This window comes from Quercus lobata, chromosome 10 (assembly GCF_001633185.2).
Source record: "Quercus lobata isolate SW786 chromosome 10, ValleyOak3.0 Primary Assembly, whole genome shotgun sequence".
Lineage (NCBI taxonomy): Eukaryota > Viridiplantae > Streptophyta > Magnoliopsida > Fagales > Fagaceae > Quercus > Quercus lobata.
In genome coordinates, this window is record NC_044913.1 from 25,167,937 (window position 1) to 25,240,025 (window position 72,089).

The window sequence follows — 72,089 nt, forward strand, 5'->3', positions numbered from 1 at the left end:
CTTTTTGTACCCACATGTTTCGGATTTGCATCAATTGTGTCCATCAATACCTAAGGTGGTTGTTGCCGTGTCCATGATCCCTGTTTTGTCCCTAATGAATTTTGACCAGTTGCATCTTTCTGAGTGTTTACTTTATCCATGGTATTACTTGACCCTCCCACAGAGATGTCTTGGCCAATCACCAAATCTTCACATGTCATCCTCAACGTTGATCTCGCATTGTTGGCGCCGTGCATATCTAGCCTAGTCCCTATTAGACCGTCTGTATTCATGTTGCCCTCAAGCATAGACGCTTTTCCATTGTCTATGTTACTCTCCCCAACATTATCTCCCACCTTGTCAGTCACTTGTGCTCTACCAGAATACTAATTCAAACCCTAGTCAATTTCCTACAGATGAGATTGGAATAGAGTTGAGTCTGAAGGTATATCCTTTACTGTATGCCCAGTTTGTTTAATCCTAGCCTCCGTAATTGATGGATTCACAGTATTAGTAGTAGACTGCTGCCCATCTCCCACATGTTCAGTACCTTCATCCACTAGTGTGATCATTAACCTCAGCCTATCGAATTGCCCAATTTGAGTATCGTTAGTGTGATTTCCTTCTTGTTGTGGAGTTGGAAAGGATCTATAAAACTGGGTTGTAGTTGCTCGCAGCCAAGCACCATATTGTTGGTCTTCTTTTCGCAACGTGCCCTTGCTATTAAGCCATAGTTTGCAATCCCTTTCATCGTGATTCAATTTTCCACACTAATAACAAAATATTGGCATACGCTCATATTGGAAGAAGATCCAATTAAGGTTGGACCACCTCCATTTACCATACGACCTTGGCACAACGGTTGACTTATATCCAAGTTCACTCTAACCCATATCCACCTTCCTCTATAATCCTTTGTTCCTGAGTCCTCAACACACTCCACCTATCCTAAAGTACTACGAATGGCTTCAACATTCTCTTTCCTCATCTGTCGTAATTGTAGTCCATGGATTTAAACCCAAAAAAAAGTTCGTTATATAAACCAATAAATTAATAGCAATAGTGATAGTAATGATAAACAACACCATCAACAAATTTCGAATGATGACTTAAAAGTGTACTAACAATAATATTGTCTACACCACTGTGGTCTTCATTGCTTTAGCTTCTATCTCTAATGCTCCAGCCCAGAGGAGGATAGATTTTTTTTTTTTTTTTTTTTTTTTTTTTTTTTTTTTTTTTTTTTGAGAAACATATGAAAATTTCATTCAACTGAAATTGAAATACAACAAAGAGAGAAGCTGCAAGAGTAGTTACAGGCGGAGATCCTTAAAAATAAGATGCTCCGCAAAGCTTGGGATAACTCCTTTCCAAACCTAAGAAACACCTGTATTCCTTGTTGCTTTTGTGAGTTCATGGGCAACTCTGTTGCCATCCCTTTTCAGATGTTGGAAAGAACACCAGCTGAAGGAGGAAGAAATGTCCCTAATGCTTTGAATGATAAGCCCAAGCTCTCCACCTAGGTTACCTTCGTTAATTGCTTGTATAATGGAGAGGGCACCAGATTCAAAAATAACATAAGAAATCCTCATTTCTAATGCAAGCACCACACCTTCTTGCAAAGCTATTGCTTCTGTGATCTCAACTGAGAAGAGCACTGGGAGGACCCTGCTGGAAGCTGCGATGGAAGAGCCCTAATAGTGTTGAATTATCACTCCAATGCTAAAGGGCCTGCCATCATTTGAGGCTACACCATCAACATTAATTTTGAAGAAACCCGAAGGGTGAACTCTCCATTTGGTTAAGGGAAGGGCTAGTGGCAGGGTAGGGTGGGAGCATGCTCCCTTATAATCAACAAGAATTCTATTAGCCATTTCCCAGGTTTAACTTGGAGGGGAACTGGAGTCCTCATGAGTTGCTTGGTTGCGATTCCACCAGATGGACCATGCTACTGCAAAGAAGAGCTCCAGGTCATGAAAGGAACCTTTCTCAATAAGGTCCAAGGCAATATCCACTGGTTCTTAAGTTAGAGAGGTTAGATTAACTGGATAGTCATGCCAAGATGCCCAAGTCAATTTGGCATGATCACAATGGAGAAGCACATGGGCAGTGGTTTCAATGGCCTTGTCAGATAGAGGGCAGAAGCTCAAGCAGTGGATACCTCTGTGATTTAAGCTTTAAATAGTGGGAAGTCCATTTACATATGTCCTCCAAGTGAATATTTTGAATTTCGGCGGGACTTTTTGGTGCTAAATCCTATTCCATAGTAAGGATCTTGAATTATTTGATGAGCTCTCCCCTTCCTCATTTGAGTCCACTATACCTAAGGCAATGTGATAAGCACTTTTGACTATAAATGTTCCTCTTTTATTACCTATCCAAATGAGGTTGTCCTCTCGAGAAGATTGTAACTTAGAGGGATTTTTATAATTGTGCTAGCTTCAGAAGGCAGGAAAATGGTTTCGACCACATCGACTTTCCATCATCTAGTATCATTGTCAATAAGGGAAGACACCATGGGGAAGTCTTCGAAATCTGTTTAGGGGGAGATCACTTTGTGAGTTGTTAGCGTTCCCAAATATGGATTCGTTGACCATTGCCTACCCTCCATCTTGTTTCTTTCCTAATTACCTCAAGACTATTGTGGATGCTATGCCAAGCATAGGAAGGGTTGCTACCTTTCTTGGAGTTGAGTACATCATCATAAGGGAAGTACTTGGCTTTATAAACCTGAGCCATTAGTGAATTAGGATTGGTGAGGATTCTCCATCCTTACTTGGCCAACATGGCTAGGTTGAAAGCTTGCAGGTTTCGAAAACCCATCCTTTCATGGAACTTTGATCTACACATCTTCTTCTAGTTGACCCACGCAATTTTGTTTTCTTTATCCTTCTACCCCCACCAAAAGTTTCGCATCATATTTTCCAGGTCATTGCATAGAGTCTAAGGAGTTGGAAGCAAATCATTGTGTATGTAGGCATTGCTTGGGCCACCGCTTTGATAAGGATCTCCCTCCCTCCTATTGAAAGGAACTTTCCTTTCTAGCCAACAAGTTTTTTTGCTACCCGATCCTTTATTTTTGCAAACACTTGAGATTTAGATTTCCTAATAATGGAGGGAAGCCCCAGGTACTTGTTGTGCCTGGAATCTTGCATTGGGCCAAGGGTATTCAGAATACTCTCCCTTATTTCTTGAGGGGTGTTTAGGCTAAAGAAGACCAATGACTTGTTGGTATTAATTTTCTGCCCTGAAGCTGCTTCATAGCTATTAAGGATACTGACAAGTTGTTGACATTCTTGGTCATTTGCTTTGCAAAAAAGGAGGCTGTCATTGACGAAGAAGAGATGAGTAATTATTGGGCAACCTCTACAAATGGAGATTCCATTGATCTGTTGGTTTTGGGCAGCTTCATGGATGAGCGCTGAAAGGCCTTTGGCATAGAGAATAAATAGTCAAGGAGAGAAGGGGTCACCTTGCCTAATGCCCCTTAAAGGGATGATATTTCCACAAGCCTCACTATTTATGATCACTGAATAAGACACAGAAGAGACATAGTGCATAATAAGATCAACCCATTTTTTAACAAAGCCTAATTTTTCCATCACTCCATTAATGAAATTCCATTCGACCCTATTGAAAAGCCTTGCTCATATCTAATTTAATTGACATGTTATTTTCTTTCCCTTCACTTTTATATTCAAATAATGCATGAATTCAAAGGCCACGAGGACATTATCCGTGATTAGGCGTTTGGGGGTGAATGCACTCTGATTCTTAGAGATGATACTTGGTAATATGGCTTTGAGCCTATTGGCCAGGACTTTGGAAATGAGTTTGTTGGTAGTATTGCAAAGGCTGATGGGACAAAATTCTGTCATTTTTGTAGGGTGATTGGTTTTTGGGATGAGAGAGATATTGGTTTTGTTTATTTCTGTCACGGGCAAATTTGAGTTCAATACACTTAAGACCATCTTAAAGGTGTCATGTGTGTCTGTGTGGTATGAGTCACAAAATTTCTTTTGAGGCTTGCCCTCATCTTCATCTGAAAAGTCAAGTCTGCCTGTTCTTTTAGAGCTTGAAAGCCCAACAAGATTTTGTATTTGTGGGTTAACGTTTTTGGCTTGCTTTCCTTAGTCTCTTGAAATTTTCTTCTAATTCCCTTTTCTTGGGCCTAGTAGGGTATTGGTGATCTCATTACTAGAGGGGGGCTCTTTAGTGGGTTTCAATGGGCTGGTGACTTCTTGGGCCTCGGAGGGATGATGCTTTAGGAGGCCCACTATAGAGGATCATTCCCTACTTCATTTCCCACTTCAAGGGTTTTTTGGGGCTCATGTGAGTGCATGTTAGAATGGGCACAGGGCTCAAGAGGCTTACATTGTCACATTTTGCCTGATTTTTCGTTGGTTGCATGACTGATGTGCCTTCTTGTCTTGGTTTCGTGTTCTTGGGGCGTGTGTGGCTTGACAGAGTTGTTGGGAACCCTACCTGCTCCGCCTTCATGTCCATTGAGTTGGGGGTTGTCAGGATTTACTGATCATCATAACCTTCATCTTTCCATTCCTCAAAGCCACCGCTGCTAGAAGCTCTGGGTTTTTCAATTACGCTTTTGGGACTGCCGTTTACTCGTAACCAATCCCCATATTGCCTATGGACTTCGAGATTACTTGAATACCCAGAACAATGCTTCTTATCATTACCAAGGATTCCACAAGGAAAATAGAAATTGGGAAGTCTTTCATATTTAAATGTAACCCAATACTTATCTCCTTCCGGATTGACGATATTTTCACCCCTTCGTAAAGGCTTATCGATGGGTAGGTCCACTTGTATTCTCATAAACTTAGCTTGTTTTGACAGCCAAGATTGCTTATCGGATTCTATGTATTTCCCTAATCTGTTGCCTAGATCCCTTCCTACCTCTTTTGACATGCTTTCAAAGGGGAGATCCCAAACTTGAATCCAGAATAGAGAATGAGTGAAGGAAATATTGGCAACTGATAATCCCTTTCTCCATCTGCATAGGAGTAAGAGATTATTGTCGAAATTCCATGGGCCGTTTCTCTCAACCCACTCCATCTGGTATTTTGAGTTGAACTTGAACTAGAAAATATTTTTTCCAACATCTACAATCCTCAAATCTGAGCCCATCTTCCAGGCTGATCTTAGAGTGCTCTTTAAAGCTCGCATATTCTGGTGTCGATCTGCTTGAAGTCGGCCAAAAAGACTCAAAGCAAATTCCTCTAAGAGGTCTGATCTGCTAGTGGTTGAGATGAAGATGTCTTCTTCTTCTTCTTTAGTGAGCTAAAGGTGCTGTATACCGTCTATAACTATTTGGTCCATATCAGTGAAGGGTTGGTCAAGCCCTATGGGCTACTAAAGACTCAGTAAGAACCTGTATCAATGAAGGGAGGGAGGACTCATGCTAAGGTGAGAGAAAGGGGCTTCTACTAAGGGAGAATATTTTCGTTTAGGCTCTAGAAGAGCACAGATCCTTACTATTGTTAAAGTTGTTTGATGAATATTGTGTTTCTAATAAGATGAAAATTTTATGATACCTGTTAGGACATATGTGTTTCACTTGTTAGGAACATATGTCACTACTTTATGTAATTGGCTTATCCTTTGACAAAACGCACTTTACTTGTATTTGGGTAGATTTAGGATGTGTTTAAATACTTCAAGAAATCATGTTTCAAGATCAAGTGTTGAAGCCTTCAAGTCTGTCCAAGAAAACAAGTTGATAGTGCAAATTCATTAAAACTCGACAGCTAGCTTAACAACTGCATCTATCGAGCTTAAGAAAGCTGTTCAAAACCTGGTGTGCTTAACACTTGCTCGACACCTCCTATCTGTCGAGGTTTAAGAATTTCAGAATTCTAATATGATTTTCTTGAGATCCGTGAATATGTCTTTGGGCTTTCTTTTCTCCTAACCCTAGACATAGAAAATGATTGTTTTAAGGGTCGTCAAACAGTTCACAAGTTGCACAAGCATTGAGCAAACTCTGTTCAAGCAAATTGTGACCGGAGATGAAGTTCTTGCCCTAGTTCATCTCTTTTTCTTGAAGAAGTTGTTATGTATGTGCACCGTAGGGTTTTGTGACCAAGCATCTTTTTGATCTTCATCATGTGGATGAATTGAAGAATTTTGCAACCAACAATCTTCTTAGTTGGTGATTGAAGTCGCGTACTGAGGTCTGCGCAATTGGTTAGTCACGTACTTAAGAGTCATGTATCAGAAAGGGGAATTATCACTATAGAACAAGTCCAATTGGGTATTGGGGTAAGGGTTCAACTGTAGGTTGGTAGAGTACTTGGGATTCCTTTACTTGTAACCGCTTGTTGTGATAATAGTGGAGTTTCGGGAGTGGTGACCTAAAAATCACCCAGTGGGGTTTTTGCCATTAGGTTTTCCCCATTTGTAAACAAATCACCGTGTTATTTATTTTCCGCTGCATAATTAGTTTATTAGTGATTTATTTGTGCTACCACGTGTTTGCATGATAAATTGATTAATTAATAACTTGACTAATTAATTAATTAATTTCTATCATAAGGGGTCATTTAGTTTGTGGCCTATCAATACCAACCATATTGGTATTTTATTTTGGCCTAGTTTTCTTCCTTTCGTGTGTGTGTGTGTGTGTATATATATATATATATATATTAATAGACAAAGTTTAAGTTGAGAGAAAATCTAATTAGATTTGAAATTAGGGTCTAATTTTGCACCATGTGTTTCATCTATTCTAAACTTTTAAATTTTATATATATATATATATATATATATATATTAATAGACAAAACTGAGAGAAAATCCAATTAGATTTCAAATTAGAATTCAATTAAAGTCTAATTTTGTGCCATGTGTCTCATCTAATTTAAGCTTTTAAATTTTTGTGCCAAGTGAGTTAATATAGTGTAAAAATTGGATTTCAATTAGAGTTTAATTTTGCATGACATGTCCCATCTTTTTAAAATTTTTAAAATTCTTGTGTCAAATGAGTTAATTTAGTGTAGAAAACAAGGAGTCCAATATAAATAAGAATACGAATTTGGTAAGGATGGATTGTAAAACTCATGTTTTACATCATTTAATAAGAGATTGTCACATTAGTATTTTACTTAAAATTCAGTACATCCTACTACACCTAACAACATCTCAATAAACTCCCAATTTGATTAGATTTATATATAGGTATTAGAATTGATTGGGTGTAGCTGTGCTTATTCCTAAATATGTGATAAGATGATATGGCATGTTGGGATTGGAAGGTAAAACATGAATTTTACACCATATCCTTACATAATTTAATCTCTATAAATAAACCTAGGTAATATATATATATATATATATATATATATATATAACCAAAGTTTAGAGGAAATTTGATTAGAATCAAAATTGGATTTTGTCTTTGTTACATTTTCATAAAAATTAAATTGTTTAGATTTTTGTTGTTATTATTATTTTTTTTTTTGAACTAATGAATATATTTTTTATACTATTTCAATTTAGATATTTTGTATGTGAAGATCTTGAATGTAACAAACTGTAATTGAGCTAAACAATTCCATACACCTATCCCCATTCAATTTAGAAGATACTATTGAACCAATTTATTCTTTTATTTTATGTTATATTTAGTAGAATTTCACAAACAGTGATAGTGAATTGACATTGTATATGTAGTGTCCAATAATGATTTTTCAAAATCATATATATAACAGCAGTGTAATGAGAAACTTGGCGTAACCAATATCATTAAAATTGCAAGGAAGAATCATTTTTGTACCTCCGAATGTCCTAGTTATATTTATAACCCAAACTAACATCATTAGTATCACTATAGTTCATCATTCCTATGTGTAAGCATAGGTTACATACTAGTATATTTTAATTAATAGCCAAAACTTAGAGAAAATTCAATTGGATTCTCAATTTTGTGCCACATGTCCCATCTAATTTTAAATTTTTGTGCCAAATGAATTATTTAGTGTAAAAATCGAAGAGTTTAAATCCAATTAGATTCCAAATTGGATTTCAATTGGAGTCCAATTTTATGCCACGTGTCCATCAAATTTTTTAATTTTTGTACCAAGTGAATTATTGGGTGCAAAAATCGAAGAGTCTAAATTCAATTAAATTCTAAATCACATATAATTTGAATTGTGTAATTGTGATTGTTTTAAATTGTCACATGCATAAACATGGGGTTACACACTAGTTGAATAATTGTATCCAAATTCACAAATCACATTATGTCTTGCAATATTTCAAGATGTCTTCTAATACTTATAATTTAACTTTGAATATATTTAACTTTAAAAAAGAAGTTTTAAGCATATGCAAGCACATTTAAACAGATAAATAGTATTTTTGTCCTTTTACTTGAAATACAAAATATTATATTACTAAAAAATTAATATTATACACAAATTTCATGACTTGTTAATTTAGGATAAATTACAAATTACACTTTAAGGTTTGTGAGTGTTTGGATTTTATATAGTGAAATTTCAGAATTTGAATTTGCCCTATGAAATTTGGGAATGTTTGAATTTTACACCCTAATATTTCAAAATTTACACCCTGAATTTTACTCCATAATTTTTGGGGGTATTTGGATTTTACAGTTTGAAGTTTCAGAATTTGGGAGTATAAAATCTCAACACCCCCAAACTTTAGGGGGTAAGACTTATATTTTGAATTATTAGAGTGTAAAATCAAAACACCCCCAAATTTTAGGAATTAAAATTCAAATTCTGAAACTTCAGGATGTAAAATCCAAACACCCCAAGCTTTAGAGGTGTAATTTGTAATTTACCCTTAATTTTAAAAGTAATTCTATAAATACAATAATTTTCACAATAGTTGAATTATCAAATTTTAATTGAGTCATATCATGACATATTGTAAACATCACTTTATTATCTACTTTCATATTATTTCCTTTTATAGACTCGATTAACAAATTTTAATTGATTCATATCATGGCCTATTGTAAACATCACTTTATTATCTACTCTTGTATTATTTCCTTTCATAAATATCTACCTTCACAACTTGGCAGACTTGACAAGGAACCCTAGATGACACCTCTCCTCTTCGTGAGGGTTTTTATTTATGTAAATTTTATGGTAAGTTTATTCTAACTTGTGTACAATGTTTTAAAAAAATTAATTTTCAGTTGCAGCGGTATTTTTATATTTTTATCCAACTTTCTAGTGTAAATATTTCTAATACGAATATAAAAATACAAACTCTCATATATATATATATATATATATGGGCATAGCCAGGATATTTTTCTTGGGGGGGGGGGGGGAATTATATATTCTTATGTTAAATTTATAAATATATGGTATACAAAATGATCAAATTTAAAATATAATAATATTATTTCTAAAGTCGAATCAATGCATCTAAAACTAAAATTGAAAGATAAAATTAGCTAGGGAAAATATGAAATGATGATGAAAAGATCAAATTTGTGAAGAAAAAAACTCATAAGTTCAAGCAATGTTGCCAATGCACAAAATATACAAAGGAACACATTGCATTGCACTTTTGTATGCTTATAAAAAAGAAAGGACACATGGTGTATTTGTTAGGCTTTGGTAAAAGTTTATGCTTTAATTGGAGAGTAATTCTTAAGTATTTCCGGAGCACGGAGAATAGTGCTCTCTTCTCTCACATTCATGATGGGGTCCGCTTATTAAATTCATGGTGGAGTCCACCATGATGTGAGAGGAGAGAGCACCATTTCAATACTCTCGAACTACCTAAGAATTTTCCTTAATTGGGTAGGGTCTACTCAATAAACTAATAGTGGGGCAAACTAACTAAAGGGGTCATCGTTTGATTTTAAAGGAAAGAATAGGCAAACTCACGTAGATTGTGATTAATGAAATTTTTGTGGGGCCAATCATTACAATTTTAAGAATCTAGCCTATTTTAATATACTATTATAAAGGGATTTCAAAGTTTTGAGGGGACCTCCCCCCCTCCCCCCCTACATGTGCCTCTCCTGCTTTATATATATATATATATATATATATATATACCCCCTCATGTGCAAATACACACCCCCCCCCCCAAAAAAAAAAAACACACAACATGTGCCTCTGCCCGTGTATGTACGTATGTATATATATCAAAACCAGTAGTCTAGTGGTCCTAGTGGAAGCAGAACCAAACCAAGGCCGAATAGGATTAGTACAGTGGTCTTTCATACTTCACTTTGGACTTTTCGTCCGAAGGAACGGTGAAGAGAACAAAGAGACAGGGTGTGTTTAAGAGAGAGATCAAAAAGAGGAAAGAAAGGCTATTGAAAAGAGAATTTCACACACCGACTTGGGTAAGCACCAAAATTTAAATGTTACATTGCTTTCTTGGTTTTGTTTGTGTTACCTTTTTCCTTTTCGGAATTGAAAAAGGCATTCAAATTCTGGTGTATATACTATATATATATTTAACATTCTCTTTTTGTTCTTTCTCACTACCTTATAATTGTATCTCTCTCTCTCTCTCTCTCTCTCCGACAAGACAGTGAGGCTTCCCAGGAGAGACAGAGAGGAGTGTGAAGCAGAGGACTTGTGGAACTCTGAAGCTGCAGCTTGATCACGTTCTTCTTGTTCTTGATCACCTTTTGCAAGCATTCTTGGTGTTAAGGTCTGACCCTGAAACAGACTTCTTCAACTTTTTCCGTGCTATTAAGATCAAAACGGTCTGTGTGTTTTTTTGTCTATTTATTTATTATAGCTTATTCAATGCAGGAACAAGTATGATTTCTGAGTTTAATTTATGATTCATGTCAAGGGTTTTAGGATTTTTATTCTATTCTGTTTTAGTTATTTATCTTTGCTTATTCAATGAAAGAACAAATATTATTCTGCGTTTAATTTATGATAGGCAACGATTTCAATTGGTTTTTTAGAACTATTTATTTATTTATTTTTATTTTTTATTATTGTTTTGGTGATGGACATGATTTGCAGTTGAGTTCTTTCGGACAAATTAAATCACAAAAAAGATCATTGCTTTTCAATTTGGGTTTTCCAGAGTTTAATTTTATTTCATTCTGTGGATTTTCAGGGGTTTGACTCTACATGGCTAACCCCAAAAGGCAACGATTAAACCAAAACAACAATTGTGACACATCCAAGAATAACTCTATGAAGAAAATTCATATTACATACCCTGATCCTTACTCCACTGATTCTTCAAAATTTGATGAAGAAGAATATGAGTTTAAAGATGAGTCAATGTTTATTGGTAAGCGCAATGTCAATGATATTGACAGATTGCTATGCTTGCAGAAGAATAATAATTCATCATCGACTGATGGGAATGTCAAGGAAGAGACCGAAGGTTTGTTTTCTCATCCATCCCCCTCGTCTGTGCTCGAGGTCTCTACTCTGCTTGGTAATGGAATTGGAAATTCAATCAAAGAAGTAGACAATGTGGAACCATATCTATGCGAATCTACTTCAGCTATAGTTAGTAATGGAATTGGTAATACAATCATAGAAGAAGGCAGTGAGTTTCCAATTCTTGAAGAAGAACAATCGGTTTTGGATTTATGGGAAGTCCCAATAATGTCACCATCTACCCAAGAGTTTATTTCGCAGTTTGGGATGTCAGATTTCTGTGGTATAGATGACATTGTTGCTTATCCTATGCCTCAAGATGAATGTGAACCTCCTGATGAGTCTGGACTTACTGCTGAGGATATTGCTTGGATTGATGGGGTCCTAAATTTTGAGAACGAATAAGTTTTGCAGTTCTTTCCTACTTTTTTTTTTTTTTTCCAAACATTTTGTAGTTAGGAAGTAGTAGTAGTTGTTCCAAGAGAGTTCCCAAAACATTTTGCAGAGTTTTGGAGGTTTTTTGCCATCTTTGTTAGGGAGCAAGAGAGTTCTTGGGTTTTTCTCTGTGCTTTTTATAGCCATCCCAAGTTTTTTAACCTCTCTCTCCCACATACGAGTTGTTTGTAAGAGTACATCTTTTTTCTTTTAATGAGCAATAAATTTTTTTTTTTCCGACTCTGAAATTGTTTTTATTTTATTTTATTTTTTTCTTTTCATGTTTTTAATTATTTGGTTATATTCCTAAAACGTGCTCTTGAAAACATTTTTAGATTTTTTTAGTTGTATGAAAATTGCAAAACTTCCTATATTATTGCATAGAAATTAAATGAAAATTTTAACTTACTACTTTAAAATATTAACACATAACCATTAAAATCAACCTTAAAGATTAGCAAAATCAAAATAAATTTATTGAAAAATTCATTAATAGGCAAAACCAAAATAAATGTGCAACAAAATCCATAAAAAAAAAAATACTAATAATGAACTCGACAAAAACTATCAGCTAAACTTACATTCACATGCATAATCACAACATTTGAAACCTCCAAAATAACATTCAAATGTAGCTTTCGTGGGACTTTTAAAAGTTTGGCAGTGATTCTTGAATAGTTGAGGCATACTATGATCATGTAGAATTAGAAGGTATTTTCGTAACGTCAATGGTTTTAGGAATTTTAATTTCAATTATTTTGGTGGTTTTAGAGATTTCTTTTTTGGGGGATAATTTTCAAGATATTTTAATCATATTAGAGATTTTAAAGGTATTTAGGTCATTTTGGAGATTTTAGAGTATATATTTGAATTATATTAGAGGTTTTAAGGTTGTTTTGGACACTTTAAATATTTGACAGTATTTTTATCATTTTATAATTTTTTAGAGATATTTTGGTAATTTTAAAGGTTTTCAAAGTGTTAAGGGTATTATGATCATTTTGAAGGGTTTAGTTGCATTGTGGAGGTTTTGAAGGTACTTTAGTAATTTTTTTAAAAGATTTTTGGAGCATATATATATTAGAGGTTTTTGTTCTCTTGATGGAGTCCAAATCTTTTGCACCACACTCTCTGCTTCACTAATAAAAATTTGACACATACCCGCCTCTTTTAATTAAATCTTAATTCTTAGCCTTTTCATATTTTAGCTTTCCTAAAATAAATAACAAAAACCATCCCCATCAACCACTACCACCACTATTCTTCATCAGCGACTGGTCCAGCTATCATCCACCATCATCGGCCAGCCATCCATCGCTACTAGCAGCAAAAAAAACCCAACACATCCCCACCAATCACCACTACCGGTCCATCACAAACAACTATCTCTGGCGCCATTAGGAAGAGATCATGAACCCATCAACACCACACCGTTGCCATTGATTTTGAAGAAAATTAATAAGTTATGGGTACACACAAGGTGGTGGCTAGTGGGTTTTTTTTTTTTTTTTTCTAATTACTGTAGGCGGAGTTGTATGGCATCTGATAACGTCAATGAGATCTTTTTAGTGGCGCTAGCAAAGATTGTTGGTAGTGACCAGCGATGGTGGGGATGGTTTGAATTATTTATTTTAGAAAAATGTTGAAAATGAGGATTTAATCAAAGAGTTGGGCGTGTGTCTAATTTTTATTGGTGAAGTATAAAATGGAGCAGGAATTATGAGACAGAATATTTGAACTCATCTTGATGCTAAAATGTTTTGCATTACTTTAGGGATAAAAAAAACATTTTCAACTCTGTGTTTTCATGTTAACGGAAAAATGATGTTGGTTTGAGCAAGTTTTTGTTATTCTAAACACTTGAAAGTGAAAGAAAACATTTTTCAAAAAATATACTCAATCGAAGAAGCAAGGAATGATGCACTACCTTAACTAACAAGTAATGTTATAGACATAATAATTGCCACAATATTTTTCATAATAGTTAAATTGAGAGATTTTTATTAGTTCTCATCTATTTTTTTGAGTGGAATATTGGTTCTTATCTTAACCTATTATTAACATCATTTTATTATCTACCTTGAAAATTGTGAAATCTTTTATGGCAACAAAAGATGCAAACTTGATGAGGGGTCCGATTATACATGTTTGTTTGTGATGATGCCGTAAATATCACCAGTGAGCTACACGATCCTCGCACACTTGTAACAACACCTACAAAGAAAATAGAGAAGACCTAATAGAGAGCATCGATGTGGTGCAAGCCAAACACCCTCCGAAGGTCAAGTCAGAACTATTCTCTCAACTCTAGAGTGCTAGAGAAGGGTAAATTATGCGTACCTTGATTTGTGAGGGTATTGGGGCTTTTATAGTAGTAAAAGGTTGGCCTCTCTTCCTTGGTGTAGAAGTCTTTTCCTTATGGGAATCCCCTTGAATAGTCCCAAACGTGATGGACAAGACTTTTTCTTAAAGAGAAGATCTTCATTAACGTGCGTATCTTCCGGAATTCTCTTTGTGCTAGGATTCCTATTTTCTTTGAGATTCTATGATGATTCAGGTGTGTGTAGCAAGTATTTCCAGTCTAGGGTTTCCGCTGTGCCTTGGGCTTACCCACTATCAGCCCATAGGCTAGGATCCATCAGGCCCAATTTAATGAAGGTCCGTCATGCCACATTTTTACTCCTTTAGTTGCCCCCTTCACCCTATGGGTCCGTCACGCCTGAGTGGACGGACCAATAGGGTGACAGTTCAATATTCTGGGGGTTGACGGATCTCAAAGAGGACGACACAAACTGCGCCCATCCCTGACAAGTTGTCAAGCAATTATGATGCACGACACGTGTCGCTCTTTGATTGGTTTTTTCCCCTGATCGAAGCGTCGCTTCATCTTCCGTGCACTTCCTATATATATATCACACTTCTCCTTTCTTATTTCTCCATTTTCAATTGAAACATATTGTCAGAGCGCTACCATCAACCTTGTCAGAGAGCGATCTGTTCAATAGCTGTACCTGTCATCAACACAACCGTCGTCCTTCACTTATTCACAGATTTGGTAAGTATTCTCTTTTCATAAGTCCTGCAAATGTACTTTTTATTTTCCTAGAATTTTATATGCACCCATCAGTACTTCTAGATCCGTCAGTCTTAGGTTTTGTTGTCACGTGTAGGCAATGTCTAGTGCATCAAGTAATCAATCAGTCGTTCGTGAGGAGGCGGATTACGAGGAAGTATACCCGATCAGTCACAAAGACCAAGAGAGTCCAGGTGAAGAAAGGAGTTCGTTCGCCTCTTCCTCGTCCTTAACAAATGAGGATATGGAGATGGCTGAACCAGAGGATGTTTCTGATGACGGCAAGGAACAACCAATAAGATCCGTCGTAGGTGCTGATGGACTTAGAGAGTTCATCATGCTACCAAAGTGGACGGTGCATAATTTCACATCCACCATCAAGGAGAAACACTTCAACACTTTTAGGGCTAATTTTCAAATTCTAGATAATATTCCAATCCGTCTACCCTATTTATCTGAGAAATGTTATTACAAAGGGGTAGAAGGTGTCGGGATGTACGAACAGATGCTGAAGGCGGGACTTAGGTTTCCACTAAGTACCCTTCATCAAGAGCTTCTCAAGTATCTGGGTCTGTCAGTCACCCAAATATCTTCGAATGCCTGGAAGGTCTTCATAGCAATGGAGATTCTATATGGTGCTATGATAGACGGTGCTAGGAGGCTGACGGTGCGGGAATTCCTCCACTGCTACCGTCCAGATGAAATAGACAGATCAAGGGGGATGTACAGTTTTGCTAGTAGGAGTCCGTTGTTGAAGGTTAAATTTGAAACCCTCGACTCAAATAAAGACTGGAAGAGTCGTTATTTCTTCCTAGAGGGTGACAAGTGGATGGGTCGTCCAGGGGAGACGGAACATATGCCCGTCGACACTACTTGGGGAGTATTAAATCCGTCCAATATGCACCTGTCCTAGTTTGTAGATTCTATTTACATTCGTTCAGTTATAATTTCTCCATCACTTTTAATCGTCCTTTTCTCTTGCAGTTAGACGGCGTCCACAAGTTAGTATTGAGGAGTTTAGTTTTCTTGAAAAGATTTTTTCAAAGACCCAACCGGAGGAAAGGACTTGGCCAAAGTTAGTGAATTCTGATACAATCCACTGGTATTGTGACAATCCTGAACCAACGCCAGAAGCCGTAAGATATAACGCCAAAATTCTCAGACGTAAGTCCATCAACCTTATTTTTCTTAAATGGTTTTTAGCTTTGTTAGTTAATAACTTCATCCATCCTTCTTTACAGAGATGGACGACGCTAAAAGGAGGGCGTTGATTAAAACACAGGCTGCCAAGAGAAAGGAATCCGGCGATGTGGCTCCTAAGGGAACGGCTCTGTTGATAAAAAGGAAACAACCGTCCAAAGGGGACCATCCACTTAAGCAACAAAAGGTCCCATTGGTGCCCGTCGTAGGGTTGATGGCTGAGTGTGTGAAGACAGTCACCCCAACAAAGCATGGGTCTGGCAAGGGTTTTATGAAGGCCCTATCTACTAACCAGGAGAAGCCACCTTCCCTCCTCTGTGACGACTCCAAATATGCCCTTGAGCAACTTTCGTCTATCATCATGTCGGAGGACTATGAGGATTTAGGCAATCATTCCACGGAGGCAATGGGGGAGACAGGGCTCTTCGCGATTGCACAGGTAATCTTTTTCCGTCGGCTTACGTCCGTCCACTCCACTTAGCTTTTTATCTAACACTTCTTTTAACTTTTTTGTTTCAGTCCATGATTATGATGAAGGGGCTAATAGATCAGTGCATTAACCGTGAGACGGCTTTGGAATGTGTGCAAGCAAAGGCAGAGCATATGAAGGATGAGCTGTGTCAACTTAACAAATGGAAGTCTACTATGGAGAAAAAGTTTGAGCTTTCAGAGCAGGTGAGGAAGGAGCTTGAGCAAAAGACGGACGAGGCGAAGAAGGCCATGGAGGTCAAAGACAAGGAGGTCCAAGACCTGAAGGAAAAGCTCCGTCAGGCTAAGGAGGTGGCGATACGAGAGTATTGTGACTCTGATGCCTTGCTGTCCGAGCTAGGAGACTTATTCCTGCAAGGTTTTGATGACGCGCTCCATCAAGTTAAGCAGGCCTACCCTGCCCTGGATGTGTCCATGATTAAAGTTGACGACCAAGCCTAGTCGTTCGCTATGCCCGTCGCCTTAGAGAACACAAATGACCTTTTTGCTGAGGAAGCAGCCCAAGGCGACGGAGAGTCAGCTCAAGCACAAAATGTTCAAGATGCAGACCCTAAAGAATAGAGTTTTTTTTTTTTTTTTTGCTAAGTTTGAGAACAATCCGTCATTAAATTTGTGTATTGAACAATTGCCCCTCGAGGGTTTTATCCGTCAATGTTATTTGCTTTATTCCGCAATTTTATGCCCGTCTTATTTGTCTTTTGTGTGATCGGTTACTATCTTTATTATTTGAACGAGATGTATAAATCTACGTCCTCTACAGTTGTCTATTTCCTGGGCTAAAATTTTCATCCTTAACGGATGACCCGTCCACTTTATGGAGAACCATCCATCTTTATGGATTCGTACATAATTTTAGATCTTGTATGGACAAACCGTCCACCGCAAATACCAGGTAGTTTATCCCGTCCTTTCTTGTGGACTTAGAATTTTTACCTAATGGGATGATCCGTGCTTTCTGTGGTTTTTGGCTTATGTCCGCCCATGTTTTTGGTCATTGGAATTTTTCATCCTTATAGGACAATCCGTCTGGTTCGTGGACTTGTATCCGTCCACTTATATGAACTTAAGGAATTTGTTGTTATCCGTCCATTGTATGGACTTAAGAAGCTTCATTCGTCTGGGATGATCCGTCCAACTTGTGGATTTTGTATCTTCACCGTCCATTTTTATGGACTTAAGAAGTTTCACCCGTCCAGGATTACCCGTCCAGCTTGTGGACTTTGTATATTAACTGTCCATTTTTATGGACTTAAGAAGTTCTCACCCGTCTTGGATGATCCGTCTAGCTTGTGGACATTATTTATTATCCGTCCATTTTTATGGACTTTGAATTTCACCCGTCTAGGACAATCCGTCCAGTTTGTGGTCTTTGTATATTAATCGTCCATTTTTTTGGACTTAAGAAGTTTCACCCGTCGGGATTACTCGTCCAGCTTGTGGACTTTATATACTAACCGTCCATTTTTATGGACTTAAGAAGTTCTCACCCGTCTTGAATGATCCGTCCAGCTTGTGGACTTTATTTATTATCCGTCCACTTTTATGGACTTTGAATTTCACCCGTCTAGGATGATCCGTCCAGGTTGTGGACTTTGTTTGTGTCCTTCCACATTTATGGGCTTTAGAAACTTCATCCTTTTTGGGATGATCCGTCCAGTTTGTGGACTTTATAAGAATTCAGGTTGAAAAGACAGTTATGTCTGAATATTCAATCGTGTATTTGTAGAAAAGTACCTGCCCCCTTGGGCTTAAAAAGATACTCGAAGTATTGTAGCAAGTAAAAAAGTACCTGCCCCCTTGGACTTAATAAGATACTTGAAGTATTGTAGCAAAAAGTTAAAGTAAAACTAATAGTTGTAGTAAAAACTAGGAAGAAAAAATGAAAATAGCGTCGTTGCTCTTCATGCTATCCCTACTGATAGTATTTCTGTAGGTGCTCTGTGTTCCATGGGTGCTGAAGCTTTTGTCCGTTCAGTGTCTCGAGGTGGTAGGTACCCTTCCTCTGCCATGATGCAATCCTGTAGGATCCTTCCAAGTTGGGGCCGAGTTTTCCTTGCGAAGGATCTCTAGTAGCGCCCATTACATTTCGCAGTACAAGATCTCCGACCTGAAAGTCTCTACGCCTGAGGTTGGAGTTGTAGTGTTTCGCCATGAGATTCTGATACCGCGCCATCCTTTGCTCTGCTGTCATTCGTACCTCATCCACCAGATCGAGCTGAAGTCGTGTGGCCTCTTCATTCTTATTCTCGTCGTAGCTCTCCACCCAAAAGCTTGTGAGCCCTACTTCTGCTGGGATGACAGCTTCACTTCCGTATGCCAGTCGAAACGGCGTTTCTCCAGTGGGTGTTCTTGCTGTAGTTTTGTAGGCCTACAGAACACTTGGCAGCTTGTCTAGCCAGATACCCTTTGCCCCCTCGAGCCGGGTCTTGATGATCTTGAGTAAGGACCGGTTCGTGACTTCAACTTGCCCGTTGGCCTGTGGGTGTGCTGGTGACGAGTAGTGATTCTTGATACCTAGGTCCGAGCAGAAGTCCCTAAATGCACTGTTGTCGAATTGCTTTCCGTTGTCGGAGACAAGCACTCTAGGTATCCCGTACATGCATATGATATTCCTCCAAACAAAGCTCCGAATATTCCTCTCCATAATAGTGGCTAGGACTTCTGCTTCCACCCACTTAGTGAAGTAGTCGATACCAACTACCAGGAATTTTAACTGCCTAACTGCTGCTGGGAAAGGGCCCATGATGTCTAGTCCCCATTAAGCGAAGGGCCAAGGGGCCGTCATAGGGGTTAGTTCCTTGGATGGTTGCCTGATGAGATTACTGAACCTTTGACATTTGTCGCAGGCCTTGACATAGGCTTGTGCGTCCTTCATTATCGTAGGCCAATAGTATCCTGCTCGGATCAACTTGTGCACCAATGACCGTGCCCTTGAGTGATTTCCGCAGATACCCTCGTGGACTTCTCTCATTACGTAATCTGCTTCCTCATGGCATAGACACCTTAGGTACGGCCAGGAGAATCCTCTTTTGTATAAAAAATCTTTTATCAACACAAATCATGATGCTTGGACCTTTACCTTTCTAGCGGTGTCACTCCCGTCTGGTAAAACGCCAGTCTTCAGGTATGATATCAAAGGCGTAGTCCAATTGCTTTCAGAATTTACTTCCTGCACATTTTTTCCGTCATCAATAAGTTGGAGACTTCGACAAATGACAATACCTATTCGGGGACAAGCATAAATTCTGCTGAGGTTGCTTTTGCTAGACGGTCGGCGCATTCGTTTTCTCCCCTCGGGATTTGAACAAATCTGACTTCGAGGTTGCTGATTTGATTCTTTACCTCTTCTAGATACCTCTTCATCCTTTCATTCTTACACTCGTAGCCGCCATTAATCTGACTTGTTACTACCTGTGAGTTGCAATGTACGACCACGTTTTCAGCACCTGCAGCCTTTGCGAGGTCTAGCCCTGCCACCAAAGTTTCATATTTTGCCTCGTTGTTGGTTGTAGGGAAATCTAGTCAAATCATGCACTCGATCCTATCCCCCTCCGGGGTTTGGATTACTACGCTAGCCCCTCCTGCTCGTCTATTTGAAGATCCGTCCGTATAAACGTTCCATTGTCGTGTATCCTTTGCCCCCTGGCCATCTCCAAGAGTGAATTCGGCAATGAAATCAGCCACCACTTGCCCTTTTACAGTCGTTCGAGGATAGTACTGTATGTCAAACTCGCTGAGCTCTACTGCCCACAAAGCCATTCTTCCTGCTGCCTCGGGGCTACTCATGGCTTTTTTCAAGGGCTTATCCATCAGAACAACGATAGTGTGTGCTTGAAAGTACGGTTTGAGTTTTCGCGCAACAGTTATCAACGCGAAGGCCAATTTCTCCATCTAAGGGTACCGCTCTTCTGCTCCCCGAAGCGCTCAGCTTGTGAAGTAGACTGGTCTCTGAGATCCATCTTCCTCTCTCACCAAAGCTGCGCTAACAGCGGCTTGTGAAACAACTAAATATAGGTAAAGCTCTTCTCCCGGCTTAGATGGACTGAGTAATGGTGGAGATGAGAGATATGTCTTTAAGTTGTCAAACGCTATCTGGCATTCGTCCGTCCATTCAAACGATTTCCTCAGGGTGCGGAAGAAAGGTAGACATTTGTCCGTCGCTTTGAGACAAACCTGTTCAGGGCTGCGATTTTGCCATTCAAACTTTGCACTTCCTTGACCGTCCTCGGCGGTTCTAATTCTATTATGGCCCGTACCTTCTCTAGGTTAATCTCTATACCTCTTTAGGATATCATGAAGCCCAAGAATTTCCCAACCGTCACTCCGAACGCACACTTACCTGGGTTCAACTTCATGTTATATAATCAGAGGGTGTCAAAGGTCTCACGGAGGTCGCCTAGATGATCTTCTTCGTGTAGGCTTTTTACCAGCATGTTATCAATATAAACCTGCACGTTTCTCCTGATCTGGTGCGCGAACATCTTGGTCATTAATCTTTGGTATGTCGTTCCAGCATTTTTAAGTCCGAATGGCATCACCTTGTTGCATAACAGTCCCTGGCTGGTGACGAAAAAGGTCTTCTCTTGATCGATTTCTTCCATCTTGATTTGGTTATAGCCCGAGAAAGCGTCCATGAAGCTCAAAAGTTGGTGTCTTGCAGTTAAGTCAACCAGAATATCTATCCGAGGGAGTGGATAGCTGTCTTTAAGGTAGGCCTTATTGAGGTCCGTGAATTCTACGCACATCCTCCACTTTCCATTGGCCTTCTTAACCATGACGACGTTTGCCAACCAGTCGGGATAATACACTTCTCGGATGAAATCTATCTCAAGCAACTTTTGTACTTCCTCAGCAATGGCTTTTTCCCACTCTTGAGCGAATACTCGTTTCTTCTGCTGGATTGGGGAGAATGTGGGTGATACATTCAGTTTGTGAACCATGATTGTGGGGTCGATCCCTGGCATATCCTCGTGACTCCAGGTGAACACGTCTTGATTGTCTCTTAAGAATGTCATGAGCTCTTGGCGCATCGGCCAGCTTGCTAATGTCCCCACTCTAGTCGTCCGTTCTGGCCTTGAGTCATCAAGGATTATTTCTTCTAACTCTTCAACTGGCTCGGTTACTGTCCGTCGTTCTTCTATGCACATTGTTTGCTGTTGATTGTCCATCTCTAGCATAGCAATATAGCATTCTCGCACTGCCACTTGATTTCCACACAATTCTCCTACTCCATAATCCGTTGGGAACTTGATCATTAAATGGTAGGTCAAAGTTACAATCTTCCATGAGTTGAGGGTGGGTTGTCCGAGAATGGCATTGTAAGCAGATGAACAGTCAACCATCAGGAAAGTTACTTCCTTAGTGATTTGCTAGGGGTAATCTTCCACTGTTTCCGTCAATGTGACGGTACTGATGGGGAACACTCTCATCCCTCCGAAACCAACTAGAGGGACATTAACCAGGACCAACTATTCTCTATCAATTCTCATCTGCTGAAAAGCCGGGTAATACAAGATGTTTGCCGAATTGCCGTTGTCGACTAGAACCCGGTGCATGTTGTAGTCTCCTACCCTTAGGCTGACAACAAGCGCGTCGTCATGCGGGTGGTGCAACCTTCAGGCATCTTCTTCTGAAAATCCGATGACGGGGTTGTCGATCCGTGCCATCTTGGGTACAGTGCCCGTGAGCTGGACGTTCTGGACCATTCTTAGGTAGGTTTTCTTGGCCTTTTTGGACGACCCAGAAGTTGTCGTGCCCCCTACGATCATTCTTATGTCTCCAATAGGCGGCCTTGGGCGCTCATTCTCCCGTCGTGGGGTTTGCACTTGGGGCGGATCCGTTTTCTCCTTGCTCACGAACCTCTGTAGTTTCCCCTGTCTTATAAGGGCCTCTATCTGCTATTTTAGATCATAGTAGTCAGCTGTGTCGTGCCCGTGGTCTCGATGGAAGCGGCAGTACTTATCCCTTGGTCTCTTGCTGGGATCTCCCTTTAACTTGCCTGGGAATGTCAGGGTTCCTTCGTCTTTGATCTGCATGAAGACTTGATCTATTGAGGTAGTTAACGGAGTGAAGCTTGTGAATCTCCTAATGGGGGGTTTGGAGCGTCTATCATCCTGTTGTTCTCCAGTCCTAGCCACTTTGCGCCCTCTATCCTGTCTTGTGTCCTCCTGCCTTTCCCTTTTTCTAGGCTTATCCTCGTGGGTCAGCAATACGTTTTCCGCGTTCATATACTTGGTAGCCATGTAGAGCACTTCCGACATGGTTTTTGGATCATTTTTGTACAGAGAAAATGGGAACTTACCCTTTCGTATCCCATTAGTGAATGCTGCCACGAGTATCTTGTCGTCCGCCTGGTCAATTGAGAGGGCCTCCTTGTTGAAACGAGTTATGTAGGACCTCAGCGTCTCATCCTCCCACTGCTTAATGTTCATCAGGCATGCAGTTGACTTCTTGTACCTGTGTCCTCCAATGAAGTGTGAAGTGAACTGAGCGCTCAGCTCCTTGAAAGTACTGATAGAGCCAGGCGTTAACCGACTAAAACAAATTCTCGCAGCACCCTTCAGCGTTGTAGGGAAGGCCCTACACATTATCTTGTCTACAATTCCTTGAAGGTGCATCAATGTCTTGAAGGTCTTCAGGTGATCTAGAGGATCCTTGACTCCGTCGTAACTGCATATATGTGGCATGCAGAATTTATGCGGCAGAGGGAAACAATTGACGGAGGCAGTGAATGGTGAGTCGGTTCGGTTGACTAGGTCGTCAAGGTCGCTGGATACTCATCCCTTGAGGGCGTTCATCATAACTTCCATCTGCTCCTTCATTGTCTGCATCTCCGCGACAATAGGCGGAGCCACATCCATGAGGGTTGGGAGGCATATATTTTGTCGCTTTGGTCTGCTTAGGGTGTTACTACCCTCCGGTCTCTCCTGGTTCCTGCGATCAACACTGGCACCTTCTTGATCTTCTTCTTGGTTTCCCGTTGCCACGTTCTTTTGTCATAGCTATTCTTCTAGGGTCTGGTTTTGTTTGGTGAGGTGCTCCATTGCCGCTGTAAGGGTTAGGACCTGTCTCTCCAGGGCAGTAGGTTGTGGCTTGTCTTCCTGAACGTTGTTGGTGGTTGCCATCGAGTGTGTAAGTACCATGCAGCCCTTTATCCGGGTAGCGTTTGTATGGCCTACAAGCTGCAGTTATGATGCTATTTTTTCCCACAGACGGCACCAACTGATGATGCCGTAAATATCACCAGTGAGCTACACGATCCTCGCACACTTGTAACGACACCTACAAAGAAAAGAGAGAAGACCTAACAGAGAGCACCGGTGTGCTGCTGGCCAAATACCCTCCGAAGGTCAAGTCAGAACTATTCTTTCAACTCTAAAGTGCTAGAGAAGGGTAAATTATGTGTACCTTGATTTGTGAGGGTATTGGGGTTTTTATAGTAGTAAAAGGTTGGCCTCTCTTCCTTGGTGTAAAAGTCTTTTCCTTATAGGAATCCCCTTGAATAGTCCCAAACGTGATGGACAAGACTTTTCCTTGTAGAGAAGATCTTCATTAATGTGCATATCTTCCGAAATTCTCTTTGTGCTAAGACTCCTATTTTCTTTGGGATTCTATGATGATTCAGGCGTGTGTAGCAAGTATTTTCAGTCTAGGATTTCCGCTGTGCCTTGGGCTTACCCACTATCGGCCCATGGGCTAGGATCCATCAGGCCCAATTTAACGAAGGTTCGTCATGCCATATTTTTACTCCTTCAGTTTGCATCTGTGTTTTATTTATTTTGGCTAAATTACAAATTCCATTCTCTATCTTTGCTTGAAATTCAATTCAGTACTTTAACTTCAGTTTCATTAGATTTAGTCCTCTAACTTTCAAATTTATTCAATTAGGTCATCTAGTCATCTTCGTTTAGAGGATTGGCGTTAAGTGTGCCAAAATGGTGTCATATTGCTTTTCTTTTAATTTTTTAAATTAAAAATTCCATCAAATTAATAATAATAAAAAATCTCCCCCTCTCTTCGATCTCTCTTGAAAAATCTAAATCCCTTTCAAATAATAGCCATCTAGCTATAATAAGGGGCCCAAAACCAACCTTGGAGCCACCCCCATCATTCCTGTGCACAAAAACGAGCTTGTAGAGTGGCTCCTTCGAAAATAGCTCTATGGAAGACAACTATTACTGCAACCAGGACTTGTTGCTCTGCCTTGAAGCAAAACAAGTCCAATCGTTGGTTTCCTTTTAAAAATAATTTTTGTTTTAGTTTCTCTAATTTTTTTATTTGAAAATTGAGAAATAAGAAATAAAATTATGTCGTTTTTGGCATTTATCGACAACCCACTTAACAAACTATGACTACACGCCTTAATTGAATAAACTTGAAATTTAGAAGACTCGATTGAACAAAAATGAAGTTAGAGCATTGAATTGAATTTTGGTCAAAGTTAGAAGTTGTAATTTATAATTTAACATTCTTTAATTATCCTATCATGAAGATGACATATATTCATTTTGGACATATGTCATCATCCTGTTAGGTAAACATACATCATCATCCTAATGAATCCAGTGCAGGACCGCTAAACCCAAACCTTATCTTTTTTTTTACTGTTTTACACAACTTACCTTTTTTAGAGTGATACGCATACACCTTTAAAAATAAAAGTTGTCACACACACAACAATCAAATTTAAAACCAGTAGAACTAGAACCAAACCAAGGCCAAATAGGGCCATAGGCTTAGGACAATGGTCTTCCAAAGCGCTTTGTGACTTCGCTTAAAGGCCCCCTTCCTTCATAGTTCCCTTTGTACCTTTCCTCCTAAGGAAAGCTGAAGAGAATAGAGAGACAGAGTTCAAGAAGAGGAGAGAGAGAGAGAGAGAGAAATCAAGAAGAGGAAAGAGAGAGAAAAGAAACTCTACTGAGAAGAGAAATCACTCACCGACTTGGGTAAGCACTAAAACTAGGAACTTGATTTTTCTTTGTTACCGTTTCCTTTTCGGAAAAGGCTGCAATATTTTCCGTGTGCTTATATATAAGATTCTCTATTTGTTCTCTCTCTCTCTCTCTTCACGACAAGACAGTGAAGGCTCCCAATAGAGACAAAGAGCAGTGTGAAGCAGAGGACATAATTATGTCGATTGAGTTTGATGTGCTATATGGAGCTCTGAATCAGCCTCTGCCTTTATCACATTCCTCTAGTTCTTGATCACCTTTTGCATTCAATCTTGGTGTCATGCTCAGACCCTGAAACAGACTTCCCCAACTTTTTCCGTGCTATTAAGATCAAAACGGTATGTGGGCTTTTGTCTATTTATTTATTGATGCTTTTTCAATGTAGGAACAAATATTATTTCTGTGTCTAATTTATGATCCAGGGCTGGGGTTTCAATGGGTTTTAAGATTTTTATTCTATTTTGTTTTATTTTTTGCTTATTCAATGAAGGAACAAATATTATTTTTATCTTTAACTTATCACTTATGATTAGTGGCAAGAGTTTTAATGGATTTTAGGATTATTTATTTATGCTTATTCAATGTACGTGAGAACAAATATTAGCTTTGTGTTTTTTAGCTTTTTCGTTTATTTTTTATGTCTTTCTCAAAAAAAAAAAAAAATATATATATATATATATATATTTTTTTTTTTTATGTCCACGTTTTTAAAGATTAGTTTATTTTTTTCAATTATAGTTAACTTTCGTAAAAGCAATCAATAAAAAAGATCAAAACTCTTTACCAAAATATTATTCATTTGCTAAAAGTTAGTCAAAATATAATTATAACTTTCTTTTAGAAGAAAATATAATCATACCTAATAAAGTAGCACTTTTCTTTTCTTTAAATAAGCAAGTTTGTCAAATAAACACTTACATAATAACATGGTATTTAGACAAAATTTAGTTACAAAATTAGTTGTAACCTAAATTTATAACCTTACTTAATATTTTTTTATTGGTGGTGATTTTGATAAATCCACAATTGGATTATATTTTCTTCTTATATTCTCTATACTTGCAAAATTTCTAAAAAATTAAAAATCAATAGCTATGTCATTAATAAATTGTTTAAATTGTAAGTTTTTGTAGTTTAAAATTATGTATAAAATATAAGCTTATAGATCATATAGTAAATAATATCTGATTGTTACAAAATTTAACATGTGTATTAAGAGCGTAAAGAACATACAATCTAACGGTTAGATTTTCAAAATATATAGTGATGTTAATTTTTTTAAAAGAAGTTGTAACCTTAGGTTACAATCAATTTTGTAACTAAACTTTGTCTATGATATTATATAATAGGTAATGCAACAGTTTCAATTGGTTTTAGAATTACTTAAATGACAAAGTTTGGTTACAAAATTGGTTTTAGTTTAAAACTACAACTTCACTCAATATCTTTTTATTGGATGTGAAGTTTGACAAATTCACTATTAGGTTATATTTTCTTCTTAAATCCTCCATCCTTACAAATTTTCTAAAAGATCAATGATCAATAACTATGTCATCAATCAATTATTTAAATTGTGAGTTTTTGTAGTCTAAAATTATATATAAAATATAAGTTTATAGATCATATAGTAAATAATATCTGATTATTACAAAATTTGACATGTGTATTAAGAGCGTAAAGAACATGCAATCAACGGTTAGATTTTCAAAATATGTAGTGATGTTAATTTTTTTAAAAGATGTTATAGTTTTAGGTTATAATCAATTTTGTAACTAAACTTTGTCCATGATATTATATGATAGGCACCGCAACTATTTCAATTGGTTTTAAGATTACTTAAAGGACAAAATTTGACTACAAAATTGGTTGTAACTTAAGACTATTAGATTATATTTTCTTCTTATGTCCTCCATCCTTGCAAAATTTCTAGAACATCAAAGATCATCAATCAATTGTTTAAATTGTGAGTTTTTGTATTCTAAAATTATATATAAAAATTAAGTTTATGGATCATTTAGTAAATAATATCCTATTTGTACAAAATTTGGCATATGTGTTAAGAGTGCAAAGAGTATACATGTGTTAAGAGTGTAAAGAATAAATAATATCCGAAATCATGTTTTTTTTTTTTTCCCCTTTCGGATTCTGGATACCTGTTTTCCATATTTTAATTGTATTTCCTTTTGGGGATTTATAATTTTATAGGGGTTCTAAATGGCTGACCGCAAAAAGAATGTACGATTAAACCAAGACAACAATTGTTACACATCGAAGAAAAACTCTATGAGGAAAATTCGTATCATATACTCTGATCCTTATGCCACTGAATCTTCAAGTGATGATGAAGAAGAAAAATATGAGTTTAAACATGAATCAATGGGTGGTAAGCGCAATGTCAAGGAGATTTTTCTTCCGGGACCCCAACATGATTCATATACAGATACTTGTCCACAACACAATTCAGATAAATGCAAACAAAAAATTAGTATTAGTAATCAGCTCTGCAAAGATATGGAAGTTGGTGAGACTAGTGCTAGTAATGAGTTTATTTATAAAAATAAAGTTGGAAGATCATCTTCTATCTACAAGGGTGTTCGGTTAAGGTCATCGGGGAAGTATGGCTCGGAGATTACTGACCCAATTGAAGGTTGTCGAGTGTGGCTAGGCACTTTTAATACTGAGATTGAGGCTGCTTTGGCTTATAAGAAAAGGAGTCTTGAGTTTGAAAGATTGCAATGGTTAGAGAAGAATAAGAATTTGCTATCGACTGATGTGAATGCCATATCCGAAGAGTGTAAAGATTTGTTTTCTCATCCATTCTCCCCATCATCTGTGCTTGAGGTCTCTACGCCAGCTATACTTGGTAATGGAATTGGATATTCAATCAAAGAAGAAAACAGTGAGGAACCAATTCAATATGGCTCTACTGCAGCTCTAGTTGGTAATGGAATTGGATATTCAATCAAAGAAGAAAACAATGAGGAACCAATTCAATATGGCTCTACTGCAGCTCTAGTTGGTAATGGAATTGGAAATTCAATCAAAGAAGAAGGCAGTGTGGACACAAATCTTGAAGAAGAACAATCGTTTTTGGATTTTATGGATGACATTGATGCTTATCCTACTCTTGGCGATGAATGTGGTGAGGAATATGCTCTTCCTCCTTTCGATTTTGAATTTGCTACAAGGGACTTTTCTTGGATTGATAAGGTCCTAAATCTTGCAAGCCCATAATTTCTGCTGTTCTTTCCTACCTTTCTTCCAAAACATTTTGCAGGTAGGAAGTAGTAGTAATTATTCTTCATATTTAGTAAATATCTTCAAAACATTTTTGTAGAGTTTTTGAGGTTTTTGTCGTCTTTGTTAGGGAGGAAGAGAGAGTTCTTGGGTTTCTCTTTGTGCTTTTATAGCTGTCCAAAAGTTTTTAAGCTCTCAAGTAGTCTCAACCACTGCTCTCACTCCCATATATTAGTTGTTTGTAAGAGTAAACCTTTTTTTTTTTTTTTGATAAGTAAGAGCGAACTTGTTTTTAACGAGCAATTTTTTTTTTTTTTTTTTTTTGAGACTTTTAAACATACTTTCTATCTTCTTTTTATGTACTTGGTTATAATCCTAAAAAAATGCTTTGAAAAACATTTTCAATATTTTGGCTTGTACAAAAACCACAAATTTTCCTATACTCTTATGGTCCGTTTAGATTGAGAGGGACAGAGGGGAGTAAAGTAGAGTAGAGAGGAATTAGTTCAAAATTAGCCTTTTTTTAGCTAACTTTATTCTATTCCCCTTCACTCCCTCTCCCTCCCCCTCAATCAAAATGGTCTTTTATATAGATATTAAATAAAAAAAATTAACTCACTTCTTTAAAATATTAATACATATCAATTAAAAATCAATCTACATATAAAATCAAAATAAATTTGTTGAAGCTTTCGTTAATAAGCACATAACAAAATAAGAATACAATAGCACAAAAAAAAAAAAAAAAAAAAAATTAAAAAAAAAAAAGACATTTGGAAGAAGTTTTTTTTTTTTTTTTGGTATGACATTTGATAGATATATTATTACAATTTTTTTAGGAATCTTTTTTTTTTTTTGGGGGTTTTTTTCTCTCCTAATTTAGAGTTATTGACTTATTTCAGTTATATTAGAAATTTTTAAAGCTATTTTGGTCATTTTGTATGTTCAATAGTATTTCAGTTATTTTTAGAGGTTTCAAAGAGTTTTTTTTTTTTTTTCCCCCCTCCATTTTTAGGCTATTTTGGTTACTTTAAATATTTTAGAATATTTTGGTCATTTTATACATTTCAAGGGTATTATTTTAGATGTTTTAGAGATGTTGTGGGTATTATAGTCATTTTCAACTGTTCAATGGCATTTTTGAGGTTTTGACAATACTTTGGTCATTTGTAGATTTTTGGGATTTTTTTTTTTTTTTTTCCCTCTTGGGGCCAAAAATGTTTGAGCAAGGTTTTTATGCCATCCATTACATGGCAATTGAAAAAACCACAGAGTGGGTTGCATAAAAACCTTGTCCAAAATATTTTTATGCTTTTTTTGGGGTATAAAATGTTTTCAGCCCAAGGAGCTGTTTTTCGTAGTTAAATGAAAAATTATTTGATATTAACATTGTTTTTTTCAATGTTATACTCACCAAAATACTCATCATTATGTTATACTCCCCAATCTTTTGATATAATGTTTTGAAAATCTTCATGCATGTAGTTTGGTCTTTGGTGAGTATGACATAATGTTTTGAAAATCTTCTTGTATGTAGTTTGGTGAGTATGACATAATGCTCAGTATTTCTGATAACATCAAATTGAATGCACTATTTTTGAATCATATTAGTTGATTTATGCGTCTTCTCAATGTTAAATTTTTGTCTTTTTATTCTCAAAGCTATTTTTTTCCTTTATATATAAATATATATATATATATATATATATATTTATATATTGTGATTTTGGAATTAAATGCCAAATAGGATGTAAACAACATAATTTATTTATACTAGTCGCTAACCCGTGCGATGCACGGGAAAGCTACCAATTTTTTTCCAAATGATGTGACATTAGCTATTGGAATTCAACATCGATTCTCTAGTAGCATGTTGTTATTTTTCAATTTCATTTATTTCATGTCTTCCACTAAATATTCAATGCATTCATTATATTTAAAAACATATATTCAAATTGATTATCTAAGTGTCTGTAAAAAACTACAATTCAATCAACTCTAGAATACAAAATAGGCTGGGGTAAAAAATAAATCATAGCTCAGTTTCCATACAAAAACAAAAGAAGCACGCCCAACATCAATATATCAACCTGTTCAAGAAACCTATGCCAAATAATGTATTTTTTCATTTCATAATGATCACATAATGATCCAAACAGCCAAGCCAACCTTAATAGTTTATATTATATTATTATATATATAAGCATCCGTGTATAATATATAATGCTACAAACTCTCAAACAGCCAACTTTACAGTGTATTACTGTATTATATATAATATATAATATAATATTATATTACTTGGAGTTGGACATGAATATACTGTGTATCCAGCTTCGTGTAGCAGCCAACCTTACACTGTGTATTATATATATAATATATATATATATATATATAATATTAATATTATATTATATTACTTGGAGTTGGACATGATTACACTGTGTATCCAGCTTCGTGAATGATAAAACTTTCAGGCTGCTTACATCCATCCAACCTTACATATATCGAAGTGTAAGCAGCTCACATTAGTCCAACTTGGACCCCCCACAAAATAGAAAGACACAATACAGACACAGTCACACTCACACAAGCTTTGCTTTGAGAGACACAGTCACACAGTCACACAGCAATGGCAATAAAATCATTCTTGCTTTCAGCTTTCCCAAACAAATGAAAATGAAAAAAACAGTAAAACACAAAGAGAAACTACAAAACTGAAAACACGAAGAAGCTTACGGCTTACCGGTGTTCTGCGTCAGGCGAGACTTGAGTAGAGAGGCGAGAGCGAGAGATAGAGTTAAAAGATACTGAGAGAAACATACGAACTTATATACCCCTGAGAATCTGAAAACCTAGCATAAAACGCACCGTTTTGCTTCTTTTTTTTTTTTTTAATAACACCCATACATACGATGTCGTTTATCAGCTTCATTAAAAAAAAAAAAACAGAACCACAGAGCTCGGTTTCGGATTTGTCAATCCGGTGATTTCACCGCACCGGCATCAGAATGGAGGACGAAGTCCGAATGCCGGCCTCGGCTCATTCGGTCGGCGCAACAGTCGGGACGGTGTCGTCGGCGGCGGTCAGTTGGGTCGGTTCCGATGAAGTTTTGCACACCCCTACTACTCACAACCAGTTATTAGCCGCTTGTCGTTGATTGAGTATCTCTGTTTTTTGTGGATTCTAAGCCAAATCTCAAAAAGATAATCTTCCTAGATCCTTTCTTTATCATACCCACTTTTTTTTTCTTTGTTTCCTTCAAAGGAAAACCAAATTGTCTTAAGCCTTTCTCAATTGTAAATATATATGTGTATCTCTGGTAACCCTTGTTGAAGGTGTCTGTTGGGTCTTGCCGTGGAAAGGGAGAGGCAGAGGATCGGGAAAGGTAGGCTAGATGGGTTAGGTGTTGAATTGCCGTGGGTCTGATTGGCTTGCCATGGGTGTGATTGAGGAGGAGCTGGGAAGAAGGTAATGGTAGAGTTTTCGTGAAAGGGAAAGCGTGAAAATCAGAGTCGGGTAGGGAATGGGTTTATGACGTTTTTTTTTTTTGGTTTTGGTTTTATTGTTTTATGTTTTATTTTTATTTTTTAATGTCGTGCTGACGTGGAAAATTGTAGGAGTTTCAAAAGCTTCGATTTTATATATATATATATATATATATATAGATAAGAAAATTTAGAGTAGCATCTTTCTTTTTTATTTATTTTTCTTAGAATAAGTTAGAAGTAACATCTGACTTTAGACTTTAGAGTAAGGGATGTTGTTACAAAATTTAATGCACCTTAATAGATGATTAAATTGAAAGTATTAAGGAATATTATTGTTTTTATATATTTTGTCAATATGTAAAAGAGATTTTTTTTTTTTTTTTTTTTTTTTTTTTTTTTTTTTGTCTTCTTCAATTTTTGTATAATTTTCAATATTAAATTGTGAATTTTTTTCTGATACTCTCTCAATTTCTCAAATCCTCCGTCCTGATTTCATCTAGGATGACCAGTTTCAGCTAAAGCATAGAAATGAATTTTTAAATTCAATAATGTTTTACGGTTACCATTTCACCACGGAATACACTAAAAATAGAAGAGAAGTCCCAATCTATCATTTAGAAAAGTTGTTTTCTAATTTATGAGGAAAAGGCAAAATGATGATGTGTTGACCAAGAATTTTAGGTTCACTTGCTTTGTAAGAAAATGGACACTTTGAACATTGAGTGGTTAGTTAAAATTACTTTTCATATAATCATATCTTAAGCAAAACCACTTTTTATCACCGCAATCGAGGAGTCAAGTTTAGTTATGTATCTACCACAAATTAAAGTAATATGATTATTTTCAAATGAATGTTATGGCTAAGCATCTCTCTCAAGTGACAAAGTCTCAACTAATCATGAAAGATAAAACAAACCCGTGAGTGACTGCCTTTAATGCCGCCATAACAAATAATGGCCCTCTCTCTCTCAAGTCCCTACTGAAAATGAAAGCCATAACCATAGAGTACTTAGAGCTGCCCAGTTAAATCATGGAATTTAGCAATTATAGCATTCATGAACAAGCTTGTAAGTATTGAGTTCGATTTGAATACATAATAACATATGTTTGTATGTTCTATTATGTAATACATATATAAAATATACTACATAAACTTTGAATTTGGATTATCTAATTTTGTCAAAAAGTTCATAAATAATATGATATTATTTAGAATTTATTAATAATATAAATAGTCAATTATATATGATTTTTACAATACAAGATTAATAAATCTAACTTGTATAAGTCTATAAATAAAATTTATTCTCATTAATAATAACATTCTACCGGCATTTTCACAACAGCCAAAATGTCAGTCTATTATAGTTAAAATAAAATACTCCCTCTGTTTGTCCTCTATTTCATTTTGGAATGTCCCAAAATATTATCCTATATCTAAAAATAAAAATCATTAATTCACTAATGTTTCTATTATACCCCTACTTTATTTTCAAAACTATTTGAAAAGAAAACTAACAAATATTTAAAAAAAATCAATCTAATTGGGGCACCTCTTTAATTGCCTTATTAAAAATAACTATTTTTTAAAAAAATTGATATATTTATTTAAGAGTAGTTTTGTAAACTTATACATTTTTATAAGGTAGACAAGGCAATAAATGATGTTCCCTTAAAAAGTTTGACTTTTCAAACAGGACAAACAAATTGGGATGGAGAGAGTAAAATAATAAAAATTGAGAAATGATATATCCACAACATTTTCACAATATTTTTACAACAAATCCTAAGTGACAGGTTGTTATTGTTATGGCAAAAAAGTAATATTAATATTTAGTACAAATTTGAACCAATAACAATTAACTAATTGTGCTTTGTTGTGAAAATATTATAAAAATGTTGTGGACGTAATATCTCTTGTAAAAATTAGAGTGAAATCCATCGCAACTAAAAATAAGGATATAGTAAAAATATTGTAACATTTTGTTATGTCCTTAGAATTTGCTTAATATAATCTCTGCCCTTTACTCTTCAACTTGAATAGGGAGACATGACTTTTTCATAAGCTTTTAATCTTCCCTTGTTGATTAATTCATGTTTTCTGCGAGTCTTTATCCTCCTAACCCCATTGTTCCCAATTAAATGACATGTTAATTTATTGTTCCCTATTCCAACTTTTCTCGAAGTGTGACGTGAAAAGTCTATCTCCGCCAGTCTTTCTTCATCAAAGTGGTTGGGACTGAAACAATTTTATTGACCACTGCCCATTAATTGAAGTTGTTAGGTGCAAGATTATCAGCTGCTCCCACAGACAAATGAATGTTTCAACAAAGTCAGCAAAACCAAAATCGGTGACTCACAAGGCAAGCTCAAAGCCAAAGAACATCTCATTTTAGCACCATTGAATCACGTCAAGATTAAACTGGTCAGATAATTATTCTAAGGTTCTAGTACCATTCATATGAAAATTTGTAAAAGGTTCTCAACTATAGACAAACTTGATCCAACAAATTCGAACACATAAACATATATGATTCGGGTTTGTTGAGTGTAATCCTATAAGGCATGCTTATAAATACTTCTACAGAAGGTGTGAAGACTATATTGGGATATTCTACTATGAAAGAATGTAAGATTTTATTGTTAACATTGATTTTAAAATGCATACCATTCAGAACGATTGGGATACTCATAAATACCAAGTACCTCATAGTATTCTTATCAAAAGTGCTAAAAATGTTAAATGTTATTTTATAGTATTTTTAGCACCTCAAATGATAAAAACACACCTACATCAAATATGCTAAATCCTAAAAATTTTAGCATTAAGCTACAATGAGCTGTTATGTAGCTAGATTGTAAGAAAAAATTGTTTTTTATTCAGCCAACGTCTCTTTCTCATTTCTGTCTCTCTTTCCTCTCTCGCTTCACCCTTCCCTCCTCTCTTCTCTCTCTCGTGGTTTGGCAATTGTGATCCGCCAATGGTTGTGGTCCGGTGAATATGGGCCATCGTGGTTTGTGGTCTGATGGTCAGGGTCGTGGATCCGATGACTGTGGGTTTTGATTTTGGTTGTGAGTCGTGGTCTGATGGTCCAACAGTCGTGGTTGGTGGCGTCGATGGTCCGATGGTCGACGAATGTTTTTTGATGGGCATGGGTCATGGGTCTAACGGTCCAATGGTCATGGGTCGTGGGTCACAGTGCGGTATTTTTAAAGGATAGTGGGTCGGATGGTTCGATGGTTGGGGATCTAGTTGGTGGCAGCAATGATGGAGGTTTCTTTTTTTCTTTTTTCTGCTGTGGTTTGTGGTTGCAGGTGGATCTGGCTGGTGGCGGCTATGGTGGAGGCTTTTTTTTTTTTTTTTTTTTTTTTTTTTTTTTTTTTAATTGTGGCATGGGTGGTAGGTTTGTGGTGGTTGTGGTATGGGTGGTGGGTTTTGTGATGACTGTTGGTAGTGTGGTGGCCGGTGGTGCTAAGAATAGTTAGGTTGAGAGAGAGAGAGAGAGAGATAGAGAGAGAATAAAAAATAACAAAGAAACAATATTTAAATGAAGTGGTAAAAAAAAAAAAATAGAGGTTTTGATGTAGATTGTATTGTAAAGTGATGTGTTAAATGTTATAAAGTTAGTTTTCTATATGCTAAATACTAAAAATTTTACAATATTTGATAAGAATGCTCTCAAGTAAAACAAGCTAAGACTACCTTTGCAAGACCAAATAAACAATGCCTAATAAATAATAATTACATACCACCTACCAAAGAACAAAGCTCTCCAGTATGTACAATCCCCGTATAGATTGATTTAGAAGCAGAAGTATTCACGTCCCTTTGACATCATCTGCAAAAGCCAGTTCACATACAAGAGCAAGATGATCGCTGCCCCATTTCTGCCAAAGTAACATCAAAACCTCATGAATCCAGAGACAATCAAACATGGAGAGCACGGGTCAACATATAGTCTGCTTAGAACATTGACAACTATATACGGAAATTTTTTTTTTTTTCTTTTTTTAAATTTAAAAAGGCTAACCTCTGAGTGTGTCAGAGGAAGGGATTTGTTTTTAATTATACAAATTATCCCAGAGCGGCGAGACTAAAACCTGTCCCCCATCTTCAACACGATGGGCCAGAATGTCATCTCTATGTGCAAGTCCATTAACCTTGCCATTGCCATGAGTTGATTTCTCAGAGAAATTTAAAGGTCTTAATTGACGGTTACTGAATTATTCACCACACCATCCGACTATTAGCACAATCTTTTTTTGATAAAGAGGAGGGGACCAGTAGGGATGGTGGTGGGGGTGAAAAAGTGGATAAAAACAAGAAGTTGCCACAGTTAATTTTGAGCTACGACAAAGAGCAACACAAAGACTACATAGCATTATATACCCCTCTGTGAAGGCTATAACATGCAATTTATGTATTATTCAGCAATTCAAAATATTTCCATTTTATATTTTTGGAAAAGAAGTTTCATACAATGGAAAAAATGAAAAAATATACAAAAGCAAAGGCTAAAACTCAACCAAAGGCCTAGTCTCCAATTACATGAAGCTAGCGAGATGAGTGTCTCAGGCCATTCAGCTCTACTGGCAGCCAATTTTACACTCTACACCATTGTGCCTTGAACTATTTTTCCTCCCACTCATAAAAGAAAGTCATTTTCCCTTTTTTCCCCTGATTAGTACATTACACATCCAATGGATGAATCTTAAATCCATGATCTCACTCTCCACACCATATTTACAAGGGAAGTGCCATTTGAGCTAGGGCTTGCAAAATCTTGCATACATAAATTTCTCTCATCACATCTCCAAATAAGACAACCTTGACCTTCTCACTGAAACTAATTCAAGAATCAGAAGGAAAAATGCCCAAAATTAACCACAGATTCTAGTGACTGTTGTCAGTCACTCTTTTTTAAAGTCTCTTTTACAACTCTGTTGCATGGAGTCAAACATGAAACACATTTTATTTTATTTTTAGTAATGAACTGAGACATGGGTTTTTAACATCTTTAGTCCAGAACACAGACACCAAAATTGCAACTTCTTTAGTCCAGAACACAGACACAGCTACTGGAATCATTTATGATATCCGTCTTTCACCCTTCCAATGGAAAACTTCTTTTGGTTACACTTCATCTTCATTTAAAGGGGACAAGAAGGCCTAGGAATATGAAAATAATAAAACCCTCTATCCACTGTTCCCCATGCAAAGAATGCATTTTAACCAGCATAAATTATCTATTAAAAAGCTATACAGAGTACTCCAAGCCTGCGATAGAAACTTCCATATGTCCTGGAGAGAATTGTAACAGATGCAAACATGACCCTACTTAAAAAATGTCCATTAAACTTAGCTTATAATTAGAACCTTTGCCCCATCTTATATTCATGATAGAAACTAAGTGGGATGTATGCATACAAATAACATATTTTAAGACATGCAGCACTGTTGACCATGTATCATGAAGTACAGATAATTTCAAACAATTCACATGTTATGGCAAGAAGCACCTTATACAATATAACTAAATAATATGCATACGATCTGATAGATACAAAGATGAAAGGTACCTCACTTGGGAGTCCTCCACTTCTTCTTAAAGTATCAATGGGTAAGGTCTCAAGAACTCTCACAGGAACAAGTTCTTCTGTATGCCTGTGTCAATCAAACATATCAGTAACTAAAATATTTTGAAGGCAAACAGACTATTGTAATTTTTACAACAAAATTTAACTACCAAATATAATCAACTGTTCCCATAAACTTAGAGTGGTATGATGTTGCCAAGGGTTCCCCATGAATGTCTCTTGTTCTACTGCTTCCCTGCAGAAAATTGAAAGAAATCCAGAAAATTAGCTGGAAAGGAAGATGTAAAAAATTAAAAATTAAAAATCCCACATCAAATATTTGGAAGATTTCCTGTGTTAAATATCAACCTCAAAATTCACCAAGTGCATGGTAATTTACTTCATTTGAACAAGTTAATTGCAACATTCCTATAGAAGTTGGAAATCTGAGGTATAGAAGAAAATACAATAGTATTAAAAGGTTTAAGCATCTTACAGGAACCCCAAGATATGCGCTAAGAAGTTTTAATTGGTGCTGAACATGGGTAACTCCTCCACTTCCCGTTGCAAGCCTCAATTCTTCATCACTCCATGTATACAATAATGGCCTTGGGATAGACATCCAAACATTTGATCTGACATATAAACCAATCAATTAACAGCAATAGTGATAGTAATGATAAACAACACTATCGACAACATATTGATCAATATTTACCACCATAATGCAATCAATTAACAGGAAATGGAACCACATGATAATCTTGTGTCATGCCATTGTTTCATAAATTACTTTCTTCATGATCAAGTAAAAGCACCTCATTTAAAATTTCAAGAAAGGAACTTTTTTACTAATTTAGTGCCCAATATGCTAAATTTAGTTCACAATATATGCTGTTAAGTTGCAAGAGAACTTAAAATTGAATTATTTTACATGCATGTCATATCAGAGTTGTGATGAAGAATGCATGAACAAGAATTTGCAAGGAATTTCAAAATACCTAGTTGCATTCTCATAATAAGGCCTGTAGCCTCTGCATTGAGATGGACATTCAAGCTGCCCAGAAATTTCTCTACGGTCAAGTTGTTGGATGTCTAACTGCAAAAATGTCAGCAACCACTTATATATTGCATATTAATTGTTATTATTATTATTAAAAGGACAGAACTCAGAGGTACATAGGGCTATTGGAGTCCCAATAATATGCTAAAAAAAAACATACTACAAGGCTTGACATACTACAAGGACTGCTCACCTTCGATGAAGCCAGAAACTGATACATTGCACTCTGACCAGGATGAAAACAAAACTTAGATATGTGACAATGAAATTTTAATATTGCATAGTATGCCTAATCTGAAACTATTTGATAACTGATTTCATTGCAACATCAAACCTGAGGTTTGCTATTTAGATCCCCACCAATTATAACTGGGATTTTACCCCATTCTTGTGATAGTGCGTAAGCTTTTTCAAGAAGCAGTCGGACCTACACCATTGTAGGTTACATGCTTAAGAAATTACCTCAGTCAAAATAATAAGAAAACAAAAGCACAGACATTTGATTGGGGGAAAAAACACTCTTTTCCCATAGGTTGATGCAGCAGAATAGTATGGCACCAAATCCATGAGTTCATATATTAATCTGAAGTTATTACCCTTCCCAACAACAAGAGGGAAAAAGAGAAAAAAAAGGGGGGGGGTGGGGGGGAGGGGGTGGTAAGTGGGTAACAGAAGCACATCTAATTCAACGCACAACACATATATAGAAGGGAGAGGGCAGTTGGGGACTTTTAATTTAATTTTGAGAATCCCAAAAGATATCAACTGACACAATTCTGAACAAATTTACCACTTTTGCAGAGAATAAAACGCTGAATACCTGGCCTAGCTTGATGTCTCCACGATTTGGGTTGAAGAGTACATGTATATTTCCAACCAGTAATCTTCGACTTTGGGTAGATGAAGACCTATAGTGGTGCAAATAAGTCAGTGACTAAACTGGCCACATGTTTTTCTAAAGAATATGTAGAGTAATGTATTTTCTGGATATGATAATTGAGCACGTAGAAGACTTCTTACAAAAAAGGGAAGAATAACAGATTAGTGCAAAAAGACATATGCATAAGGCCATCTATAATCAGTTTGATCCTAATAAAATAAGACATCAAATTTCACAATGCTCATCTATTTCAGCTAAGTGAGATGTTTCTAACATTCATATAAACACACAGAAAAACATAACAAAATAAAACTTACATGGATGTTTGGGTAGATGATTTGGACTCTGATTGGTTTTGGATCATCTGTATAGCATAAAAGAGAACATTAAAATAAATAAGAGGGGGGGACCATGACCAATATGAAGCATAAGTGGATTCTCCACAACAACAAAGCAAGTCTAGTAAAATATATACAACGATGTTGGGTATAAAAATAATACAAGCGGGGGGAGGGGTGCACAAAAAGGCATGTACTGGGGAATAAAAACAGAAAACAAAAAAAGAAAAAGAAATGAGATAATGCTCAATATTCCAACAAACATTTCCAACCCAAGTTACCCAACAAAGAAGAAAACAAAGGCAGACATAATTAAGAATCACAAAAGAAACAGCCCACAAATATGATGTTTGAATATTGAGGCGAAATGCCATTCAAAACCAAACATTATGCTGGCCAAAAAAAAAAAACACTGAATGGACATTATAACCTACTTATGTAACTACAACATTATGCAGTAACTATTTCCTTTAGTTTCCTTCTTCTTCTTCTTTTTTTTTTTTTTCCCTGTTCAAGTATATGTTTGGATGAGTTTATTTTCATCACCTTAATTTGTTTATTGTGCCAAAGTATTGTTGTACCCTGAAAAAGGAAATGCTTTAAAAAGCTAAATATTCTGTTAAAAAAATGAAAATAAGCTCATCCAAAGGAATACAAATAAAAATGTCATAACACTTCCCATTCTATAAACCAAAAATGTACATGAGAAAACATTATTCTGAAATTTGATGTTTTCCTGAAATACAATAGAGCATTAATATTTATGCTTCCTCTACCTTGTTCCACTTTATTGCAAATTTTCAATGCCTTATATGAAACATGATAAGAGGTTGCCCTAGTGAATCCTGTAGCCTTACAATCTTAGCATAACCTCTACTAATGGGACTCAAAGAAATAAAAAAATAAAAAAATAAACAAGAGCAGAAACTACCATATGGAATTTCCAAACATTGACACCATATTCTACAGGAGAGGCCTTAACAGTTAAGCCAAACCATCAGGTCAACAACGGTTGACTTATTTACATTTTAGAAAATGGGTATCTAGTTAGTTTCAAATTAAGACCTCTGAGAGTGAGAGAGAGAGAGAGAGAGAGAGAGAGGGGGGGGGGGGGGAGATATGTGTAATAAATCAAACCCTGCATACCTCTAAAACACAAAGTTGAGCAACATTGTCACAGAGGCCAACACGTCTGAACTCTATATTTTCTTGATGCAAAACGGCAAATCTGTTTAGAATATAATTTTACTAAAATTGGGATATTCAAAATTAAGAAAATGATAACAAAAAAAGAATACTTAAGCTTACTGCAACAATATTTGCTCAATAGCTACAAAACCAACATCACAAGATAGTGATGGGCATGCACATAATACCCAAAAATCAAAATACCTAAACCAACCATTTACTATATCCATCATATTTCTTTTTAGATATTTGAAGTTTGAAGAAAAAATTATACAACTCATATTAATATAAAAAGAACCAAGGCAAAGCCTGTCTAATTGAGAAAGAGGTAAACAATAAAGTTGCTTCCAAGAATAATAGATATGAGTTGCATGAAAATACTAACTAATTGAATCGCCCTAAGCCACAGTGCAGTAAGAACAAAAGAAACCTTGAAAGCCATACAGTTTAGGGTTTAGAAACCTTACAGTTTTTCTTTCCAGAATATAGCACACCCATCACATGCTTCACCGGTTCGAGCCTGTAAATAATTGGGAATAACTAATCACTAACTTGGCAACAAGGTTTGGCTTAAAAGGCACTTCTTCCTCCCACAAGACTGGATGACGGGTGAGATCGTGGATTCAAAACCCACCGAGGGTAGTAATATTTTAGTATACCTTGTGAATACCTACAAAGCCATCTTTTTTTAAAAGATCTTCTAAATCATCAAAACGATCAACCTCCTGCAACCATAAAAGTGGATATGAGAAAATTAAAATCAAAAGCCAGAGCAACATGCCTTAATCTCAAGTGCCCTTGAGAATAAAACCTCTCGTATATGATATGAGCTTTAGATGATTGAAAGAAAATGAGAAAATTAAAATCAAAAGCCAGTGCAACATGCCTTAATCTCAATTGTCCTTGAGAATAAAACCTCTTGTATATGATATGAGGTTTAGATGATTGAAAGAAAACAGAATAAACTTCCTAAAGACATTTAAACTACATAAGTAACAAGAAAGAATATGGTTCAGATAGTTGACCATGATAAAAATGAAATCGTAAAGTAATGCAATAAACTAAAGCCTAACAAAAAGTTTTGATGAAAAGTTATGTATGTGCATGGTATAACACTTTTTTTATTATTAATAATTTGATAGTTATTACAATGGGGGAGAGGGGAATCAAAAACTAAATTTAGATTTATTATGGAATAGGATTAAAAATAAAACTCATGAAGCTGTATGAGATTGCACTCATGACTAGACCCAGACACAAAAAGATATTCGCATATTTTTCCTCTACATACTAAGGAAACCTACCTATAAATGTATAAAAGTATAAACCATTGTTTTTAATAGTTCAGACAATGAATGGCAGGGATAAAAGGGGGTAAATGTGATTAAAATTCTCATTGAATACGTATAAATTGATTGTGAGCCTTCAATCACCATGAAGAAAACTGCATCTTCAAGCATACATTTGTGCAACACCAATAAAAACTTGTAAATTTACCTGAAAACACAAAATGCTTGCATTGTAACGATTGATCTCCTCATGTATGAGGATTTTCCTCCGGTCCCAATCTAAGAACTTGGGAGGGACTTTATAATATAAATACGGATGGTTTGATGCATTTTCAACACCTAGTATATTATATGAAACAACTACAACTGTATCTGCAGTGGAAAATAAAAAGTTTTAGGCATAGAAAAAAAATGATAGATACTGGTATCTAAACCTATAAGCTGCAAACTGCATACGCTTGCACACAAGACCAGTGAGCAAGAGTGTATAAGGGGTTAAAAATAGTTTTTTCCAACAAAATCCTGAAGAGATAAAAATACAGAAAGAGATCATAAACGTCAATGAGTGCTTATGAATACAGCACATTGGACAAATGATTGGCAATGTCTGATACATAACATAGACATTTATTAAGCATTTAATAACATTAGTAATACAATTAAGGATAACTCTGACTAGACGAAACATCTTCCCCATTTTTCTTTTTATTGTCACAAGATCATAATTGTTCAGATACTACATTCGAAATTATCCAGTAATTCAAATTGATTATTAACCTTAGATACCTTTCCCGGAGAAAATCCTTACCCCATGTTTGGTGCACCTCCAAATTATGACTTTTATTTCCCTTTACGGGCAATGTCTATTACACACTGCGTGTTTTAAAAAAATTTTAAACTGAAATCATAACTTGAAGTCACAATTTCAGTTCAAAATGTTTAAACTGAAATCATGAGTCGTGATTTCAGTTTAAAAAACTATTACACGCAATATTGTGTACAATTGCTTGTGTGCACTAGTCATTTCACTTTACTCATTACATTCATATTTAACGAAATTGACGGGATAGAACATAAACCTACCACCAAAATAAGTCTTAGTTCCCAAAATTTACCAACAATTTCCTTTCAAGTAAAAACGCTGTTTACTTTAATTTGGTAGCAGATAAACCACTGAGAATTTAAATTCAATGATGCTACTACCATTGATTGAGATATAAATATGCAACTATAACTTCAAATTTATGATCATTTAAGCCAAAGTATGTCTTTTCAGGTACATTAAATTCACAAAAGTGAAACAAACAAAAAACAAACAAAAAAAAAATTCATTATCTGCAAAGTTTAAACCTTTGTAGTTGGGCAAATCGTGGGAAGAGAAAACCCAATTGCGATTTGTAGTAACCTCTGTAGCGTTCGATTTTTGATCTCTTTGTTTCCGACGTGATCCTGATGAAGAATGCAAGTGTTGGAACCGGTTATGGACTGGTAAAGTGCGAGGCGGGTCGGGTATTAGGGTTGGGGTTTCTGGTTCAAACGAGGAGGAGGCTACTCTGCGCCGCTTCGTGCGGTGGCTGTTAGTGCTGTGGGATTGAGATTCCGATTGTTGTTCGTCGGGATAACGGTTTTTGCGCTTGCTCCGACTGGCGGCGCGTGACCGTGAGTGGCTTCCCGTCATGGTGTTGGACGCTGTGGTGGGTGGTGGGAGTGGCCGTTGCTCTCTGAGGGTTTTGTAGGGTAGGGTAACAGAGTTTCAGTGACAGTTATGAGTATGAACACGTGGTTTTTATACTTTTTAGCAGTTTGATAGTCGTGCTTAATTATTATTACTAGTCGAGGCACGGATAGTTAAACAAAATTTATACACATTCACCTTTATTGGTACAATCATTTGAAAATAATTTTAACTAATACTCAAATGTAAGAGACATATTAATTTACTATTTAAAGTAGCCTTCTGAAGAATTTACACATATTGTGCAACTGAACCTTAAAATTTAATTCCTGAACACCGCAACTCTATAAAATTCATACTAATAATAATATTTTATGATTGCACAGACTATTTTTTTAGAGTGGTTGATCTCAACATTGGCGTGCATTTAATCTTTCACTAAAAGCAAAGGGAAGTAGATCATGTGCATACATCTTTATGAGCAATTTTTGGCAATCAGGCGTAACAAACGTGTAACCATTTTGTCCTATTCCTACCATCTAAGAACATATCCTCTCTTATAAGTTGATGATGCCAAGTTTTAACATATCCTCTCCTCTTTTTTTTTTCCCCAAAGAAATAAAAGGACTTTAAAGACATGTCCAATTTGTTAAAATGCAAGCGCTTCAAGCCATAGAACGATTTAATGAAAATTGCAACTCCATGAATTGAATTTGCAAATGGTATTAACTATTGGCTATTAATGTGATTATTAAGCCGTACCACATTGAACATGTTTCTCTACCAAAATATATAAACAAACTAACCTTACAAAAGCTGAACTTTATAAGCTAAAGTCTATACTATGAGTTGTAGATCTTGAATGCTATACCGTGCATTTAGGGCTTCCTACATCTGGAGAAAGAAAGTTTGCAGAAACCAAAGAAAATCTCTCTATAGCTTAAGAAACACAATATAGTAAAATCAAAGAGAGAAAATTTTCGAAGGACAAAATATTATAGATAATTTAAAAGAATTTTGGTTTAATTTCGGAATACCGCAACTCCATAAAATTCATACCAATAATAATATTTTATGATAGCGCAGTTAGAATTTTGGTTTAATTCTTGAACACTGAATTGGAAATTGATTATATGAGTATTCAATGGTGAACAAAGTACTATGTATTAATTAATATATAAACAAAACTAACCTTACAAAAGCTGAACTTTATAAGCTAAAATCTATACTGTGCGTTGTAGATCTTGAAAAAATAATAAATTTTGGGTTTGAATCCCCACCTTTCTCTTTAGGCAGCAATGGAGAGAAGTTGTTTTGAGAGAGGGGTAAGGTTGCTAGGGTTTTGAGGAGTTATAATGTTTTTATTTTGAGAGTTTGCAGAAATCATGACTTTATATTTCTTAACTTGAGAGAGGGGTAAGGTTGTTAGGGTTTTGAGGAGTTATAATGTTTTTATTTTTATTTTTTAAATATTGTGCTGACATGGAAAATTGTGGTGTCAGCAAAGGCTTCGGTTTTATATATATATATATATATATATATATTTTTTTTTTTTAAATATTGTGCTGACGTGAAAAATTGTAGTGCCAGCAAAGGCTTCGGTTTTATATATATATATATATATAGATTTTTTTTTTTTTTTGGATAGAAAACACACCGAAACTATTATTATAACAACATCATAGTACAAATACATCCTGGATAAGAGCTTGCTGAATACAGCAAGGAATCTCTTCAATCCAAATTACATCATTGACAAAGTTTTGAGCTTGTCTTGCTAAAATATGGGCTGGCTTATTGCCAGTCCTACGTACATGAGAGAAATGAATAACACCAATTTCAGCATCTAACTCATGAATGCCTTCCATAATAGCACCAACAGAAGAGGGTGGTAGTGTAAGTAGCTTGAGAGCATTGGAGATTATCAAGGAATCACCTTCCAGCACAACATCTCGCAGCCCCAAATGCCTTGCCAGCAATAGACCAACCTCGTAGGCCTTAGCTTCAACTTCAAGTGATCCCAATAGAGTTGTAATTTTTCTGCATAAAGCGGCCTTTAATCTGCCTTCCACATCTCTAATCACAACACCAATCCCAGCTAGCTTCTTTGATGAAAAAAAGAGCCCTATCTACATTGATTTTTAATAAACCCACTGAAGGAGGAATCCAGGCCGAAAGCAGAGGCTGTTGTTGTGCAACAGGTATGTGCTGAACCGGTTCTGATGTAGCTTGAAAGAATGAATCTGTATCAGACCAGTACTCCTGAAGATAATGTGCTGTCCAAAGAGCCATGGTCGGACCTGTTTTGCCTTCTCCACCATAGAGGATTTCATTTCTGTTACTCCAAAGTACCCAAGCCATTGTGACTACCTGTGAACATTTTTCCTTTCCTAACTCATTAGTCATCATAACAAGCCATAACAGATCCATAAAAGAGCCAAGATGAACATCCAAATTTAGTAGTTGTAATTTTGAAGCAGCCCAAGTTTCTTGTGCTTTCAAACAACCCCAAATTCAGTAGTCGTGCTTAATTATTGTTATTCAATTTTCAGTGTTATGGAAATATGTATTAGAAGTGTTATTATTGTTGGGCACTGAAAATTATTATTTAAACAACAGTGTCAAACAGCCCGGATTTTTTTATAAATAACACCCAATTTCAAACAATGTTACTAATTAGTACCGTTTCTAAACTATTTAAAAAAACTAACATCTCGAGCCTTTGAAACTTGAGTTCACTATAGCAAATCAAGTTTCAAAGACTAGATTTTCATGAGGTGCGTAGCGGAGCTAAATTAAAAAAATCCACGTGGAACTCAAGTTTCTAAGACTCGAGTTCTCTCTAGAAAACGTAAAGAGCACTAACCCAAAAATCACATAATGCAGCAACCCAAAAAACTCAACACAGACCAACGCAAAAACATAGAACAGCATAGAACAACAACCCAAAAAACACAAATAGACCAACCAGAAAAGAAAAAACCCAGAACATCAATCCAGAAAACACTAACTGACCAACCCAGAAAACACAAACCCACAACAGAAAATATTCCATCAAAGACAGACCAACCTAGAAAATGCAGAAAACGAATCAAGAGACAAACCAAACCAGAAAACACAGAAAATGGACCTTCGGTGCCGATATCAACAAACCCAAGTCACTCCAATGCCAAGATCGTGATTTTTGGGTTTGGGTTTTTTCTCCGATTCGAGATCGTGATTTTTGGGTTATTGTTGGACACTGAAAATTATTGTTTAAACAACAGTGTCAAACAACTCAGATTTTTTTTATAAAAACACCCAATTTCAAACAATGTTACTAATTAGTACCATTTCTAAACTATTTAGAAAAACTAACATCTCGAGTCTTTGAAACTCGAGTTCACTATAGCAAATCAAGTTTCGAAGACTCGATTTTCATGAGGTGCGTAGCGGAGCTAAATTAAAAAAATCCACATGGAACTCAAGTTTCTAAGACTCGAGTTCCCTCTAGAAAACGTAAAGTGCACTAACCCAAAAATCACATAATGCAGCAACCCAAAAAACTCAACACAGACCAACACAAAAACACAGAACAGCATAGAACAGCAACCCAGAAAACACAAATAGACCAACCAGAAAAGAAAAAACCCAAAACATTAATCCAGAAAACACCCAGAAAACACAAACCCACAACAAAAAATATTCCATCAAAGACAGACCAACCTAGAAAATGCAGAAAACGAATCAAGAGACAAACCAAATCAGAAAGCATAGAAAATGGACCTTTGGTGCCGAGATCAACAAACCCAAGTCGCTCCAATGCCAAGATCGTGATTTTTGGGTTCGGGTTTTTAATCCGATTCGAGATCGTGATTTTTGGGTTTGGGATTTTGAGAAATGGGTTTGGATGGTCTATAGGGAAGGAAGAAGATGGTCTATAGGAACTCGAGTCTTAGAGACTCGAGTTCCACATGGATTTTTAATCCACCTTAGCTTTGCCAACACACAGAAATCGAGTCTCTTAAACTTGAGTTGCTACGGGAACTCAAGTTTAACAGACTCGAGATGCTAGTTTCCTAAATAGTTTGGAAATGTTGCTAACTAACAAAATTGTTAGCAAAATGGTGTTATTTTGCAAAAAAATCTCAAACAACCCTTGTAGAAAGTAGTTTACTTTTGTCCAAGCTTGGGATGAGCTACATGTGCCAAATCTGGGCACAATTTTAGAACAATATTAGGAGAGTAGCACCCAAACGAACTTATTCAGTTGTAGCACATTTTTAGAACTTGAATTTGAGTTTTAACTTAGGCTTCGTTTGGGAGTTCAAAAGGGAATGGAATGGAATAATCATAAGGAAATGGAAAGGAATGGAATGTATTTAAGTAAGGGAAAGGAATGGAAAAGAATGAAATAGAATGGAAGTAAATAACCTTGATTGGATGTTTTAAAATAAAGGAATAGAAAGGAACGAAAATGAATGGAATGTAAGTAATCTTGTTTGGGAGTAACACAGAAGGAATGAAATGGAATTATTTTATGACAATATTACTATTAGACCCCTATTTTAAAATAAAGAGTTGAATATATAGGAGTATTTTGGGAGTTTTAGTAAAAAAATCATTAAATCTAATTTCATTCCCTCATATTCCTCCCAATTTTGGGGGAAATGAAAATTTGAGATTTTAAGAGAATAGAGAGGAATGAGTGTTCCATCCTACCCACTTCATTCCCTTCCACTTAAACTCCCAAATAAGGGAATGGACTTTCCATTCACTCCATTAAAACTCCCAAACAAGGAAATAGAAGAATATTCTAAAATTATTCTTTTCATTCATTTCCATTTCATTTCATTCCCTCCTCTCAAACAAAGCCTCAAACTCAAATTTGACAAACTCGAGTTCCAAGCAATAAGGAAACTTAAGTTTCAAGTAGTATAAACCCATACTGATTGGAATTTGAGTGTGTCAAACTCAAGTTCCAGCCTAAACTCGATTTTGATAAATTGGAGTTCCAAAAAATGTGCTATATAACTAAATAACTTCATTTGGGTGCTATTCTCCTAAAATATTTCTAAAAACGTGTTATTTGGCAAATTTTTCCAAGCTTGATTTTTTTGGCATTTAACATAAGTTTTGGAACAATTTAGTCAATTGCCATGTTTGCAAAATTATTTTGTAAATCAGCATCTCAAGCATGGTTATCAGTATACCGATCTGGATCTTAGAATCTTAAGATCCTAAGATTTTACATCCCTAAATTGTCCTAGATCTTACTAGGATCTCTACTAAAGTGAAATCCTCTTGATCTAGATTTTAGGATCTTATAGGATCTCGATTTCATAACGATACTAAAGATCATGTACTATAATGGATTTTTTTATTTTTTTTGCTTATTTCAAGCCTCTAAATGGAGCCCAAAGACCCCAAACTAAGAAAAACAAATGTAATCAATAGATCAACCCAATGACCATAGCTCAAATTGATTAAAAATATATATATGTAAAAATAAATAAATAAAACCCTAAGGCTCACGTGAATCGTCATCTTAATCTAATAAACAAAATCACAAAAGATAGAAGAGAAGAGAAGAGACTAGACCACTAGAGAGTAGAAGAAGAGTGTGAGAAGCTGAAAAATCCGATGGTGACGCCATTGAGAGAGAGACCATCGACGACAAAGGTGATTCTTTCTTTTTTTGTAATTCTACTAACAATGATGAGAATGTTGTTTATAATGATCAACCATACTTTGAGCAACCCATCCAAGATAACCAAAAATTTGGTCATAATGATTGAGTGTGTTTGTGGTGTTGTTTGAAACTTTTTTTTTTATGTGAAACATTTGATATTGACATTGTTATTTGTTTTGAGTTGTTTATATGAGACACTATGTATGCTCTGAGATGTTTAACTTAGAACTTTGTATTTGTGACTTGTACCTTTTGAACTTTGAACTTTGTTTATGTATTTGTAATTTGGTACTTTGCCTTTTATTAGTGATTTTGCTAATTTGTGTAAAAAACTAATTTCTTGTAATATTTTTTTAATGCATATTTTAAATTATAATTATAGGTATTTTTAGTATATAAATTTTTTAAATCAAAAAGTATGATCTTACGATTCTCGTGTCGATCCTACGATTTGAACTCTGAACCCTCTCACCGATCCCGTGTAGGATCTCAATCCTGATAACCTTGATCTTGAGGCTTTGAAACTCAAGTTCAGTGAAGGAACTCAAGTCTCTAAGCCTCGAGTTCCAAGTGTTGGCAATTTGATGTGGAAGAAAAAATTCACATGGAACTCGAGTCTTAGAGTTACTGCCGTTGGGTATAGGTTTGTGCGTGTTGAGGTTGTGGGTTCTTCTTCTTCTTCTTCAAATCTTCCTCTTCTCCTCAATCTGCTTCTTTTTGTACACTCTATGGAACTTAAGTCTGATAGAGACTCAAGTTCTACATGGATTATTTACCCACGTCAACTTGGAACTTGAGTTTCTTTACAGAACACGAGTCTTTAAGGCTCAAGATGCTAGTTTACTAAAATGTTTCAAAAACATGCCAACTAACAAAATAATTGCTAAAATCATATTAAATGGCAAAAATCTCCATTTAAACTTAGCTCAAAATTGAGCCAAGCTTACATACAATGTTCGAGTTTGAGCTTGTAAAAAATCCAAAAGCCTAAGCTTGGCTTGACTAAGCTCGAGCTCAAATTCAAGCTCAATATCAACCTCTTGAACTTGAGATCCAATATAAGTATATTATCAAGCCAATTTTAAGCATATTAGTATGCCCATTGGTTTGAATGAGTGATCTCAAATTCCCAATTAAAGTTCATACAAAGATTATCACCCAAGTCCATAAATGAGCATACGCTTAAGCTTAAAAACAAAAACAAAAAAAAACAAAAAAAACAAACAACCGAGCCCTATTAATCACAAGCCTGCTTGTGAACTTTTTATTATTATTATTTTTACTTTAACTTGCCTTGTTTATTAAACAAGCATAAAACTAAAAACTCAAGTTTGGCTTTAAAAATAAAAAATAAAAAACGAATGTGAACGAGTTTTTTTATTAAGCCAAGAATGATTTATTTATGAACAATTTGATCACTTATATCCCTACTTACCTGCTAGTAATCCACACCAACAAACAAATGGAATAACTATTCAATCGTTTGGTTGGATTTTTATTACATAGAATAGTTATCTATATATATATTAAAAGTCAAAGTTCAAAGAAAATCCAATTAGATTTCAATTGGATTCTCAATTTTGTGTCCCATCTAATTTTTAATTTTTGTGCAAAGTAAATTATTGAGTGTAAAAATCGAAAAATCCAAATTCAATTAGATTCTAAATTGAATTTCAATTAGAGTCCAATTTTGAGCCATATATCCATCTAACTTTTTTAATTTTTGTGGCAAATGAATTATTAGGTACAAAAATCGAAGAATCTAAATTCAATTAAATTCAAAATTATATATATATATATATATATTTATATATATATGTATGTATGTATGTATGTATGTATGTATATAATGAGAAACCATTACATATTTTAGAAATGTATGGTTTAAAAAATGTGTAAACTAATATCATGTATAATTTGAATCTCTTCTAAAAAAAATGTATAATTTGAACTACGTAATTGAGATTGTTTTTAATTGTACCCATGCATATGCATGGGGTTACACACTAATTTCTTTAATTAAGGAATAGTCATTCCTCTCTAAAAGAAATGTAAATATATATGTAATAGCCATTCCTTGACATAGTTGTCAGTATCGTCCGATATGTATGGTATCATGTGTAAAAAGTTCCGTATCATATCAGCATGTTAAGATTGTTTTTAATTGTACCCGTGCACATGCACGGGGTTACACACTAATTTCTTTAATTGAGGAATAGTCATTCCTCTCTAAAAGAAATGTAAATATATATGTAATAGTCATTCCTTGACATAGTTGTCAGTATCGTCCGATATGTATGGTATCATATGTAAAAAGTTCCGTATTATATCGGCATATCGTAAGTGCTCATGAATCGTATGATACATTATGTGTATCGTATGAATCATATTGTATCATAAAATCGTACATATCGTACGATACATAGACAAATGCCTTAAAATGATAATTTATGTTAAAATTTGTACTTTTATTTGAATCTAACAAATTGTTAGACTTTTTTTTTTAGCACAAAATTATTATGTTACTTAATTTAGCCTAATAAAATAACATATTCATAAAGTTTTTTCCCTTTCTTTCTCCTACAAAATTTGGACTATACAATACATAGTTACACTACACTTTAATATACAAGCAAATCCAAGAATGCCACGAGGCGGAGAGCCTTTCGATGAAGCCTGCACCCACTGGGAACTAAGTCTAGACACACGTAGCTAAGATCATAAAATAGATCTATAGGGACTGTTGACGGCTTGCTTATGTGCAAGTAAGTGAAATACCTGGTTGTCGAGTCATTCAGTGAATGTATGATTCCTAGTTCGATCCAAAAGGTAGAAATTCCTTAGAAACGATTAGGAGCTCTAGCCCATTTCTATTTCCAGGGGACTCTCGAGAAAGAGAAAGGATCAAGCTCAATATGCTGATTCAGGTATACATACTATATTTAATTAATACACCATTAAATTAATGATAAATAAAAAGAAAAAGTAAGGCCATTACATTTCGACAAAAGACCCACACCCAAGTTCCATAGCTTTGGGTCTGCTATCCCGATCATGATTTTCCTACCCCAGGGGTAAGGGCCCTTCCCTTTTTGGCCGGTTGTGGGCGAGGAGGGATTCGAACCCCCGACACCGTGGTTTGTAGCTATACAATACATAGTTACACTACACTTTAATATTTACAAATTTATTTTCTATATTATAAATAAGATATTAATTGACAATATAATTATTATTTTTTCATTATTGTTTTAAGTCCAAGAAACTAGAATGCCAAGAAGATTTTTTTTTTTTTAATTATTGAAATAAAAAGAACAAGAAGATAAAGTAAATGTTAATGACGATGAATAAAATTTTAATGAAGAAATAAATTTGCAAATGAAAAACGTAATAATAACATTGACTTAGATGGAGTTGATTAGACAATATGATGATGAAAGTAAATTATTATTTTTGGGTCATTTGTAATATATTATCACTTTTGAATTTAAGCAATTTGAATGTATACGTTATAAATACATGCTGGTTTGATTTATTTAGTTAGCTTGTTAAATATTATTACATAAGTGATGAATAAATTAGTCATTAGTTGAATATATTCAAAACTTATAATGAATATACCCTTTATATATGTATATTTATAAATTTTTTATAAACTTTATTAAGTGTTTATGTATCTTACAATACACGGTACGGAAAAATTAAAAATCGATTCACGGTACGATTCACGTTTTGACAACTATGTTCCTTAATACATTTAATAACTTTTAAATTTTTTTTTTTTTTTAATACAAGCTATCAATATGTGCATAATAATTATGAAATTCTTATGTTTTAACATATAGATGTATGATTTTAGTCCTATTTTCCAACCAAACATATTATTAGGAACAACTAGGGGTGTTCACCAAACCGCACAAATCGCAAAAACCACACCAAAACTGCTCACAAAGTGGCACAACCGCACTGCAAGTATCAGTGCATCGCACCGCATGGTACAGTGCGGTTTGTAGCTTTATAATAAGAAAACCGCACAAATCGCACCACTCCACACCCTCTCTATATATTAATATATTTATTTATTTTTAATATTAAATATATTATTAATAGTTCAATAACCCTAGTTTTCAAAAAAAAAAAAAAAAAGTTTGATAACTCTAACAAGTGTTGACTAGGAAAGCCAGCCCAAAATAAGGAAAAATTAGCTCAATAGTTTAAAACTTGGCCCAAAACAAAGGGAAAATTAGTTTTGGGTTGGGTAGGAAAAACCCAAAATTTAAAAAATATATCGACTTCAAGTTGTTCAAACTGCATCTTATACACCATACCGTACATGTGACCGCAAAAATGAGGTGCTGTGCGGTTATGGTTTTGATTAAATTCTAAACCGCACTGCACCACACTATACCACACATGTGACCACAAAAATAAAGAATAGTGTAGTGCTAAAAATGGCTTAAAACCGCACCTTACTACACTACGAACATCCCTAGGAACAACTATTCCATTATATCACATTTTATTCTCTGATTAATCTAGTGTACCAAAGTGTACCTTAGGGTATGTTTGGTAGACTGTAATAAATACTATAATGTAATAGTTATTCATATAGTTTAGTTATTCAGTAGTTTGGTTATGTTTCTATTATAAGGAATAGTCATTCCTTATAAATAGCTATTCTTTAAAATGAGGAATAACTGTTCATCTCTAAAAGGGTTGTAATAGTTATTCCTTAGTAGGTGTATTAATTTTTAAAATTAATATATTTCCAAATAAATAAATTTTCCATATGCACATAACAATTATGAAAATAAAAAATCATAAAAAATAACTAATATCTCTTTCAATTTTAAAAAAATATATATTAACTTTTAAGAAATATAATTATATGAGCAAGATATTTCCTAAAATATATCTTAAATTTGATTTATAATGCTTTCACTCCATTGTCTTCAAGGTTATATTATTGTGTTGTCACCAAATAAATGACTAGTAATAAGTATTACATTACAACGTCTTATATTACTTGTAATACTTATTCTTTTTTCTATATAATTACTGTTACAGTCTACCAAACATACCTTAAGTCATATATATAAGAAAGTGGTGTTTTAGCTTTGACAATGACTATTCCACTCTTTACCCATGAGCCATCGTAGAAGTCTCATGGACCAATATTATGATGGATGGTACTTGGGATCTTTGGATTTATGATAAGTTCTTTAAGTCCATTGAGCCTAGATGTGTCAATTCGGGTTAGCGTGTCGGATTCGTGTCGTGTTAAGGTAGGGGTATTCGACTAAATGGCTCAACCCTAACTCGACCTATTTAATAATCGTGTCATGATCCTTCAATTCTAACCCGACCTGTTAATAAGGCAGGTTGACTTCACCCAACCCATTTGACACACTTAATAAGCGAGTCGTGTTGGGTTGACACGAATGTAACACAATTCATTTGAATCTACATAATATTAAATATAACATCCATCTATAAATAATTTTTTTTACATCCCAAAAGTAGTGCATACATTTCAAGTCTTCAACCCACGTTCAAAATAATATAGTTCAACAAAAATATAACATTCATTTAAAAATAAATTCTTTACACTCTAAAAGAAGTGCATAAACTTCAACCCAAATTCAAAATAACATAGTTTAACAAAAATAAAATAACATAATTTAACAAAAATATAATATCATTGGAACTCGCCAGATGCTAAATATCAATATTGAAAGAATTGGAGCAAATAGTAAACTAATCCTAACTATGACTAAGATTATCATCCATAGATTCTTTATTGATATCCAAATTCATAATATCTTCCACAAGCTCATCCAATATCATTTGTGTAAGTTCTATACCAAAAATATATATTAGTATTAGTAATTACAAAATATGATCATGCCTCAATAGTTTTAAAAGCAATACCCATCAGATCTAGTTTATAAACTATCTCAATAAACCCACTTGCAAGATATGCAGACGATGTCCAATTGTAAAAAAAAATACACACAGCACAAGACAAAAGCTACAACCGTGGCCTTAATTAAAAATTAATATATCTCATATATTAATAACGGCATATGGGTTCAAAGTTTATAGAATAAAAATATTATGCAAAAAAAAATTACTAAGAATTTTGAAATATCAAGAAAGCAGTTTTCTTTAATTCTAAAACTCACTATACACATGAGAGAGAGAGAGAGAGAGAGAGAGAGAGAGAGAGAGAGAGAGAGAGAGAGAGAGAGAGAGCAATAACCGGTTTGAGACTTTAAGTTTGAGAATTGGGCATGAGTTTATAAGATAGTAGAGTGAGTAGTATAGCTGAAATAAAAAAAATAAAATTAGATATTTTTAAGAAAGTTTAGAGATTTAGGGCATGTTTGGTAGACTGTAATAGGCGCTGTAATGTAATAGTTATTCCTATGATTTAGTTATTCTTTAGTTTGATTATGTTTTTATTATAAGGAATAATCATTCTTTATGAATAGCTATTCTTCAAAATGAGGAATAATTATTCCTCTTTAAAATGTTGTATTAGCTATTCCTTAGTAAGTGTAATAATTTCAAAAATTAATATATTTCCAAGTAAACAAACTTTCCATATATATATATATATATATCTAATAATTATAAAAATAAAAAATCATAAAAAATAACACATATCTCTTTTAAATTTAAAAATAACAATTTTTAAGGATATATAATTGTATGAGTAAAAAATTTCCTAAAATAAATGTTAAGTTTCATTATAATGTTATAACTTACAACCAAACTAATGAATAAGTTTAGTTATTATATTACAACACATTTTATTCCTAGTAATAAAAATTACGATTCCTGTCGTAATCCCTATTCAGTGTACCAAACGTACCCTTAGGGTTTGTAGGATTTAGAGATCTAGGATTTGTAAAATTTCAATTTCCAATTATATCCTTTATAAGTTTTTGTAATTACTCACTTTTATTTTTAAAAAATATATGTTGGATTGGTATTTGAAAAATCTAAATAAAATGAATATTTATTTGTAATACGAGTTAAACGGGTTGTGTTAAGTAGGTCATTTCGGGTTGACACAAATAAATTGTCGTGTCAAACGTGTCTATTCCGAGTTATGCGGGTTGACCCGCTTATGACATGTTTCTTATCATGTCAATTTCAGGTCGACTCGTTTATGACCCAAACTTATTAAGGCCCAACCCTAACCCGCAAAAACTTGTGTTGGATTCGTGTCGTGTTCGCGAGTTGAGTCGAACATTGACAACCCTAATTGAGCATATCATTTAGGTGTCCTCGAAAAGGGCCTAATCTAGGTTATTTTAATATAATGGTATTATATAGACTCTAAAATAACATGAAAAAGTTAATTCTTTTATTGAATAGCTTGTATTTATTGGTGGGTGGAATATCATATTAACATTAATGTTCCATGAATACCTAACAATTAATCACAGGAAAGTCATTGTTCAAGTCCATCAATTTTGTATGCATTGAAAGTCCCCCTTTATATACGATGTCCCATGAATGGAGACATTATGGGTTAATGTATCTTGAAATTAGACATGGCAAAACGGGCGGGTCGGGTTGGGTTCGAGTTGGGTCAATCGGGTTACGGGTCATGGGGTCAAAAACGGGTCATTTTAAGCGGGTTGAAAACGGGTTCGGGTCAATTGGGTTGCGGGTCGGGTCAGGTTGGGTCGGGTTGACCCGTATTTTTCACATGATTTTTTTTTTTTTTTTTAAATTATAAAGAAAACAACATGTATTTGCCATTTGGAAAGTTATGCAACAAATTACTTAATGTAAAATGCATTATTTTGAATTCACAACTTATATCAAGAATGAACTCAGTTAACTTATTAATACTTATTCAATAATTTTAAAATTATACAAATCCTAATATTGTTATCTAAAACAAAATAACACAAAGATAAGTAAAACAAATACATAAGTTTTATTTCTACACAATAATAACATCCCAAAACATAAAATAAAATTACAAATGACTTATTGGATAACTCATTTGATAAAGAATAAAAACATATAAGAAATTTACAATCTTGAAAATTAATTTTTATAATCTGTAAGGACACGATTTGTAACGACCCAAAATGATATTGAGTTCGCACGTAAATAGTCCCCAACAATATCATTTATAGAGCGTGGGTTTGAAAGGCTAGGCCTTGGTCACCAGACAGTGGATTTTTCGTGGTGTTCATACATAGTTAAATCGTGTTCGCTCTAGGAGTCTTTCTCCAAGAGGCGGGCTAGGAGGCTCTGGTTTTTGGCCATTTTTCCCAGCCTCTTTTCTGGATTGCTTACTTTTCCTTTTATACTAGCCTGTATCCCTCATCCAACGTCCACGTGTAAGTTCGACTTTCTAGGACTGATATTTGTCCCATCAGCCCATACCCAAAGTGGTTGGGGGTGGTTGTAAAAGCTGAAGAGTATGGTTCTGTTAGGTGCAGAGTATTGAATGGCAGTAATGGTAGCTTTCCCTTTGTCCTAGGTCATTATACTATCCAGCGTCTCCTTCTTTATTGACATAGATATTTTAGATTTTTTTCCAAACTGTTCCTATATCTTTTTTGCCCTTCCTTCCAGGGGGACCTCGAATATGCCAAGGACAGAATCATCCTCGGCTATGTCTCAAGGCTATTTGGACTTTTATCACCTATCTTCGGCTATACTCTTCCTCGGCTCGAGCCTTGGGCCCCAATGCAAAAATGGGCCAGGGCCACAAATTACTGGGCCCCACATAATCTATTATCAATTGTGGTCGACACTCTATTTCAATTTGGGATATACATTAAAGTTTGATGGCTTACTTATTTATATATGGTCTTTTTTATGAACATCATATCATTGTTAAGCAACACATACTCTAAGAAATATCATAATTTATTTTGAAAAGCCGTTTATTTTGAACATAAATTGTTAAAAAATAGGTCTAAGCATTCATAATTTATGCTAATTTGATACTTTGGCTTCACTATTTTCACACTTGTGAATGTTTCTCACACATGTCTACAATTTTAAATCTATATTTTTAACTCTAAAGATTATCTTGGCATGTACTTCGCTATTTGATATCTAAAAATCTTTACTCATTATAGAATGCTCAACCACATGCATTTATCTTTCAATTAATTTGCATGCAGTTATGTAAATGTATCAATTGTTTCTTTAAAACTCACAATAAACAATTAAACCAATATTGTCTTAATTTTACTCTTTTTTTTACCAAAATTTTTTTTTAAAAAAAAAATGGTTCGGGTTCGGGTCGGGTTGACCCGCAAAAACCCGGGTCGGGTCATAGGTCAACCCGTTTTTGCTTCGGGTCAAAAAAATCGAGTTCAGGTCAGGTATTTTTCAGGTCGGGTCGTGTCGGATCAGAATTTTCTGACCCGTTTTGCCATGTCTACTTGAAATAGTGAGATATAATATATGGTGTTGTTATATTTGAGTAATTATTTTCCTCAAATTTTTTTTTGAGTAATTAGTTTCAAATATATTACGTACATGTTATAAAAATACAGTAGATATAAATTGTTAAGATTAATTAAATTAAAAATATGAACATTTGCTTCTGTTTGTTTACATGAAATTCACATCAAGAATAGAATCTAACAAACACATCTTAATTAAGTCGCTACATTGTCATATAACTTAAAATAAATTTTGTTCTTTCATTTTTACTATTGTTGCTATGATGTAACAAAAATTCTAATTTGGTACCCATCATTTTAAGGATCTTGTACTTTTCCCCTTTTACCTGGAGAAAGAAATGGCATGATCTATTGCGCAATTGTTTTTGGGAACAATAACATTCATTGTACCAATATGACTGGTTGGTCTCGGCTTAGCTGTGACTGTGAGTGAGTTAGATAAGTACCATATCATCATATGATTTATATCCTCCTTTCAAAGTCTCTTCAACTATCCAGGATGTCACCTTGTGCCTCGTAGTTATGATACATACACCTAACAACATCATTCCAAAATTATTGAATGAATGATAAGGATAACATCTTTAACACACTGCACTATCTTATTCCAACACAATTCTAGCAACTTACAAAAAAGTTAAATGAGAAATCTAGTTCAACTTCTTCCTCCTCTAGTCCTTCCAATTCTTTCATTCTTCATTCTTACTCTTTCTCTAATACATGCAAAATCTGTAATCGAACCATGTAGCTCTTCAGACTCATGCACCTCTCTTCTCTCTTATATTTTGCCATGGGACTCTAAGATCTCTGAGATTGCATCTCGTTTCCAAGTAAATATTTCTGATATCCTAGCTGCTAACTCCATCAACCCTGAAATACCATCACTAGGGAATCAGATTCTTCGAGCTAACTTTCATGTGAAAGTACCCATTTCATGTCCATGCGTGGATGGTATCCGATGGTCTATGTCAACCACTTATAGAGTCCAGGAAGCTGACACTGCAGAATCTGTATCACATGGATATGGTGGGATTGTTAGTGCTGAGCAAATTACAATTGTGAATGGTATTAATGCCAGTAACCCATTGTTGAACAGGCAGAGCCTAGTGATACCATTGCCGTGTACATGCTTCAACAATAGTAACAATGGGGTCACCACAGTGTACATGTCATATGTGGTGCAAAGTGGAGAGAACTTGAGCAGCATAGGACTTGAATTCGGCACAACTGTTATGGACTTGAAGGCTATCAATGGGCTTGGACAACCGGCAATTGATCAGGGAGACATATTAGCCATTCCAATTTCAGGTTAGTAGAGCTTAGTTTATGACACTCAGATTTGAGGATTTTATGTTGATGTTAGGTGCTTGCTATGACATGTGCTTACTGATCTAGCTACTTACCAAAAAATAAGAAATTGAACTTACTGATCAAGAAAAATTGGTCTGGTCAGTACGGAAGCCAATAAATTCTCCTCTATACATGTGTAAAATTGTGAGAGTAATGATTATTATCTAATTACACTTCTTATTATACATGTGTAAAATTGTGAGAGTAATGATTATCTAATTACACTTCTTATTTCATACACATTCACCATATACACACTATCACGTAGATTGAAATTATGTTTCAAAACATGATTTCAATAAAAATTATGAAATCGTGTTTTTATACAATTTTGTAATTTTAACTGAAATGGTGTCTTAATACATGATTTTAAAGGGAGCATATATAGTGTGTGCAATATCGAGTGTGTAACAAGATTTTCCTATTATGATCACTTTTTCTTTTTGTCTGGTCAAGAATTTGGAATGTGGCACACTTTCTTTTTTTGGTTAAGTGAATGTGGTAGACGTTTTGCATATTCATATATTTCTGGGTTAAAGGGTATTATTGTTGCGAAACTACATGCTAAAATCTTCAATTGACACCTCCAACCAAAAGGATATATAATACTACATACATATAACAATAATAACAAAAAATATAGAAGACAAAAGTCAAAATTGTTAGGTACATACTTGAGCGCACACACTTTTATGGTTACTGTAGGTGCATTTTTTGCTTCAAGGAAACTCATGTACTCCTCGGCAATTTTTGTTTGTCCCACATTGGAAAGATATCTTTCATCTTTCTACCTTATAAGGGATGAACCAATGGAGTAAGAGTACCCAAGGAAACTCATGTACTCCTTGACAATTTTTGCTTGTCCCACATTGGAAAGATATCTTTTCTCTTTCTACCTTATAAGGGATGAACCAATGGAGTAAGAGTACATATCTTTCCTCTTTCTACCTTATAAGGGATGAACCAATGGAGTAAGAGTAAGTTCATCCCTTACAAGGTAGAAAGAGGAAAGATATCTTTCCAATGTGGGACAAGCAAAAATTGTCAAGGAGTACATGAGTTTCCTTGAAACAAAAAATGCACCTACAGTTACATTTAGTTGCAGGAAGGCTGTACTCACTAAATTTCAGCAAATCACACAACCTTTACATACTGGCTAGTAGCATGCCCTCTACTAGAAAATATGGGTGGTCCAAAACATTCTATAATAATTTGGTTTGGCTGTTCCTCAAAAAAAAAAAAAAAAAAGGGTTTGGCTTGTCACTGTATTAATATATAATATAAACAAATGGATTCCTCCTTATAATTACCTGTTTTTGGTTCCCTTCCCTACCTTTTGCAGAGGCTAATTTGCCCAAAGCTTAGCTGCTGCTCAACCTTCAGTAACCCAGAATAGAGAGTGATGGTACATGAACCAATTAAGCCTGTTTGAAGGTTTGCAGAGCCTTAAGAATTACATTTAGGCTGTGTTCATATCCTGGCAGGAAATGCAAAAGTTCTTGTTTTTATTGGTTGATTTGGTTCCTTAGGTGCTAGCTGCAATCAGTTATCTGAGTAGAAGAGTTTGGCCTCTGCAGTTGCATGCAAATAAAGTAATCGTTTTTAAGATGAACCTATGCTTTTTCATGGCCAAGAATACCTTAAATTGCACTTTTGCACACATTGATAGATATACCAACTTCATTAAAATAATCTTCCATAGACTTATCATCAATGCAGCATGTTCTTCGAAAAATCTTAACTGGTACAATGAGAGTCTAATTGTGCCAAATGGTTCGTATGCTTTAACTGCCAACAACTGCATCAAATGCAATTGTGGAGCATCCGATCTCAAGTAAGCAACATACATTTACACACTAATTACATTAGAAAAAAAAAATTTCCTATTTATTATTTTTCATGTTCTGCATGTATCTTCACTTCTGTTTTTGTATTCTTTCTCATCAGCTTGCGATGTTTTCCATCTGGTATCGCTGTCCCATGCTCTCATTTACAGTGCAAAGGATCTAATCTCTTTGTTGGTGATGCGTATGTGAATCAAACAGCAGCTGGTTGCAATGTCAGCACGTGTATGTACCGTGGCCATAGTGGTGGCAAAATTTTCAGAAGGTAAAAAGGCAACAGTAATTGTTCTATCACATTCATTAGTATATACTTTATGCACGCAATGTCTATAATTTCACACACAATATTCACATTTTTATTGATGTGTCTGCATTTAAAACGTGAAATTAATGGGTGATATGTTTGAATAATGTACAATAAAAAATGTGTGAGAATTAATGCTACTGTGAGACACAAAAGATAGATCTAATATATCCTAATGCATGTACGGGAAAATGAAAGAATTAATAACTCACACAAACACAGGCCAACTTATGGTCCATTTGGATTGAGGAGGAGGGAGGGAGAGCATGATAAAATAGAGTAGATTTTGTCTAAAAATAGCGTATTTTTAGCCAACTTTCCTCTACTCTTCTCCACTTTCCCTCTTTCCCCCCTCAATCCAAACGAACCCTTAAGGTTTAGTCCAACCAAGTTTTGCATTGGCCCTAAATCTTTGCAAATGCAACTTTCATTCCTTAAGGTTAAACTCAATGAATCAAACATATGAAACATTACACCAAATAAATTTATCCTTTTCTTTCTATTTCAAATTTTCTTAATTTTTTGAACATTGAAATGGTAATGCATGTTTTATTTCTTTTTGCAGTTTATCAAGCTCTTCTTATGTCCAGTGCCCAGGTAACAACTAGCATCAATAGTTACCAAACTTTTAGCATTTTCGAACTTGATTTATCTGCTGTAGTAATAACACTTTTCATGCAGGAAAGCAAAATTATAGTGCAGCCTCACCCTTGGGATCTCCGTCATCACCAAATCCATTAATCCCATTTATAACAGTAACTCCATCTCCATCACCCTTTCCAGGTTCTACTCGAACTGTATTGCTTCCTTTGGTCCTACAAGTACACAATATTCAAACATATCTAATAATGGTGGCTTGCTTGGCAAAGATTCATGTTGCAATTTATTGCTACTGGCCCTTGTCCTTTATTATTTCTTGTGATAATTAAATGGCATCTTGAAGTACTTCCTAATCCTATCTAAAGGAACAAATGTCATTCCCAAATGTATAAGCAAATTTCACTTCATGATACCTAAAATTGCTTAAGCTTAAATGAAACTTCCTCTTCTTGTAAAGGAAAAAATGAGGATGAAGTCCTAGGGTTCAAAATTCACTAAATGCTTGTATAACTTACCACTAAAAAATAAGATCTAAAATTTTTGAACAATGAGACTGTACAGAAAGGAGGAAATGTAGAAAAACAAGGGTTTGCACATGCGCAACTGTGACACTGGATACCATATTGATTGATATCTGTTCGTAAGCAATACTGTTAATTAAGTTATATATGCTTTCCTTTAAAAATTAGGGAGGTATTAGGCTTAGCTAACAAGGCAATGAGCAATATCTTGATCACGAGGATGAATAGTCATTTTCTCATGTGCTGCAACATTCTTAATAAAGAAAAATATTAAAGATACTACAAATTTTACTTTATAACATCCACAAACTGATATGATAATGAATGTAATTGAAAGATTTCAAAACATAACAAATGAATGTCAAATTTTTATTTTATTTTTATGATTGGTGACACATTAGTTTATAAAAATTATGTAATAAAATTTATAATATTCCTAACATCACCCCTAAGAATGACAATTTAAACCTGCCCTCATGGGTACCTGCTTCATCCATCCTAATGGGGCAGGTTTTACCCACCTTGCATAGCCAAATGGGGTGGGGACAAGAGTTAAAATCTTTCCTCCGAACACCTGTTGTTTATATTTAAACAATTAAAAAATATATTTTTTATAGATTTTTTATAAGGCATACATATGTGTGTGCGCGCACGCTTAGCTTTCAAACTTTAAATTTATAATGAATTTGTTATACTATATTTTTATGTTTTAAGATTTAAATTTTTAAATTTTTAAAATTTTTCTATTGTTATATTTGAAATTTTGAATTGTTTTTATGTTTTTAATACTTGAATTTTTATACGCTTTGAGAAGATGATGTAATGTTAGAGCCTGTTTTTATTTATACGTTTTATTAATGCATGATATATTTTAAATAAACTTTTAACAAATTATATAAAAACGAATTGAGTGTGGCAGGATGAGGGTGAGTACCCACGAGGATGGAGTGGAAGAAAACCATCGTCTTGTTGCCGTCCCTAATATATCACTCCTCAATAATATACCCAAGTGTTCAACATCAACAATATGACCTATATATTAATTAGTCAATTTCACGTTGCCATCCCTAATCACTCCTCAATAATATACCTAAGTGTTCAACATGAACATCAACAATATGACCTATTAATTAGTCAATTCCACGCAGTGGTTCCACCACGTTATGGTATTAAATAACGGAAAATTTTGGCAGCCTTCTCAATTTAATTTCTTCTCTTTGAGGTTTATTTGGAATAAAAACTCTCTGTTTTACTTTTTGTATTTCTCTTTTTACTTTGCTAAACATTGCTTGCCACAATTTTTTTTTGTTCCTTATAAAATAACCAAAGTTTAAAATGAAAAAAAAAATTTGAATATATGACAAGTCATAATTGATGGAACATAAAGTGGAATACAAAAAAGGGACATGAGATTTCTATTTGGTTTATTTACATTAACAACCAATAAGAAAGATGCATGCGCTTGACTCATTGTTAAATATATAAAAATATACAAGTATAGGTTGTAATATATGTTGAGTGGGCCCAATCACATTGCAATCAATAGTAATTGACAAATTGGAAGTATGCTCATAAAGCTCTAGACCCTATTGAAGGTCATAAAATGGCTCTGATACTACGTTCAAATAAAATATTTAAGTAGAGAAGGTGGAAGCAAGAAAATAATTAATATAATTCGGCTTGACGGCCTATGTCTACTGTGAAAGTTCTTAGAGACTACATTTTTACTATTCTGAAATGAGTATTACAAGAACTCAATATATGGTCTATATCCACGCAATGATTGACTTATAGGAGCCATTGATTACACTTGAATCAAGAATAATTGATATGCCTTGTTTATGGCATAATAATATTGCATAATAAGGGGTCATGGCTAGGGTAGGGTATATACAAATAACGCTAATTAATTTATGGGAAATGTTAACTAATGCCGTAAGGGTATTAGTTTAAGAGCTATTTTTAGAAGCATTTTATTAAGAAAATGATAAAATAATAAATGTTATTGACAATTTTTTTATATTTTCCATAAAAGTGATGTTAAAACTTTCTTATTATGATTTATTAACAATTACCTTAAGGGCATCCATTAACATGACTCTTAATTTAGTATAATCTTGGCATGAGCATACCTTAGCAAGAGCATAATCATACTCCAAGGTAAGAATTTTCCAAGTAGAAAAGCAGTTCGAATGTGCAATATCATATCTTTCAGCTTTTCTAAAATAGAGTTGTTTGAAAAAGTGCCATGTTAACAAGCTAGCAATACTAGGTAATCACTGCCGGCCGCAAGATACTTGAATAAGCTGTGGAACGTTAGCTTTATCTTTGTTGTCTTTGTTACCATATATCCAAATGTAGAAGGTTTGTGTCAGTGGCGGAGCTAGGATTCTAGTTTAGGGGGGGCAAGATGAAATAAAGAGTTGAAGGCAAATAAATTTCAATTTTTTTAATTAGTATAATTAAAAAAATACTTAACTAATTTATCAAAAAATTTGATTAGCATATAAAATATAATGTAAGTGATAAGTTGTTTCTTTTTTTTTTTCCCTCGTGCATAGCATTAGATTTATTTATTTATTTTTAATTTTTTTTTAAATTGATTGTATGGCATTTTTTTTTTAAATCATAAAAGTATTGATGTTTATTAATTCTATGCTATATTGTGTTTATCGTAAAAGCATTATAGAAGAATTAAAGAAAGCAACATAAAAAATTTGGCATATTGGTTGGAGATGTTGTGATAATATACCATTTTTTTAGTTCCAAGATTACATAGAGTACATATAAGAATTTTTCTCTTCATTACATTAGCCGAGTTTGAAATATTTTCAAAATAAAATTTCAGGTCAAAGCTATTATTACTAAAAATGATATTTGTAGGGGAATATAATGAGCTTCTTGGTAATCATCAGCCAAGAAAAGTACATTACAAGTGGAGCCAAAAGTCACAACCCAGTAGCACAATATTACATGCAGAGTTGCAGAATATAAACTTATAGCAAACAGAAACATACACAAAGAAAATATAGGAAGATATGTATATTAAGGGGGTATGAGTTTGGGTGAGGTCAGGGGGGGCAATTGCCCCCTCTCGACCCCCCTAGCTCCGCCCCTGGTTTGTGTCATGATCGCAATGGCTTTTTCACATTGATAATTGCTTTAAGCCCTTTAACCAATCTCCAACGCCTTTCACGGATAATAGCTTCACAACTGGACATTGGGATAAAAAGACAAATTTCCTTTTCACATTTACACTATTCACATTCACATTAAGATCATTCCGAGACTTAATATCTGCAAGAAACATAGGTTTTTCTCTTAAATTTATCTATTTATTTTAAATTTACAAAATAAAGACCTGCGATTCACGAGAGTGAAAGCCTATGTTTCTGTTTATTTGGTATAAAAAATATAAAAAATTAAAAAAGAGTGAAAGCTTAAGAAATTCGAAAGAGATAGTACTGCTTAATTAATTACGAGAAAATCCCCTTCTTTGGTCCTGTAATGGGAAAAGAATATGCATGTGCAAGAGGAGGAATATAATATCCTGGATACAATTGCAGCTGAAACCTAACTCTCTTTTCTAATGCAAACAAAATTCATTAGAACAAATCATTTATATCTTTATAAAATCAAAGCGTGATTGTTTGCAATTAAGCCCTTATACAGGAGAAAGTATCTCTTTAGATAGTCTCATAAGATATTTATCTCATAATGTGTGTGAGTTCCACATATGTAGATCTCACACATGTTATCTTTTTAGATAGTGTCATAAGATATTTATCTCACAATGTGTGTGAGTTCCACATATATAAATCTCGCACATGTTATAAGAGAAATATTTTATACTACCGTCTCATAAGATAATTTGCTGATATACATATCGTAGAAGCTGTTTCCACCAATACATAATAGGAACATTCAACCTTTCAATTCTGTCCATGCTTTCATGTGTAGTTTCAATATCATCACGGCTGGGAGATGCCAGACCACATTCTTTGTTGGAATATTATGCGTAATGGTATCCACATCAAATAGTAACAAAAAAATAAAAGAGTTTTTAATATCAAATTATTGTTTTAGCTTAAGGTAGGATCTCATCACCTACATCTTGGTCCACTTGAGAGTCCAAGATGTTTTACTCCGTAACATTCATCAACCTGAAATGTTCAAGTAACCACTGCCTCCTTTAATATTTTTGAAGATTCTAGAGAAATGTAAAGCTATTAATACCAGTATATATACCTTATTAGAAAAAGACTAAATAAAGGGAAATTTGTGAATCTAGTAATGTCCTTCCCTCCTAACTGAAAATACTCATGTATACATTGATTGCTGTTTTGAGCCTAAAATGAAAATAAATTTGATTTTGCCCCTTTGTAGGACACCCGATGTAACTATTTAGTCCTTCTAGTGTTGGTTCCATCCCAGGGAATCTTTAACATGAAAAATCTTTAAAACATTGATGATGAAATAAATGAATTGACAACACATAAATTGGATTTTTTAATTTAGCATTAAATATTCATTCTGACTAACAATATGATTTAAACTAAAAAGAAAGGGACCAAGTTAATAGTTAGTGGGTGATTTTGCTAAACTAACATCCACCACACATTCAGTATTATACGGTTCTTATGGTGGACCACGTCATTTGTCCACAATTCCAGTAATAGACTCCCACCTATTTAAAATTGCTAAGTCAGTATTTAGTTTTTATTTAAAACTCCACAATTTTAAACAATTGGAAGTTTTTTACTAGAATGATGGACCACATTACTTGTCTACCATGAGGACCTTATAATTTCTCCTATTGTACAAGCTAATTTAGCTCTTTTACATTAATAAAGTTCAATTTTTCCCCCCTCAAAAAAAAAAAAAAATCAAAATCAAAATCAAAATCGTATATGATGTTAGGGTTTTTCTCGAGAGATTCTTCCCAATAATTATTGATGTGTGTAAAATATGGGAACTATACACATCCATGAAAAAAAAATTAATTAAGGGTTTGAAGAGTTATGGACACCCACATTTTATTTATATATAAAAAAATATTTAAAAATATATATATATAAGATTGTTGATGAGAATCTGTACAAGATCTAGCAGGGTCCAATTAAAATATTTAGCAAAAGAAGAATTAACAGAAACTAATTATAGAAACTTTAAATATTTTCTTCGTTCAAGAAAATTATTTAGAAGTTCTATGTTTATTTAGGAAAACAAATTTTCCTTATTTAGCCGACGTCTACCCTTCTGGGGCTTCAAATTTCAATTGTAGCAGAAAATTTTTCTTGCAGATAAGCAAGGAGTCAAGTCAAGACCCAAAAAAAATTGAGTTACTTCCTTCTCATTGAAAATTCACCGGACCAGATGTCCAAAGATAAATGATACATCCATTCCATCAGTTTTGTTGGATTTTAGACCATCATCATCAAAATGATAACAACATGGTACTAAGATTCTTCTTGTTTTTGGAGTTTAGAGATATTCCAGAGTCCATGACAAGGAATTTTGATGACCAAAATATGCTTTAGTCGAGGACGGTGTGAATGGCATAAACCTAACCATAATTCCAAAATCATACATAAAATATCATTTTTAGCAAGAAGTTTACAGCAAGATATATGTGAAACATATATTGTCTTGCTTGGAAAGATCTCAACTTTTTTATGCGGAAAATTTGCAAAAAGATTCCTTCGTTTCAATTACAAAAACATGCATGTACGTACTATCAATTGTGTTATGAACTTCCGAGCAGAATTACAAAATTGAACCATTTGCCTCATATCTATCAATTATAATTTTGATAGAAGTGTCCGATTGATAAGAGTCAAAGTAAATTAATTAAAGTTGAGTTTTTTTTTCCTTAATTAAAATCAATACTTTTTTTAAGGAGTTGAGTAACCTTTTAAGTTAAAGAGATACTTGTTTATCAATTTTTGTTACTTTTCAATACAGTAGTGCATTGATTAAGATGGGCTTCTAACTTTGTTTGTCGACTGCAATGGGTTAAGTCTTATGGATTTCTGCGATTTCGGACAGGATCTTTCTCATGAGGATGAAAAAGCTCGACAACAAAGGTTATTCAAACCTTTTTTCCCTCTTTTGTTCTGGGTTTTGGTGTCTGATTTTGAAGTATTGGGTTGGTTGGCTTTGTTTGGATATGGTTGATTGGTGGGAATGTGAGTGTTGTTTGAAACATAACAGAAGTAACGACCAGTGCAGAACAAAATATCAAAATTTTTAACTACTCGTACGTACTATTGTGCATCTATCAACTGGTGGAGAATAAATCTTAATTTAGCTCAAATCGCTCAATAAATCAAGAGTGAGAGTTTGAAAGCAACGAGTGGGGACCGCAAAACAAAGAGTTTTAAGGCTCTAAGTGGAATAATTGAATTGAAGAAGAAAAAAAACACAAGGGTCTAACTCAAAATTTACAGACACAAACTCACCGATCTTTCTCTACCGCCCTTTGGGCCCACAAGGAAATCCCTTCTCTAGACAGATAGCCAATAGGAATTCAGAGTAGAAGATGTACTCGAACGTCTAGCCAATAAACACTGAGATAAGACCAAGTATTGGGTCCCAAAATTCACCATCTTTTTCCTGTAGAAACCACCAAAAGTGCACGGGCTCACCACATGTCAGAGAGCAAACTAATGAATTTTTTGTGAGCGGAGTGGTAAGTAAAAGCGCCCATGTGGTTCTAACTCTAACCCCTGACAATAATTGAATCAATTGGGCCCCAAAATAAGTATATGAATATGAAGGCACCTCAATGATATTCCTTGTGATAGTTGTTGGCTACATATTTCTCTTCTGTGAATTCATATCACATAAACATTTTGTAGTTCATAACATAAAATTGCTTCAATGATAACTGAAAAGAAAGTTGCGAATGCCTTGGGAGGCAAGACAGCACGAGCTTGTGATAGTTGTTTATGTAGGCGGGCTCGTTGGTTTTGTGCAGCTGATGATGCTTTTCTTTGCCAAGCATGTGATGCATCGGTGCATTCTGCTAACCAGTTAGCACGCAGACATGAAAGGGTTCGTCTCCAAACTTCATCTTTCAAGCCCAACAATGACTCTCCACCGGCATGGCACCAGGGTTTCACACGCAAGGCCCGAACCCCACGTCAAAACAAGTCTCCATTGGTGCAACAAGCTAAAGAGGAAGAGAAATTCTTGAACCTTCTGCCTTTTGTTCCAGAGATTGGCAGTGAAGAGGCTTCACAGGATGAGAGCAATGAAGAACAGCTTCTTTATCGGGTTCCTATCTTCGACCCTTTTGCCTCTGAACTTTGCAATGAAATGGGGAGAACAAGTGTTGATGAGAGAAGTGATGAAATCATTATGGGGAAGAATAATGAAGTGGAAAAGGCGGTGGCTGATGATTGTGGACATGATGGGGCATGTGACTTGGATGATTTCCATGGGCTTTTGCCCTCAGACAAGGATCTTGCTGAGTTTGCAGCTGATGTTGAGAGCCTATTAGGCAAGGGACTTGATGAAGAGTCTTGCGACATCAAAGGATTGGGACTTTTAGATTGTAAAGAAGAAAATGATATTGATTTGTGCACTGATATTGTAGAGGGAAGAGTCAAAGTTGAAGAAGAAGAAGAAGAAATGGAAGCTATTGTGGAATGTCAATTAAATCCGCCGGTGGATATGATGAGTGAAACATTGGATTGGAACTTTGATTATGAGTCCCCAGTAGCTGGAGAGGAGGTGAAGTTAATTTCCATGGCTGAGACCAAGATGATGAATGGCAAAGAATGTAAAGAGGAGATGAAGAGGGAAATGTTTTTGAGGCTAAACCATGAGGCAGTCATAAAAGCCTGGGATAGCCAAGGTTCTCCCTGGACAACAGGAACAAGACCAGACTTCAATCCTGATGACTGCTGGCGAGACTTCATGGTACTACCTCTCTCTCGCCCTATTTTCATTTCCTAATCGCATACAAAACACAATATACTCACTCACTCTTCACATGCAAAGGGCTCAATCTATAATCTGTCAAATGGTACAATATTATGATGGATTCGAGGTTAATCATGATTCATGCACACTGACACACTCACTGCATAACAAAACATACAT

General features: G+C 34.9%; 5 protein-coding genes and 1 pseudogene across 10 annotated transcripts in view; 4 read left to right on the forward strand and 2 right to left on the reverse strand.

The window, feature by feature from the left end:
* The first annotated feature begins 10,092 nt into the window (after window positions 1-10,092).
* LOC115962656 lies at window positions 10,093-11,990 on the forward strand. Of its 2 annotated transcripts, none has more exons than XM_031081553.1 (3): window positions 10,093-10,339; window positions 10,532-10,708; window positions 11,077-11,990. In XM_031081553.1, the coding sequence occupies exon 3, from the start codon at window positions 11,091-11,093 to the stop codon at window positions 11,754-11,756; it is 666 nt and encodes a 221-aa protein (XP_030937413.1). In that variant the 5' UTR covers window positions 10,093-10,339; window positions 10,532-10,708; window positions 11,077-11,090; the 3' UTR covers window positions 11,757-11,990. The 2 variants fall into 2 exon arrangements, with proteins under 2 accessions (XP_030937413.1, XP_030937412.1); XM_031081552.1 differs by having other exon boundaries at window positions 10,532-10,653.
* Window positions 11,991-22,445: 10,455 nt separating this feature from the next.
* LOC115964556 lies at window positions 22,446-23,234 on the reverse strand. Its single transcript, XM_031083843.1, has one exon. It carries the CDS (start codon window positions 23,232-23,234, stop codon window positions 22,446-22,448), a length of 789 nt encoding a protein of 262 aa, XP_030939703.1.
* Window positions 23,235-25,259: 2,025 nt separating this feature from the next.
* Window positions 25,260-28,976, forward strand: LOC115966097 (ethylene-responsive transcription factor ERF118-like). Of its 2 annotated transcripts, XM_031085440.1 has the most exons (3): window positions 25,260-25,493; window positions 25,628-25,837; window positions 27,705-28,976. In XM_031085440.1, exon 3 carries the CDS (start codon window positions 27,714-27,716, stop codon window positions 28,731-28,733), a length of 1,020 nt encoding a protein of 339 aa, XP_030941300.1. In that variant the 5' UTR covers window positions 25,260-25,493; window positions 25,628-25,837; window positions 27,705-27,713; the 3' UTR covers window positions 28,734-28,976. The 2 variants fall into 2 exon arrangements, with proteins under 2 accessions (XP_030941300.1, XP_030941299.1); XM_031085439.1 differs by having other exon boundaries at window positions 25,260-25,837.
* A 6,829-nt stretch (window positions 28,977-35,805) lies between these two features.
* LOC115965939 (carbon catabolite repressor protein 4 homolog 5) lies at window positions 35,806-44,345 on the reverse strand. 4 transcript variants are annotated; one of them, XM_031085256.1, is made up of 14 exons: window positions 43,914-44,345; window positions 42,772-42,935; window positions 41,934-41,999; window positions 41,742-41,794; window positions 41,233-41,314; window positions 40,066-40,112; window positions 39,689-39,776; window positions 39,203-39,295; window positions 39,062-39,094; window positions 38,807-38,904; window positions 38,302-38,440; window positions 37,976-38,061; window positions 37,809-37,893; window positions 35,806-36,116 (listed from the first exon to the last, which is right to left on the reverse strand). In XM_031085256.1, exons 1-14 carry the CDS (start codon window positions 44,239-44,241, stop codon window positions 36,048-36,050), a joined length of 1,431 nt encoding a protein of 476 aa, XP_030941116.1. In that variant the 5' UTR covers window positions 44,242-44,345; the 3' UTR covers window positions 35,806-36,047. The 4 variants fall into 4 exon arrangements, with proteins under 4 accessions (XP_030941116.1, XP_030941118.1, XP_030941119.1 ...); XM_031085257.1 differs by lacking the exon at window positions 35,806-36,116 and adding an exon at window positions 36,345-37,398 and having other exon boundaries at window positions 43,914-44,333; XM_031085258.1 differs by lacking the exon at window positions 39,203-39,295 and having other exon boundaries at window positions 43,914-44,333.
* A 15,657-nt stretch (window positions 44,346-60,002) lies between these two features.
* Window positions 60,003-63,796, forward strand: LOC115962428 (annotated as a pseudogene).
* Window positions 63,797-70,651: 6,855 nt separating this feature from the next.
* Window positions 70,652-72,089, forward strand: part of LOC115965634 (zinc finger protein CONSTANS-LIKE 16) — a 2,083-nt gene continuing 645 nt past the window's right edge. Inside the window, exon 1 of the mRNA XM_031084898.1 lies at window positions 70,652-71,906. Within this exon, the coding sequence (XP_030940758.1) occupies window positions 70,863-71,906 (1,044 nt within the window). The 5' untranslated portion in view covers window positions 70,652-70,862. The remainder of the gene's footprint in view (window positions 71,907-72,089) is intronic.

Coding starts and splice junctions, on each gene's coding strand:
- LOC115962656 (XM_031081553.1), top strand. CDS start 11,091: ATGGCTAACCCCAAAAGGCAACGATTAAACCAAAACAACAATTGTGAC.
- LOC115965939 (XM_031085256.1), bottom strand. CDS start 44,241: ATGACGGGAAGCCACTCACGGTCACGCGCCGCCAGTCGGAGCAAGCGC. Junction 41,795..41,933: donor GCTTTGTAGGTATTCACAAG/GTATACTAAAAT, acceptor AATTATTTACAG/GCTCGAACCGGTGAAGCATG. Junction 37,894..37,975: donor GGAACAGTTGATTATATTTG/GTAGTTAAATTT, acceptor TGATTGACACAG/GCATACAGAAGAACTTGTTC.
- LOC115964556 (XM_031083843.1), bottom strand. CDS start 23,234: ATGCCACATATATGCAGTTACGACGGAGTCAAGGATCCTCTAGATCAC.
- LOC115966097 (XM_031085439.1), top strand. CDS start 27,714: ATGGCTGACCGCAAAAAGAATGTACGATTAAACCAAGACAACAATTGT.